At 46.5% G+C, this 71,667-nt stretch overlaps 3 protein-coding genes across 3 annotated transcripts in view; 2 read left to right on the forward strand and 1 right to left on the reverse strand.

Moving 5' to 3' along the window:
- Nucleotides 1-106, forward strand: part of LOC126996532 (uncharacterized) — a 13,866-nt gene extending 13,760 nt beyond the window's left edge. The window contains exon 4 of the mRNA XM_050857079.1: nt 1-106. This exon is cut by the window's left edge and continues 2,836 nt beyond it. The gene's annotated coding sequence lies outside the window, so the exon portion shown is untranslated.
- Nucleotides 107-5,331: 5,225 nt separating this feature from the next.
- Nucleotides 5,332-6,729, forward strand: LOC126996689 (uncharacterized). Its single transcript, XM_050857444.1, has 2 exons — nt 5,332-5,430; nt 5,816-6,729. The coding sequence occupies exons 1-2, from the start codon at nt 5,419-5,421 to the stop codon at nt 6,497-6,499; spliced, it is 696 nt and encodes a 231-aa protein (XP_050713401.1). The 5' UTR covers nt 5,332-5,418; the 3' UTR covers nt 6,500-6,729.
- A 25,109-nt stretch (nt 6,730-31,838) lies between these two features.
- Nucleotides 31,839-33,479, reverse strand: LOC126996690 (transcription factor HES-4-B-like). Its single transcript, XM_050857445.1, has 2 exons — nt 33,258-33,479; nt 31,839-32,912 (listed from the first exon to the last, which is right to left on the reverse strand). Exons 1-2 carry the CDS (start codon nt 33,417-33,419, stop codon nt 32,307-32,309), a joined length of 768 nt encoding a protein of 255 aa, XP_050713402.1. The 5' UTR covers nt 33,420-33,479; the 3' UTR covers nt 31,839-32,306.
- Between the last annotated feature and the right edge of the window lie 38,188 nt (nt 33,480-71,667).

The following is a 71,667-nucleotide window of genomic DNA, read 5'->3' on the forward strand; positions in this document are numbered from 1 at the left end:
GATAGTTTTAAGCTAGAGAAAGAAATAGTTCCTTATAAAAATGGATAAAAATATTTATTTAATAGTTTATTTTTAAAGGCCAGTGAGGTGATGCATTTCACTGTTTCGTCTGTAAATAAAATGTTATAATGAAGTGCTTTTTGTGTGTCCTAAACTTTTTATTTATTTTATTTTTTACAGCAGAGGTGACAGTGCAAAGGCGTAAAAAAAATAAAAATAATAATAATAATAATGAAAAAAAAAAAGCCCGCTACATACTGCTCCTAATACTGTGAAGTCACACGGAGGTGGTGGAGGTGGCGATAATAAAAGAGGAGAGCAGCGTGTGTGGGGGCAGAGGGGGGGAGGAGGAGGAGGAAAAAAAGGAAGGGAGGAGGAGGAAAAAAAGAAAACGATGATGATGATGATGATGAAGTAGTAGAGTAGATGCTGTTGCTAATGGAGGTGAATATAAGGTAATTACTTACTCGTAACAGAAAAAAATAGACGATATACTCACTTATTACGCCCCCCCTCCCCCCACAACCACCATGCACAGACACAGACACTCTACGGGTCAGCCACGCCGCAGTACAAATACCTCCCCTCTCTCTCTCTCTCTCTCTCTCTCTCTCTCTCTCTCTCTCTCTCTCTCTCTCTCTCTCTCTCTCTCTCTCTCTCTCTCTCTCTCTCTCTCTCTCTCTCTCTCTCTCTGTCTCTGTCTGTCTGTCTGTCTGTCTGTCTCTCTCTCTCTCTCTCTCTCTCTCTCTATCTCTCTCTCTCGTTCTCACTTTTCACAGGACCGTTTCGTAACTTTATTTCGCTAGGTTGCGGCGGATACAGTTACATTCAACGACCTAACAACGACAAAACACACGAACGAGGGGGCTTTACCACCTTAGACTTCGATAAACCTTCCACATATACTTCTGTCGCGTCTGTCTCTTCCGTCCTATCACTGTCTGTTGCGTTAGGCTTTTGATATATGTTTTCCCATGCCTTCGAACGCTGTCTATCATCTTGTGTTAAATTTATGTACTTTATATCATTGTTCGATTGGTACAGATTGTGTATGATAACTGTGATTCTTAAGTTCTTTGTCTCTATCAACGACTGCAATGAGACTACTTCTAAATACACTTGACTTGAATATTTGTCTGAGAGGCCATTTAAATTCTGATACTTCCATAAATGATGTTCTGTTCATTCTCCATTTGTATACTGCGAGAACGACTGAAATATTTGTTTAATCTGTTTTCAATTTAGCGACGTTCATCATGGTTTTCAATTTAGCGACGTTCATCATGGTTTTCAATTTAGCGACGTTCATCATGGTTTTCAATTAAGTGACGTTCATCATGGTTTACAATTTAGTGACGTTCATCATGGTTTTCAATTTAGCGACGTTCATCATGGTTTTCAATTTAGCGACGTTCATCATGGTTTTCAATTTAGCGACGTTCATCATGGTTTTCAATTTAGCGACGTTCATCATGGTTTTCAATTTAGTGACGTTCATCATGGTTTCTGCTTTTCATCTTTCTTTCTTTTTTTTTTTTTTTGTGTGTGTGTGTGTGGGGGGGGGGGGGGTAGTTGATTCGATGTTTTCCAGAGACGAGCATTAAGCCACGCAAGCAGATAACATGGGTTCCGGTGCATACTTCTTTCTCTTGTTTTCTTTATGCAACTTTCTGCTTGGATTTTTTTTCATCATTCGGAGGGACAGAGAGAGAAGCACGCCAACAGGGACCAAAGTGGAGGTATACCCGTTGACCTTATATGTTTTTCTCTTCTTCAGTTATGTCCGGATGGATTCTGGATGGACGAGTTTTTATCACACTCATCTCCTTTTTTTCTTTTCATCCCTTCTCCTTCTCATTATTTTCTTATACCATCATCTACAATACAGCTGCAACCACCACCACCACCACCTCCTCCTCCTCCTCCTCCTCCTCCTCTACATCTCGCTCAGGTATACAACAATTAGTCTCTGCCTCACCTGCGTAACGGGATTCTTAAGCATTTCAAGGTCGTATATTAATAGAAACGTAAGTCAAACAATTAAGAAGAAGAAAAGAAAGAGGAGGAAGAGAGGGAAGAGTAGTAACCATGGAAACAAGGAAGGACAGGCAACAGGAAGCCTACTGGTTCATTACGAGGTTGGCGGAGGAGGAGTAACCATGGAAACAAGGAAAGACGGGCAACAGAAAGCCTACTGGTTCGTTACGAGGTTGCTATACTCTAGTGATATGATCTGCTCGACGGCCACTTGGCGCCTGTAGAGGAGATCAAATCATCTTGGTACGTACGTTCAGTTTATGTCCCTCTATCCCAATGAAAAGAGGATGAGGATGAGGACGATGAGGTGGAAAGGAAGACGATTTTCGAAGAAGAGTCGAACAAGGAAAAAAAGAAAACTGTTCTCTAACGCGGTGAAGGGAGTCGACCTTGAGAACCGGAGGAAGAGGAGGAGGAGGAGGAGGAGGAGGAGGAGGAGCCGTTGTTGTTGCTACCTTGTCCTTGTACTTGTCTCTCAACCTGTGTGTGTGTGTGTGTGTGTGTGTGTGTGTGTGTGTGTGTTAAGAGATTGTATTAATTTTGAGTTTCTTATAAAGTTTTAATCAATGCATGGTAATGATCCAAAGTTTCACACACACACACACACACACACACACACACACACACACACACACACACACACACACACACACACACGGTATATATCCCATCTCAATTATCTTTCTCGGAGGAATTTTTTTTTTACTCCTGATGACGCCCGACTCGCCGCTCGTTACGTCAGCAAACCAGGTGCCTTTCCCAAGAGGTAAACACTTCCATCACGGCAGCTCGTTAGGAAGATGCAGTGGGCATGAAACTATATGATTTACCTCTATTCTTTGCTTAAACGTTTCAAGGTTCGTCAAGTCCCCTCGGAGAGTCTGCAGTTCACTAAATGGGAGAGGAACACCCCCCCAAAAAATACTAAGGAATACTAGTGTTGATTAAGTTGCAGGTAAAAATGCAGGTACACACACGTACACACACACCTGTTTCCGTTACCTGGGCGCGGCTAACCTTGCTCCCTCATCTGTTGCCATCCCTTGCCCCTTCTATGGGTGGCCTCCGGTAAGTCTTGTTTTGCAGGAGATTCCGAGTCGCACTGTCTTTCAAGAATATTAGAATTACATAACTATATATTTTTTGTGTGTATAAATGCGTGAATGAGATGCTGTTTTGGTGTGTAGATGAAGTAAATACCCACGAAGGACTGTAATATATAGCACGAGAAAATCCTTAGCCATCCCCCCCACCCCGAAGAAAACAAAACAACAACAACAACAACAAAAGGAAATTAGGTTTATCATATTGCAATTCTGGTTTATAATAATGCAATTTAGACTTATATGAATGCAATTTAGCCTAATAATACTCGGCTGACTTGCAGTGGAGAAAAAAAATCTAGGTCTGAACGAATATTATTGTTTATATATTAGATAGAACATTAGTGAAGAGTGCGTGTGTGTGTGTTTGGGGGGGGGGGGGGGGTAAAATTCCTCTCACTCCATCTCCTCCTCCTGTCTTCCTCCTCCACCTCCCCTTTCTTCTCGTCCACCTTGCGTATGTTTTTGTTCTTACTGACGTTCTTGCTATTTTTTTTTGTCCTTCCATTCTTCCTGTCCTTATTGCATTGTCTTCGTTTCATAGTTTCGTTCCGCGAGACCTTTGATTACGCACACCATGTATACCCTGACCAAATTAACGACTGTATCATTGCATTACACGGATGAGAATTAGCTGATGATTTTAAGGGTTTACGGACATGCATGGACTTTTAAATGACTCTTTTCATGTCGCCTGTTTTACGTGTATGTGTACTTAAACACACACACACACACACACACACACAACAACAACAACAAAAACCTGCGGAGGGGAAATATTACTTGCGTTTAGGCGTAAAAATGGGGAAAATATATTAATTAAGTAAATGATTAAAACGAAGAAAAAATAGTACAGCCGGCAGACAGGAGCGGTTAAGGAAGGAGGAGGGAAGGAAGGAAAGGAAGAGAGCTTGTGAGGGAAGGAAGAGACTGATTAAAGAAGGAAACGAGGGAAGTGGGTAGGGAAAGAAGGGAGGGAGGGAGAGAAAGACTTGTTAATAAAAGGAAAAGAGGAAGAAGGGAAGAAAAAAAAAAGGAAGGAGGGAGGGAGGGAGAAAGGAAAGGAGGGAAGTGGGAAGGAAAAGAAGGAGGGAGGGAGAGACTTGTTAATGAAAGGAAAAGAGGGAGATGGGAAGGAAAGAAAAAAAAGGAAGGAGGAAGGGAGGGAGCTAAAGACTGCTTCAAGGTAGGATGGGTAAATAGGAAGTTATGAAGGAGTAGTATGACTAACTTAAGGTAGGATGGACAATAGCTAATTAAGGAAAAAAAAAATAACATTGGTATAGAAAGCTAAATATAGATAAACAGATAGAAAAAAAAAGTTGTCTGCCGTTATTGCTACATAAACAAAATAAAGAAAAAGAAGAAACCTTGAAACAATAACACGGTCCTTGCCGCGAATGTTACGGGAGAGGAGAGACTGCAAGGGGCTGGGGAGGGAGGGAGAGGAAAAGGTAGAGAGGGGAGAGAGGGCCAAAGGAGGAAGAGGAAAGGGGGGAGTGTAGTCAGTGGGGAGAGCATGAAATCACGTGGACAGCGAAGTAAATAAAAACGACAGGCAGTGACGTGTACACAATGAGAGTAAACAGCGAGGGAGACAGAAACGTACAAACAGTGAAGCTAAAGAAATAGGAACAAGTAGAATAGGACGGACAGAAAAATGTAGAATGATAATCGAGGAGGGGGAGGGGGTGAATACGGAACTAGTTAGGGAAGGGAGACGGGGAGGGCGTGAAGAAGGGGCGAAGAGGGGACAAGGTTACGAAACAGATGAGCTGAGAATGTGGATGAAAGACAAGACGACCTGAGAAAAAAAAATAATGGGAAGATGGGTCAAGTTGGGAGGAGGGGAAGGAGGGGAGCAAGCTGCATGAGGACGGTTGGTAGTTTGGGGGGCAGAGGGGGGAGGGGGAGTCGCCTGCTGGTGGTCATCCCTGCCTGGCTAGGGTGTGTCGGGGCGCTGACCGTCGACCACGCCCGCCGCTCAGGGTCACGGTGCAACGGGGACTAACTCATCCATTTAGGCAACTTTCTGAGGTTTGATTTACGTGAAAACGGTGCGTGAGGCGATCGTGGGCCTGGTTACCTCTGTTCTTCGTATTTTGAGACCAGAGGTGCGCAAGGGAGAGGTAAATGAAGGGTTTGTGTTGAGTTAAGAGTCTTCGGTTCGGCAAAGGTGTGTGGCAAGACGGGGCGAGTGTGTGTGTGTGTGTGGGTCGCCTATATAAGCAGGCGACGGAGGGTCCTCTTCACATTACCTCACACACTTGTCTGAGAGATGCAGCTCCTCGTAAGTTACTTGTTCTGTTTTTTGCTGTTCTAATTGTTTATCTTCCTCTAATCCTCGCTTCACACTCAAAGGGTGATGGTGCTTGCTTGCGACTATTTTCTTGAACAAAGCCATAGGATAATGTTTTTTTTTCTTCTAATTATCAAGTATTATAACATTTTATTGCTAGACTTACCCTATTTCTAAAATGTTAGTTATTTCATCTGACGAAACAGCCGTCAACAATCCAAGTCACAATGTTGCTGCATAGAGTGACTTTCTTTGACTCCTTCCCCCAGAACCACTCCATCAGTAAGCAAGCACTAATGTCTCCCTGTTGCATGCTTAACTCCCCGTCCTTTGCTTCACATTATCTAGCCCGACACGAGTTTTTCCATGTCTACAGGTGCTCCTGTCCTTGGTGGGCGCCGTGTTCGCCGCCGCCCTTCCTGCGGAGGTCCCTCCCCCTGCAGAGGCCCCTGTCCCAGCAGAGGCCCCTCTCCCTGTGGAGGACACCGAGGAAGTGGCGCAAGCCAGGGCGGAGTTCGATGTAGCGTTTAAGGCCGCCGCTTCCGCTGCTGAGGCTGGTGCGGTGCCCGAGGTCGTGATTCCGGAGGGCGCCCCTGCCCCTGTTGAGGACACTCCTGAGGTCGCCGAAGCCAAAGCCAAGTTCCAGGCTGCCTTCGACGCCGCCGCCCTCGCCGCGAAGAACGCCCCAGACTTTGACGTGGACGGTAAAATCTCCACCTACAGCGGCTTCCTCTCGGCCGTGGACGGCAGACTGTCGCCTTTCTACACCAACACCTTCCCCTTCGGTGCTTATGGCCTGCACGCCCCCATTGCCCCCGCGGTGCAAGCTGCCCCTCTGACGTACACTACCTCCGTGGTGGGAGGTGCTCCCGTGGTGGTGGGAGGTGCTCCCGTGGTGCAGGGTGCCCCCGCCTCGCCCATCATCTACTCCGGTCTGGGTCTGCCTGGCTATTATGGATACCCTGGGATGTACGGCTTCCCGGGAACCTTCGCCCTCGCCGCGGCTCCGGTGGCAGAGGCAGCTGCTGAGGAGGAGCCCGCCGCCGTGGAGGAGGCATAAGGCGAAGCGTGTGAAGTGATGAACATCAACCGACAGCCTCGCGCTGTGCTGCACTTTCTACAACCCTTTCTTCTGTTCCTAAATCTGAACTCTTCTGGTACTTCTCTTTTCATTTTGTCCTTTGAAACTCTTCTTCTTCTTTAAAGATCCTATACGTACACCAGTTTGGATTAATTGGCTCGAATCTTTAAAATGTTTGCGAAAATCGAAATAAATATTTTTAGACAGTCTTTTGTTAGTCTTTGGCCTTTTGACAAAAACGCTGAATGTGGTTCTTATATATATATATATATATATATATATATATATATATATATATATATATATATATATATATATATATATATATATATATATATATATATATATATATATATCTTGAGTCCTAAATTTTAGTGAGTGGTGAAATATATGCATGGGATAAATATATGAATATCGTCATGTTAAAATGGCAGACATCATTATCTACATACACCGCTATTGGCAGAGTTCGGAGGTGAGTGTATTATGCAAGGTTCACCATTTCATGACGGATTGGAGAAGATAAAAAATGGGCAACTAGCGTAAAGTCCTTCCTACATACAGCAGACAAAACACACGAAAATATCGAGCAATATCTTCAAGTCTTCGTGCAAGAGCATTATGCGTCGCCACACGCTCCCCGCTACTCCACTGAAGATTCCTCGCCACTAAGCAAGGCCAAGAATGGAAGATTTCCCACACTTGACCCTGAAAGCGCTTCTTAAATCCCTTCTGTTAAGCCAGCAGCTCCCACTGACTCGTGAGCGAGTAGCGGTGCTTGGATGTAACTGATTGGCTGAAAGAGACATAACACGGAGTTTTTTCAGCCCTTCGTAAGTTGTTTTGTGGCAAAATTAGAAAATATCGCCAGGTTCTAAATCTGCTGAATCTGTTTCTTAATCAGCAGAAAAGTGTTACTGCATAGATATCCTTAAAAATAATAACACCAAAAAAGTAAAATAATACACCAAAAATATACCTGAAAATAATTGTGTGAGAAGAATGAATAAAACTGAAAAGGCAGTGCAAATGTAATAAAAGATAAGAAAACGTCAAATGTATCCTTTTTATAAATGTTTCCTCCACTCTCGTTTCAGAAGCAATGTCTGTGACGCTATGCTGATTTAAAAAAAAAATGATGAAGATACAAGAAAGCAGTAAGATCTTGTTTTCCTTTTATCTTTTTTAAATACTAACTTTTGCAAGCTATGGGCCAATGGTTCCTCGGTGATAGTGGGCGACGCGCACGAGCCCTCTACCAGCGGTCGAGCAAACTGTATCGAAAAAGGTCTATATTAATGCAAAACGGAGACCAAAACAGATTTTCTCTCTCTCTCTCTCTCTCTCTCTCTCTCTCTCTCTCTCTCTCTCTCTCTCTCTCTCTCTCTCTCTCTCTCTCTCTCTGTGTGTGTGTGTGTGTGTGTGTGTGTGTGTGTGTGTGTGTGTGCAGGGTTTGAATATTCTTTGCATGCATGACTGTAAAAGACAATTGTGATCATCGTAATCAGCTGAAGGATGATTGCAAATATATCAAATCTTACGATCTACCCCTAATACTTTTAATGATAAGCTTAAGAGACTTCATTTGTTGGTTACTATTTCGACTTCATTATGTTGAGATAAATCATTGAGGACCGCCTTCCCTCGTATCTTCCAGGGCATCACCTTTTTCCAGTCAAATACAAAGAAATACTCGTCAGTCATCAGTTATGTAAGTATAAATGTAAGGCGGAGTTCTGGGAAGGAACCGCGGCTCCTGTGACCCTCCCTCGGGCGTGCCTCTCAACACACACACACACACACACACACACACACACACAGAGCAGACGTATACACCCTCAGGCACCCAGTAACTCATATTTTTTCCCCACAAAACCTGTCACACTAACCAGCCAGTCGCAACCACACCCTGTTTTAAAGGCGGTTCAAGTTGTGTCGCCATGCCACGCCCGGTTGTATGGGTAAAAAAAAGGTAATCAGAGCTGCAGGAAGGTATCAGGTGTCGTGGGTATGGATTAGTATAAGTGTTTCTTCTCTTCGTCAAAGTCACCGCCTCTCAGCTTGTTACGTACGGTATTCATTTGCACGTCCCATCAATGAAGCTCGGTTTGTAGTCAGACTCCAAGCGCGTTGTCACTGCAAGAATCTAACCCTAAGACCCAAAGTATATGTTGTTATTTTGCAGAATCTAACCCTAAGACCCAAAGTATATGTTGTTATTTTGCAGGATCTAACCCTAAGACCCAAAGTAAATGTTGTTATTTTGCAGGATCTAACCCTAAGACCCAAAGTATATGTTGTTATTTTGCAGAATCTAACCCTAAGACCCAAAGTATATGTTGTTATTTTGCAGAATCTAATCCAAAGACCCAAAGTATATGTTGTTATTTTGCAGAATCTAACTCTAAGACCCAAAGTATATGTTGTTATTTTGCAGGATCTAACCCTAAGACCCAAAGTAAATGTTGTTATTTTGCAGAATCTAATCCAAAGACCCAAACTATATGTTGTTATTTTGCAGAATCTAATCCAAAGACCCAAACTACATGTTGTTATTTTGCAGAATCTAACTGTAAGACCCAAAGTATATGTTGCTATTTTAAGAAAGCATTATTATTATTGAACGAAAACAGTCTCTATTCAAAGCAAGGAAAATGGTTAACAAACACCGCAACTTGCAGACCAATTGATGGAGACCCGTAAATGCCTTCACTGTAGCCCATGAGACTGTCAGGAGAGATGACTTCCTTGTGATTATGGATGCTTGTGTACATGGGTATGCATGGGGTAGGGGGAACGAAAACAGTTTTCTAAAGTCTAACCATTGCTCAACTCAACTGAAGGTAGCGAAACTTTCCTGCATGTTATTCTCGATTGTGGTAATGGTCTACTTGATTTTCATAGTTACCCTCTCCGCACTGGTTTTCTTTTATGCTCCAGGGAGGGTTGTTTACGTTAAACCATCACTATAGTCAAATCAATTCAAATAGTCCGATTTTGGGCATTTGGTTCCGCGGGTCCTTTCCTCCCCTTTCCTCTGCCACATAGTCTCAGCACCTATTCCTTCCTCTCATATGTTACCTATAGCTAGCATATGAAAGAAAAAATAGGTGTTGGGACGGTGTGGGAGAGCAGAGAGGAGGAAAGGACCCGCGGAATCGAACCCCCAAACGGATTATAGAAATGGTTTGGTAGTTTAACGTAGACAACCCTCCCTGGAGCATAAAAGAAAACCAGTGCGGAGAGCGTAACTATGAAAATCAAATAGACCATTAATTACCACAATCGAGAATTACATGCATGGAAGTTTCGCTACGTTCAGTTGAGCAAGTAATGGGAATGAGGAATCAAAGCCGTCCCTAATTCTCTAAAATATATCTCAGGATCTGCGTCATCAATAGAGAAAAAAAAAAATCAAAGTAAGACGGAGACACAAACTCGCATTCTGAAATCACAGGATAGGTTCAGTGAATTACAAATAATAAAAAAATCTACGGTAGAGTTTCTCCTCCCTTTTACGCGTAACACTGCAATATATCCGTTCCTTTATGTGGTGTATCAACTGAGGAATGTTAGCAACGTTGTGAAAATAACAAGTCTTCCTTAAAATCCTTCAGTTTATGTTCAATAGCTGAGTTTTTTCACTACAGTCACCACTAAAGAAAACGGACTTGCTGTGGGTCTCTAAAGTAAGTACGTGTGTTCGGCCTCGTTACCATGGCGGAGTAGTGGTTTAACAGAGCGTTTGGTAATGAGCGACAGTACAAGCAGCTAAGTCACGGAACTGAGCATGATAAGTCGTCGACAGTCGTGCGGCTCAGGGGGCCTGCAGCGCGTTAGGGAAAATCATTCAAGCCACTCATTGATACCCTGATATTACATGGTAAGATTGGGCCAAACAAGCTGACATTTTTTGGATATATATTTCTTATTATTGTTGTATCTAACACCGTCCCACCAACAGATTCCAGTCGGATATTAATTTTGAGCAGTATATAAAATTTGAATATCGCATCATAATATTAATGAGACATGCAACACGCACCGCACCTGAGTTTGTGGCAGAGCCGTGAACAATGGTCCGCTTTCTAGCAACATGTTATCGCCACTCTCCAGACTGAATTGCATTGAATAAACGTAGGTGGATCTATATGAAAAAACAACTTAAATTACACCTCTAATTCAATTTTCTATAAGCGCACATATAATAACCTTTAAAAACTAAGTATCGGCGCCGCTTCACCTGTGCGCCAGTGAAGGGCACCAACCTGAGGAGAATTTTGCTGCAGGCGCCGACTTGCAGTATGAATCGGCTGCAGGACCCGATGGTTTAGCCTAAGTGCACGGCGCGGGGCAATAAGCTGTGAAACTGATCGACCTCCAGCCGTCTGGTTTTTACAGCTCCCGGTCCTCCGCTGCCCTCAGGCTAGTCTGACAAGCTGATACGATGCCTCGGCAAATATTTTAAGATTTAAATTCCCATGACTCGATCCTCGGCAGCATTTGCTTTGCTTGTAGAGCGCTGCACCCGTGATGATTTCCTGAGTAAACGTCATGAAAGGATCCATGATATATAGATGAACATTTAAACAAACTATTACATCCACAGAGTAGAAAAAACAATCAAAGCCTTAACTCATAGCAAAAGAATAAAATGTTCCAGCCACCAATTTGTGAAGGTGATTAACATTCCAGCCATGACTCTAAGATAGATTCGAAGATGTTATAACTGCGTCTTATACCATTGCTACAGACTGAAGGCAGATTTAATGAAAAAAAACTATAAATCCGATTTTTTTTGTGTGTAAAGTGATACTCGTGTTTAGTATACAGAACACATGACGCTTATACGAAACCTCTTCTTCCACAACATACTGTAATTAACCTTTCACCACTAAATATTTTAATGAGGTGACTGTGTGTGTGTGTGTGTGTGTGTGTGTGTGTGTGTGTGTGTGTGTGTGTCGAAACTTAATATGGAAAAAAAGTAATGTTGATGCGCCATTTAATCTTGTTCAATACTACAAGCGACTCTTCAGCACACCTGCTGCTTCGGTAATAATGATGATGACGAGCCTCGCATGATGTGGCCGGCGCTCGTCACTCCCCGTCCGGAGGCTCATTATCATGCTTCTCCTCATCACTGTGAGCTCCTCAGCGTGGCGCCGTGGGGCCGGCTCCTGTGAGGCGCTCGCGGGGCACCACCATCTGGCCGGCTGCCCCACACACCGCCCCGCCGGCTTTATGGCCACTGATGATCTCCAGATTGTTGACTGACCCCCCCCCCCCCCCCCAGCCAGTGGCGTCGCTACGAGGGGCCTTTGGGTGTCCGGGCCACCCCTCAGTCCCTTGCCTCCCCTCAACCCCCGTCCTCGATGGAATATGTCTTGTTTTTCTTAATCTAAATATTTACCTAGTGATTAAAATACCTGAGTACCAGTTAACCCTTTCTGGAAAATAAGAGCTTGGTCACTCCCTGGCATTCAACCAGAGGACACCGAGGGAGCTGAGTCACTGGCCGGCACCGTCACCCTCCCCGACACCACACACAATTCCATCCACTTCACCTCTTCACCATCACCTACAGCACAACACAACTCAGTACTCCATCACTCCACACCCATTACTGCTACTTTCTCCCACTCCCTTTCCCCCAACCCTCGAATACGAATATCCATACCTACAACACACCTTAGAAAACAAAGCACAATACAACACAACACAAAGAGCCAATATTCCTCTACCACTTTCATTCCCCTTCCTCCTCCTCCTGCTCTCAACCCTCCAACCTCTTCCATGGAACAATACAACCCCAAGGAGCCACTACTCCCTTCCGACTCCTAACACTCCACCTCATTCCACTCTAAGACTAACTCCCCAACACGACCTGCTGCCCCGGTGCCTAGCAAGATGCCTCTCCTCTCGGCTATAAGAACAATTTGCACCGCTAACTGAAGAAGGGGTGAACGAGGAGGAAGGAAGGGCGGTCGGTCATCTGCCAAGCCTAATACTCTCTCATCCTTCCCACAGCCTCGCCCTCCTTCCCATCTCGCCCCTCCATCATTACGATTCTTCCCGCCGCTAAATGATCATCTTCACGCCCGATTTATGCACAAGAAACTGACCTCTCCCTCCCTCCTCCCTAAAGCCAGGTAGTCCGGTCAGCCGTGTCCTACAGGTGTTACGAAGCCTATGTGTGAAGGGGGGGTGAGTGGAGGGGTGATCTTGAAAGGGTGATAGGATGGGAAGGGTTTATAATTCTCTCTCTCTCTCTCTCTCTCTCTCTCTCTCTCTCTCTCTCTCTCTCTCTCTCTCTCTCTCTCTCTCTCTCACTTCCGCCTTTCCTAATCTCTTGTCTCTTTTTTTTCTTTTCTTGTCGTTTCCATCTTTCCTCATCTCGTTTTTATTCCTCCTCCCTCCGTTTGTTTTGTCTTCCCCCTTTTCTATTTTTCTTTCTATTTTCGTTCCTTGCAGATAATAATTCACGTCAGTCCCCCTCCCCCCCCTTCACCCCTTGCAATCTTCTTTTCCTTTTCCTCTTTTCTGATTCACGGTCATCACCCTTTTCCTTCTCCTAAACCGATCTCTTCTGATTTCCACCTCTTCCATCGCAATAATTCCTACCCCCGCTCCCTTCCCAGCCCTTCGCCCACCCTACCATTCGTTTCTCATCATCAATATCTCCATTTCTTTCCCAGCTCATCCCATTCCGTTCCTTGGCCATCCCTTCCTTCTCACCCAAACAAACCGGCGCGAGGTGACGAGGAGGAGGAGGAGGAGAAGGAGGAGGAGGAGGAGGAGGAGGAGGAAGAGGAGGAGGAGGAGGCCTATGAGACTACCCTCACCACTATCATCATCATCCTTTACTCAATCACCATCAATACACAATCACGTTTTTCGTTCATGTTTGTAAAAATGGTGATAATGATGATGATGATGATAATGCTACTACTACTACTACTACTACTCTTGGTGCTGCTGCTTCTGCCACTAAAGATAATAATAATGATAAATATGATACCATTTTCCCACAGTTTCCCAAGTTTCATCCCTCCTCCTCCTCCTCCTCCTTCACCTTCCTTCTCTTCCTTCCCAAGACCTCGGGTCGCCACCAGTTTTCTTAAAGGATCTCAAAATAAAGAAAAAACGCGAGAGATTGACAGCCGATACGACCGCCATTCAGTCCTCAAGAGGCGCCGAGAGAACTTCTTCAAAAAAACTGGAAATTCTGTGTCCCCTCGTCATCACGTGGGGCTCCTCCTCGACGGTCTGGTTTGCGTTGGTTTCCGTATTTTTAGCGTTTTTTTAACAGCCAAAGAAACAACAACAACAAAAAAAAGCCCGTTTGTACTGCTTTCCGTATTTTTTTGGGGTAACTTTTTTTTTTAATTAATGTTTCTGTTAATTTCCGTATATTTTTGGAAACTTTTTTTAAGGTTTGTGTTGAATTCTATATTTTTTTGGCAACCTTTTTTAAGAATTTAGGTAACGGTCTGGTTGGTGTTGGTTTCCGTAATTTTAGCAAGTTTTTTTAAAGGTTTGTACTGCTTCCGTATTTTTTTTGGGGGGTAGCTTTTTTTTAATGTTTCTGTTAATTTCCGTATTTTCTTGGGAACTTTTTTTAAGGTTTGTGTGGATTTCTATATTTTTTTTTGGCATTTTTTGGGTAACTTTTTTTAATGTTTCGGTTAATTTCCGTATTTTTTTGGCAACCTTTTTTAAGAATTTAGTTAACAGTGCTTCCGACAACGCTGTACATAACATTCACATTTTTTTTCTTTATTTGACACACACACAAAAAAGTATTGTAGCATCATAAAACTATTGCTAACGTGTGTATGACTTTCTCTACGTTCACTAAAAACGAAAATACACACACAAAAAAAAAAAAAAACATACGATAAAGTGAAGACCAAATAGCCAACACAACAAAGCTCTTCTACACAGTAACATAAGCGCCTCTTGCAGTCTCCCTATGTTCTTATGTTCTAAAATACACAAGAAAAATAACACGAGACCTTGTAGAACTTACTGACAAAAACGCTAAATAAAAAAAATCCGCATATTCACTTCAAGCCAAAACCAGACCCAAAACAGAAGAGGGAGCAGCAACGCCTCTTATACAAACTCCCTCTAAAGGACTCAAAAACCCCAAGAAGAGGAAGGCGGAAATAGCACGAAGAGGCAGAATACAGTAATGGAGAGCGTGACGCAAGAGGGTTAGGGAGGAGGAAAGGCGACGAAGGAAGGCTGGGATGGAGAAAGGAGGAAGGGGGGACTGAAGGCGAGAAAAGGAGAGGGCCAGGAAAGAGGAGGCGGACGAGAAGAAGGATGAGGATGAGGAGGAGGAGGAGGTCATGGGAGAGGAAAGAGCAGTTTGCTGAAGAGGAGGAGGAGGGTAAAGAAGGAAAAATAAAGCACAGAGGGAAGGAGGGAAGGATTCAGGTTTCCTCGGCGGCGCACAGAAGCAGCGGAAAGACGGATAAAGGAGAGGGAGGGAGATAAGGGCGAGACGGCATGACATGTGTCCGTCAATGTGTGTGTGTACGTGTGTAAGGGTTGTGCCCATGTGCCTCGTTAGCGTGTGTGTGTGTATGTGTGTGTGTGTGTGTGTGTGTGTGTGTGTGTGTGTAGGTACCGTTAAATGTGAAGGCATGGCTCCCTGGTATTTCAATTAAAACTTCTATAAACTGTATCAAGCCGCCCAGTTGTTTAATTCATGTCACGTGACCACACACACGAACACGATACCGCTTTACTGAGTCGAGGCAAGGACGTCCGTGGTTCATATTTATCTTTATGGGATGTCGGTGTATTTTTTCCTCTCGTTTTTTTTTTTTTTTTTTTTTTTTTTACATCAAAGGACACGGCTCAAGGGCAACAAAAAAAGTACACACACAAAAAAAGCCCGCTAATCGCCTCTCCCATAATAGATAACAGTATAGAGTAGTAATAGTTAGTCTGTTCATCCTTCTCCCTTCTCATTTCCTGCTGATTAATTTGTGGTAAAGGTGAATAATAGTTTTTTTTCTGACGTTGAATCATTAGGCTGGTCCACGGATTAAGCCAAAGTTTTTTTTTTTTTTACAGCTAAAGAAACAGCTCAAGGGCAACAATAACAAAAAAAAAGGTGTAAAAAAAAAAAAAAAGCCCGCTAATCGCTGTTCCTGCAGACAAAAGAGAGAGTCACTATTTATCTCTTCACTAAGTTTTGGCTCCACTCGGGAAACTGAAAACAAATATACGAAGAACACCATGCAATGTTTTTCTTTCTTTTCATCATTTCTTATTTCGCGAACCAAATTACTCTTAGTACGAAAAACGCCGAAAACGCAATGAACAGTCCGTCAGGTATTATTGGTGATACATAACAACGTCACCTATCAAGTAACACAAGTATCCATTACCATAAACATGTGTCAGTATCCGCCTCCTGACACACGAGGGAAGGCCTGACACCACTATCGCATCTAAATCCCTGTGGCCTGACATCCGCGGACACATATAATCCATGGCTGACTGACCCTTGCAGCAGTATCCGGGTTCCGTGCATTCAGCGATCCCATACGTCTCCATATATATTATTCAACATTCCTCTCTCTCTCTCTCTCTCTCTCTCTCTCTCTCTCTCTCTCTCTCTCTCTCTCTCTCTCTCTCTCTCTCTCTCTCTCTCTCTCTCTCTCTCTCTCTCTCTCTCTCTCTCTCTCTCTCTCTCTCTCTCTCTCTCTCTCTCTCTCTCTCTCTCCTTGCCATTGTCTTTCCATTGTCACGGGACTCCCACGGGCTCAGTCATTTTACACTCCCACTCACACCAAGAATGCAACACGAGAACCAAAACCGTCGCAAGGAACGAGACACACATAAGGCTAAAGTGTCGCCCTGGACCAAGAAGATTCCCGACCATAACAACTCTTGGACGGGGCGTGTGGGAGAGTGCGAGAGAGTGTGTGGGTGGGAGTCCGCGAGTGTCTGTGTGTGTGTGCAAGGTGTCCCCGTCTTCTCCCCCTCCCTCGTCCCCTCGAACCCCCAGGGCTGACCACACATTATACTGAGACAAGAATTGGACTCGACCGCGGCTTTGGTCACTCTTGGGAAAGTTTCGAAGGATTAGTATTGGCCTGGTCTGCTTGGCGGGGACGAGGCGGGGGACGGGTCTTCTTCATAAACCGGGTGTTAAATAGGGTTATGCGCGGGTGCTCCTGGTAGTGGTGGTGGTGGGTTATGTTTGTGGGTTAGGCCTGACGCGGTGTGTGTGTGTGTGTGTGTGTGTGTGTGTGTGTGTGATAGATACATACAAATAAATAGATACACGGATAGATACAGAGAGGTAGACAGATAGATAAGATACATATATGCATACATAGCTACAAACAAATCATAATACAAGAAGTAGACAAAAAAGAAGGCAAAAAAGACACATACCTTGGCTAGGAATAGAAGAATGCGCCGCCCAGATAACACAACAAAACAACAACAAAAGTGCGCGAGAGAGATAAGAAGAGAGTGAAGTAAATATAGCAACAGTGGTGGTGGTGGTGGTGGTGGTGGTGGTGAAAAAGGAGAATGAAGAATAGAGTGAGGAAGAGGAAAGGGAGGAGGAGTAGGAGAAGCAAATATAGACCATAAAAGATCAGGCCGCAGAACGCATGCATGTTGGGTAATGACAAGGCTGCCTGCATGTAGTTTAATTTACTCGTCAGATCAAATAGCTTAGTAACCAGAAAGAAAACAAGCAATTGGTGTGTGATACGTAACTGGGACGATCGATATTCACTTCTGTAGCAACAAACTAAGTCAATAAAAAAAAAATGATCATGATGAAAAATGAGAGATTGAAACGCTAATGAGGTGATAAAAAGTCGATCAGAAAAGGAGTGTCAGGAGAGTGTCAGGAGGAGGAGGAGGAGGAAGAAGAGTAGCAGAAGGGGGCGGAGGAGGAGAGGGCCAGGTGTGAGGCAGGCCAGGTGTGTGTGTGTGTGAGGGGGGGGGGGGAGAGGTGCAAGGCGTGGGTGACGTGCAGCGGCCTCGGGGGCGTGGGAAGGCCGGTTCAGGTGAGTCAGTCGCGGGGAAAACAAGGCACTGATGAGTTTTCAACCTGTGTGGCTTTTATTCGCCTGTTATTTTTGAGTTTCCCATCCACTGCACATTAACACAGCCAGTCTTCAATAAATACATAATATCAACTTGAAAATCAGTGACTCCTTTTGCAATAGCCATGGTTAAAGTAAGATTGCATAATTAAGTTCGTCGTCAATAAATACATAATATAAACTTCAAATTCAGTGACTCTTTTTGAATAGACATGGTTAAAGTAAGATTGCATAACATTAACTTCGTCGTCAATAAATACATGATATCAACTTCTAAATCAGTGACTCTTTTTGCAACACACATGGTTAACGTAAGATTGCTTAACATAAATTTCATCGTCAATATATATATAATATCAACTTCAAAATCAGTGACTCTTTTTGCAACACCCATCGTTAAAGTAAGATCTATACTATCATTGTTCTGTCGGTATCATTGCTATCCTTACAAATAAATATCCTTACAAAAAATAAATGAGTACCCACAAAGAAGCGGTCTACAAATTAGTGAATCCTCAAACCGTAACGAATTTAACGAAGGCCAAAGAAAACGGATTTGGACACAGTGGTTACAATGCACACGGCGAACCTGATGATGATGATGATGATAATGATGGCGGTGATAATTAATGATGATTGGCGATATTACTGTAAACCACTATAAATTAATTAGTTTCTCTCTCTCTCTCTCTCTCTCTCTCTCTCTCTCTCTCTCTCTCTCTCTCTCTCTCTCTCTCTCTCTCTCTCTCTCTCTCTCTCTCTCTCTCTCTCTCGGAACCGGTTCACTCTTCGACTCACTGGACAATAATAATCGGCCTCACAGGTGGTGCTCTCTCTCTCTCTCTCTCTCTCTCTCTCTCTCTCTCTCTCTCTCTCTCTCTCTCTCTCTCTCTCTCGACCGCAGATAAAACGGAAATGATTTGATGATCTTGAGCTTAATCTTTTATGGGCGACCAGAAGAGGTTTTGTATGGGAGCGGAAGGAGCTCTTACGACACACACACACACACACACACACACACACACACACACGCGAAGAAATAAACCTACGCAACTAACAATATTTTTTCTTCTTTTCTTTATATGAATCAACGTTATTTGCCTTTTTTTTTTTTTGGTTCATGTCTCCGTCAGCCTTTTCACGTCCGTCTTTTCACTTACTTCATGTCTCAATCTGTCTATTTCTTTCCATGGCTCTTCCAGTTATCAGTAATCTCTATATTTCTTCCTTACTATCCTTTATCCATGGCTGCTCTTATTTACATATTTTCTTTACATATTTCCAGTCAATAACTTTTTTTTTAATATTGATTAATTCATTTCTCTCGCCTGTCTCCATTCCCGTTTCCCGTTTTCGTCTTCCATAATTATCTATTACTGCTTATGTAACCCACTGTTCTTTTAGCATATTCCAATTGTGTTTATCATTGTTTTTTTCTCTCTTTTTAGTTTTCTTTATTCTTGTCGACTACTCCCTTGATTTATTTTTCCCTTTTCCCTTTTTATCCCTCACTTCCTTAAACTACACATTATTCCATCCATTTCCCCATCTCTGTTCTGTTTTGCATATTCCTATTGTATTTATTTTTGTTTTTTTCCTTTTTATTTTAATTTTCTTCAATCTTGTCTACTACTCCCTTGATATATTTTTCCCTTTTCCCTTTTTTATTCCTCACTCCCTTGCGCTACACATTATTCCATCCCTTTCCCCATCTCTGTTCTGTTTTGCATATTCCTATTGTATTTATTTTTGTTTTTTTCCCTCTTTATTTTAATTTTCTTCAATCTTGTCTACTACTCCCTTGATTTATTTTTCCCTTTTCCCTTTTTATCCCTCACTCCCTTGCACTACACATTATTCCATCCCTTTCCTCATCTTTTTGCATATTCCAACTGTGTTTATTTCTGTTTTTTTTCTCTCTTTTTAATTTTCTTTATTTTTGTCTACTACTCTCTTGATTTATTTTTCCCTTTCCCTTTTTATTCCTCACTCCATTTACACTATACTTTATTCCATCCCTTTCCTCATCTCTGTTCTCTCTTTATCACTTATCTCTCCTTCTCTCAGCTCGCGTGTGGGTGCATCGCTCGTTCATACTCGTATATTTAACTCCCTCCACTCTTCTCTTCTTTCTAATCCCTTATTCTTCCTTTTAACTATACCTCACTCCCTTCCCTCTTTCTCTTCCTTTCTCTTTACTCCTTCCGTCCAATCCTTTCTTTCTCCTTAATACAACTTACTCTCTTCCCTCTCTCTCTCTTCCTTTCTCTTTACTCCTTCCGTCCAATCCTTTCTTTCTCCTTAATACAACTTACTCCTTTCCCTCTCTCTCTCTTCCTTTCTCTTTACTTCTTCCGTCCAATCCTTTCCTTCTTACTACACTTACCTCCATTCTGTCTTCCTCCCTGCCACCCTCATCATGTCACCTAAACAAGGCCGTGAGATCGCCGCCACGACCCTCACGCTTCAAATAAACAACCCTCACCCTACAATCTGCCGCCACGGAGCCCGGGAGTGGACACGCAGGGTAATCGAGGCGAAGGGAGCTAGCCGCCGAGCCTGTGGGGTCGGTGAGGTCCTCTTTTTACGGCGTTTATGAATTTTCCGCGGGGCTTCTTACTCTCTCTCTCCCTCCCTCCTATAGAGTCTGTGTACCCTCTGTCTCTCTCCCCTCCGTGGCTCGTTAGGAAAGGGGTTTGTGGGGGCTTCCAACCATGCTTCCAATTCGCTTTCTTTCCCTCCTAGTTTCTGTACTATTGTCTTTCTCCTCTCTTTTGCTCGTTAGGAGAGGCGGTTGCGGGATCCTTCAAATCGTTCCCTCCTAATATTTGTGCTCTCTCTTTCTCTTTCTCCTGTGTGCCTCGTTGGGTAAGGGGTTTGAGGGGGTCTTCATCCTAACCTCTATGCTCTTCGTCTTTTTTCTCTCTGTGGCTTGTTAGGAGAGGGGTTTGCGGGATCCTCCAACTCTCTCCTTCCTAATCTTTGTGCTCTCTATCTTTCTCCTCCGTGTGCCTCGTTGGGTAAGGGGTTTGCGGGGGGCTTCCTCTTAACCTCTGTGCTCTTTGTCTTTCTTCTCGCTGTGGCTTGTTAGGAGAGGGGTTTGTGGAAGCTTCGAACTCTCTCTTTCTCTCTCCCTCCTATAATCTCTGTACCCTCCATCATTCTCATCTTAGTGGCTTGTTAGGGGAAGGGTTTGCGGCACTGAAGGTAGGGCGGTCACGCCTACCTTCTGGACGCTTGGGGAAGGTATAGAGACTGAGTGCCAAAGGGTACAAGAAGAAGTCTTCCTAACCCTTGTACTCTCTTTATCTTGCTCCTCTTTGTGGGTCGTTATAAATAGGATTTGAGGCGCTGAAGGCAAGGCTGAAGGTAGGGTGTTCTCGCTTACCTTCTGGAGGCTTGGGAAAGGTAAAGAGAGGGAGAAAGAGAGTGCCAAAGGGTATAAAGGAAGCCGTCCAGGAGGTTGTCATTTGAAGGCCGAAGACGACGTGAAGGTGGCTCTTAGGACGCCGATCATTTCATCTCCATTTTACGAGACGGGTGTGTGGATGATGGAAAATGACATGCGTTGGAGCTTCGGGGGAATACGGAGTTGAGGTAATTCTAATAAGGACAAGGTAGAGGTGAATTAGGTTCATGCTGGAGGATACTGACGACGAAAGGATCTCATAACGATAGCCACCTTCTTCTCTCAATACGTATTACGGTTGGAGCTGCGGGGGGATACAGAGTTGAGGCTTTTCTACGAGTAATAAGGACAAGGTAGAGGGGTGTTAGGTTCATGTAGAAGGAAGCTAACGAAAGACGAAAGGATCTCATAACGACAGCTACCTTCTCACGACCATACGCAAGAATAGCATAAGTAGCCATGATCATATATGACTTAAGGGAAATGCAGAGTCAGTTTCTAATAGGGAGAAGGTAGTGGTGAGTTTGGTTCATGAAGAAGGAAGAAATTGACGAGGATAGGGTCTCATAACGACACCCACTTTCTTCTCTCACTATACGTTTCACTTTCCCACAACCATACGCAAGAATACCATAAGTAACCTCTAGTAAGCTCTAATAAGGAAGGTAGAGGTAAGTTAGGTTCATGGAGGAGAAAGGTAAGTTAGGTTCATGGAGGAGGAAGTTGACGAGGAAAGATTCTCATTACGACATCCACCTTCTTCTCTTACCATACGCATAATTTTCATACAACCACAATAAAAAATAACGCAAGTAGCCATGATCATATAGGACGTAACAGATGAACATACAAAAAAAGTGCCGAAAAACATGGGGAACAAACGACAACCGATTCATCTTCTACATTATCAGCATTCCTTCACGATTCACAATGTAATGCTGGTCCAATTTATCTCCATCTCTTTAGGACGCAAAATAACATACACGAAGCGAAGGGGAATGATACAGCTGCTGCCCACATACTTTAGGGAACGCAAATGATACCCAGCGAACACACGGGAGCGCTCGCCTCATCTACCTTAATATACCTTTCTTTCTAAACTGATTTTTGGTTACGTTTCTGTTCCTTGCCCTTCCTTACTTTTCTCATCGTCCTGTCTCCCTTCTCCTCATCTAGATTAATATACCTTTCTTTTTCGACCGCTTTTTGTTATTATTTTTTGTTCCTTACTCTTGCTTGTTCTTTCTCCTCATCTAACTTAATATACCTTTCGTTTTTGACCGCTTTTTGTTATTATTTTTTGTTCCTTACTCTTGCTTGTTCTTTCTCCTCATCTAGCTTAATATACCTTTCTTTTTTGACCGCTTTTTGTTATTATTTTTTGTTCCTGACTCTTGCTTGTTCTTTTTTCCGCCTGTCTCGCTTCTCTTCATTACCCGTAACCGTAAGGGAGCGCTGGACGGGCCGCGGGATTACCTGCCGGAGGGACGAGGTAATGAGGGCCGCAATGACGAAGGGGGTGCAAAGGTAATGCGCGCGCTCTGATTTGATCGCCGCCTCAACGCCACTCCGCGCCGCACGCCCGCCGGTCATGCTTTTTTGTCTACTCTCTCTCTCTCTCTCTCTCTCTCTCTCTCTCTCTCTCTCTCTCTCGGCGCGTATGAAGCGTCCTGTTATTATATAATGGGCTTGTGAGTTATACGACTATTATTATTGGTGGTGGCGGTGGCGGTGGTAGTGGTGGTGATAATGGGGGTGAGGTGGTGGTGGTGGTGGTGGTGAGGGGGATCGTCGTGGCCGTGATGCTGCTGCTACTGCTACTACTACTACTACTACTACTACTACTGCTACTACTACTACTGCTACTACTACTACTGCTACTACTACGATGACGACGAATAAAACGACTGTCAACAACAACACATTAAAAATAATAATATAAATGTAACGATATTGATTTTTTTAGTCTTCTATTCTCATCTTCCCTTCCCTGCTCGCTCTCTCTCTCTCTCTCTCTCTCTCTCACACAAACCACACATTGCCTTGTCAATATCCCGGCGCCTTGGGGCAGTACGACAGCTTGGCTCGTCCCCGGGGCAACCTAGCAAGCACCGCCTTATCAGTTTTGTCCCACCCTCCGCCCCCCAAAGCAAGGCCCGGGGCTAAGGTAACAGCGGTGAAAATAACCCGAGGAGTCGCCGTGACCCCCCACCGGAGCTAAACCAATAAGACGGGGCCGATCCACTCCCAACCCAGACACGCAGAGCTTCCTTTATAGATTTGTCCCCTGCTTGGAGAAACTCAACTGATTCTGATTCCCACGTTCTCGTATACACCGTCACCACTCACCCCTTCACCCCTCAACAGCTCCTACACAACAGACTCGAAACACTCCACTTCACCTCCTTCGCGGCTTCATGTTCATCACCTCCATGGTCACGATGCAACACTCCTGACTCCACCCTGACACCCATTCACTTCACGCTGATGCTTGTTTAACCCGGTAGCTGCGGGGATCATGTTTCTTAAAGGTCCCTCTAAGCGAGAAAATGAGAAAAAGTCATCACTCACGCAAACCATTCCATAATATATATCAACGCATTTGTGATCAGTTTATGCATCATCTATTTTTGTGGGTTTATATCATGGCAAAAATGTGGCCCGTCGCTGCTACATGGTAAAGCCACAAATTTGGCCCGTCGCTGCTACATGGTAAAGCCACAAATTTGGCCCGTCGCTGCTACCGGGTTAAATTATCACACCTTCCAATTCATCCAGATTTTGAGAACACAACACACTGAATTAATCCTTGACGAGAAATACTAAACATTCACACATCGCGCCATCCCACTCCACCCGATACACGGTGCAACTGCATAAATACAGGAGATGACACACTAGGTGACTAGACGTTTACACATCACACATAACAAAACACTCCTCTCGGGCGCTAATGACACAAGCACACAAACAGCTTCGCCCTCCTCACTCCCTGCTTTCGTCCTTGTGCTAACCGCCAACCACAAGGACTGCCCCCCCAACCCCGAGCACTCAAAGGGAGCCAGCAAACCTCCAACCACTCTTTACAACTCGTCATTCTTTACTTTTTTTCCCCTCCATGCACACCCAGACTTCCCCAGATGTGTTTTTTTTATTAGTATTACGCTCAACCATTTCCAGCTACTACAAGGTGTAACTGGGAGACAAAAGAGCATCAAGGAGCAGCAGGAGGAGGTCGCGGTGGGGGGGTAAAAAGGAGGGTGAGGAAGAGGAGGAGCGGGATCAGGAGAGAGGAAAGGAAGAAAGAGAAGGTGGGTAAATTAGGGAGGAGAAAGATGGGAGGGTGTGAGTTAGGGGACAAAAAAAGGGGGGTAAGGAGGGGAAGAGAAATGGGAGAGGTGCGACTGCGATAGAAGGAAAGAAAGGAGGAGGAGGAGGAGGAGGAGGAGGAGGAGGAGGAGGAGGAGGAGGAGGAGGGGCGGGGTAACATACACTATTGAAGGTCACTCCGGCTATTTTTGTGCTTTGACCTGACTTCTCCTCCTCTTCCTCCTCCTCCTACCCGCCCACCCCCCCTCCTCCACCTGCCTTCTCTTCTAAACGAGGAGGGCGACCCACCGTTTAGGACCCTCGGACAAATGTGTAATTAGATGCCCAAACATTTGTTCTGCCGGCCAGCGAAGATCAGGTGTCCCGAAGTGCGTGTTTTTTTTTTCTTCTTCTTTTTTTCGGCTCATATTTTTTTTCTCCTGTTCACGCTTTCACTTCCCTGCTAATGAGTGCGTGATGGGGATGCTGGGGGGGGGGGGGGAGGTTGGGAGAGATGGGAAAGGAAGAAAACGGCGGTGAGAAGGATGGGGAAAGAAAGAGAGGAAAAAATAAGTTAGCGAAGAGAAGGGAAAGGAAGAAGGGAGGAAAAAACAGGAATTGGATAGAAGGGAATGGAAGGGAAGAGAAGGGATGGGAAAGGGGAGGATGGAAGACTGGATAGAAGGAAATAGAAGGGAAGAAAAGGGATGGGAAAGGTGGGGGAGACGGTGAGGGATGGATAGATTAACGAAGGGAAGGGAAAAATAGGAGAATGAGAAAGGAAGACGGAGAGGGAGGGAGGAAAAAAAAGGAACTGGATAGAAGGGAATGGAAGGGAAGAGAAGGGTTTTGAAAGGGGGGGGGGAGAAAAAGGCGGTGAGGGATGGATAGGTTAACGAAGGGAAGGGGAAGATAGGAAAAGAATGGGAAAGGAAGAAGGAAAGGTAGGGAAGAGAAGAGAAGGGAAGAGAAAGAAACTGGATAGAAGCGAACAGAAGTAAAGGAAAGATGAGTGAATGAAAGAGAATTGAAGGGAAGGCAAGGGATGGTAAGGAAAGGATTGACTAACGAAGGGAAGGGAAAGGAAAGAGAAGGGAGAGAAGGGTAGGGGAGAGAGAAGAAAAGGGAAAGGAAAGAAAATGGAGGGAAGGGAATGGAAGTAGAGGAAAGGGAAAACACGGAAAGGGAAGTGAATGGGACTGAATGGACGGAAAAATATGAAAAGAGAAAAAAAAATAAAGGTCAGAGAAGAGAGAGTAGGAAGGTCGGTCTGGGAATGAAGATAGTGAAGAGGGGGGGGGGGGTATGGTGAGAGAGAGAGAGAGAGAGAGAGAGAGAGAGAGAGAGAGAAGGGGGGGGGGGGAGTAAGGGAGGATAAGAGGCGGCGGCGTAAGTGAGTAAGTATGGAGGTGTGAGCCTAAAGTGATTTATTCAGGCACGCTTAAGTAACCTTCCCGTCGTGTGACCAAATTATTCCTCCATTCCTCCCTGATTTACTGCGTCATTTCTCTCTCTCTCTCTCTCTCTCTCTCTCTCTCCACCGGCTTCCCTCTTCAGCTTGTGTCCTTGGCGTGGAGGAACAGGTTTTCTCCTTCTCTTTCTCTCCCTTCTTTCTTTTTTCTCTCCCTCTCTCTCTCTCCCTCCTTCCCTCCAGGTGACATCATTGTGTTTGCTTTGCGTTAGGACTTCCCGTGTTAAGTTTGTTACCCTCAGGAGAGAGAGACTAGACGGGTTCTGGAGGTAGCTCATTTTATTTTATTTCTATTTTCATTTACTTTATTTATTTACTTGTTTTTTATATTTGTTTTTTTCTTTTCTTCTCTTTTCTTTCTTTCTATCTACTTTTTCCTTTTTGTTTTCTTTATTTCTATTTGTTTATTTATCTATCTACTTATTTATTTGTGTGTGCGTGTGTGTGTGTGTGTGTGTGTGCGTTTCCATTCCTTATATCGACTTCAGACTACAGAGGACGCTTCGTTTTTTTAAGTCTTGTTGCTTGTGATTGAAATTTATATAAACATGGTAAGAAAGACTAGCTAATTAACTAACTAACTAACTAACGGGGAGCAAACGTCAGGGGGCGCGTTGCTTTACTCATCTACCGCCTTCACCTCCGACAGTCCTCCGAGCAGGCCAGCACGCAGTTACCAATCATAGAAACAAAATTATAGAAAGAAAACGAAGTAATAACAAATAAATGGATGGAAAGGCGAGATGAGAAAAAATAAGGAAAAGGTAAAGAAAGAAAAAACAAAGGAAGATGATTTATCCGTCTATTTTTACGTTGGCGATAAGAACCTTCACCTCTCTCTCTCTCTCTCTCTCTCTCTCTCTCTCTCTCTCTCTCTCTCTCTCTCTCTTTGGTTTCAGTCCTCTCGGTTTGCCCTTTCACTAAACACACACACACACACACACACACACACACACACACACACAACCCCCCCCCTCTCCCTATCCCCTCACACAACACACTCCCAAACACACACACACACACACACACACACACACACACACACACCATAGAAAAAAGCACCCTGCCCGACGCACCTCCCCTCTCCTTCCTTTTTTATAAGTGGGCAATTAGCCTCTGTAATATCACGAGACAGAAGACAGACGGCGATCTAATATTTCGTGGCGTCACCTGACCAGCCAACCCCAACCACCAACCACCGGGGAAATAAATTATCACCTGAATTTCGCAACCAATAAATAGCTTAGCGGCCTCGGTGTCCAGTTGGTCGCCGCGCCGCCCTTCAGCCCATCGCCTCTACCAACAACCCCTATACAGATACCCCCTCCACCCCTCCACACAGGTCCCTACATACACTCCCCTTCACCCCTCCTCTAACGGCCCCTACAGACACCCTCCTTCGCCCCTTCACCCCCTCCGCCGCCTCTCGTTCATCACACACTCCTTCATTTTCCTGTTCGGCCTATTACTCTTTGATTATAACTCGTCCCCTGATCTATCCCGCCTATCCCGCCGCCGCTGCCTCTGCCGCCTCCACCTCGTCTCTCTGTTCCCGCCGCCACCGCTGTTGTTGTTGTTAGTCGCCACGGTCGCCACAAACAGGATCAAAACAGCCCGCCAGCTGCCTATATCCTGCCTCTTGCCCCTTGTCCTATCCTCCGTCTCCGTGTCCTTGTTCTGTCTGTCTTTGGGTCAGCAACATTCTTTTCTTATACAGGATGTAGGCCCTCTTTCAATGATCTCAAGAACTGACTATAGAGTATATTCGAACAGGTTTTCCGCTTATTTGTTTATGGCTACTGGAAACACTCACATTTTCTTTTTATTTAAACAAAAGTCTACAAAAAGGGGCATAGGGTGACACGAGATAAAGGAGCCCTCTTCCATAAGGGCACCTATTCTAAAGCTTACCCAGTAGTTTGTTCTTTTATATTAGTGTGGGTATGACCCCCCCACACCTACACCCACTCCCACCCACCCATACACACAAAGAGATCCCCAACACTACATCACGAGGGATTGGGATTACAAGAAATGATCCTGACACGCGCAACAAGGTAAATGCTCAGAGGTTTTTGTTTTTTATATCGTACGTCATCAATATCTGAAGGTATATACTATTTGACCAATACGAAGGAAGGAATCAGACAAACACAAACCCCTTAACACTTTGCAGATAAAGAGGCCATAATCTACCTCCATTTTAAGAAGTTTCTCTAATTTTTGTCATAATCTCGAAATCCAGGAAGATGACCGCCGAAGGACACTCGAGGGAACACGTCAAGGTATTTTTTCCGGGAATCTTGGGTCATCTCTCTCTCTCTCTCTCTCTCTCTCTCTCTCTCTCTCTCTCTCTCTCTCTCTCTCTCTCTCTCTCTCTCTCTCTCTCTCTCTCTCTCTCTCTCTCTCTCTCTCTCTCTCTCTCTCTCTCTCTCTCTCTCTCTCTCTCTCTCTCTCTCTCTCTCTCTCTCTCTCTCTCCTTCCCCCCACGAAGACAATCTCGGCCAGGTGACTTCCGCACAGGTGAGGTCAGCCAATCGGTCGGTGCACGTGTTCGACCCCCAGAGGAGTCCTCATCGTGACTCAGCCAATGCCTGACGTTGACTCCCCGCCATGACTCACCCCTTGCTTGACTTGCTTGACTCATCCCAGCCTCTCGCTTGGTTCTAGTTTTGCAGGACGCGTCACTCCCACCACGCCCACGCCCACGCCTACTGCCCCCACAACCCTCATCAATGACTAAGAAGAACAAAAATAACTACTACAATGCTATACGCCCGCCGTCACCACCCCCGCCTCCATTTTGCATCACCATCATCACCACCAACTCGTATAATCATCACAGCTTCCATTAATAACTTCACAGATCAACATTAACAACAATAACCATAACAAACTCCCTTTTGCGTCACCATCATCACCACCAACTCGCATAATCATCACAGCTTCCATCTTTAAATTGCTTTCCCTCCTCTTCTTTAAGCTTTTCCTTCTCCTCCTCAGTTGTTTCTTCCTTTTCCTCTTTAGTTGAGTGCTCAAGCTATCTCCTCCTCCTCCTCTCGCTCCTCCTCCTTCCTCTACGTCTGAGGGAGAGTTCATTAATCTTACTATGGCATTTTCTTTTAAGACCACCTTAAATCCTGAATGTTATGACGCAAAGGACTTCAATTACGTGTTCCTTTGTTATGTTCCTTCCGTCTATATCACCATCATCCACAATATCACCACGAACACCACCAGTACACCACAACTACAACCACCACCATCTTCACTACATAACCCTATTTTGTTTTTTCCCTTTTTCCCTTCCACAGTAACCACCACTCCACCACAGTCACCACCACCGGGTCTCCCCTTTCCACCACCGCCACCACCAGCAGCAGGAGGTTCCTTCCTGCTCTGCGGCGAGTCCTGTCGTCCATAAATAGAGTCCTAGAGAGAGAAAACCAAGAATTCGAGCTTGTGGGAGTCCTGGGGGGAAGTTTGGGGTCGAGGGTGTTTAGAGAGAAAGGGGCGAGAGAATGGGGAGGGAAGGGGAAGATATGGGAAGGGAGACAGTGGGGGTCTTCCTGCGTGTTGGGAAAGGAAGGGGAAGAAGTTGGAGGGGAAGGGGATGAGGTGGGAAGGGAGACAATGGGGGTGCTGCGTGTTGGGGAGGGAAGGGGAAGAAGTGGGAAGGGAGACAGTGGGGGTGCTGCGTGTTGGGGAAGGAAGGGGAAGAGGATGAGGTGGGAAGGGAGACAGTGGAGGTCCTTCTGCGATTTGGGGAGGGAAGGGGAAGAGGTGGGAAGGGAAGAGGATGAGGTGAGAAGGGAGACAGTGGGGGTTCTTTTGGGTGCTGGGGAGAGAAGGGGAAGAAGTGGGAAGGGAAGGGAGACAGTGGGGGTCCTTCTGCGTGTTGGGCTGAAGGGAAAGATGAGAGGAGGAGGGGGGGGGGGCAGGGAAGGCTTACACTTTGGGGGCAGGAGGGGGGAGAGCCGGAAGGAAAAGGAGGAGGAGAATCTTAATAGGAACACTTTTCTATAATTTTCTTGCGCCTCGAGGGAAGGGGACGGACTTTGCACACGTCACGTAAACGAGGAATGAAGAAGAGATAAAAGCTTGGATAAAAGTACGCCGCTTCGCATTCCCGTTCGTTGAAATAGAATGGAAGCCGCTCATTATTCACGCCCGAGGACCCGCTGAGGATGATAGCCCGGCCTGCAGGGGAGGTGAGGGTGAGGTGTTGCGTGCAGGAAGTGGTTTGGTCAGTCAGGGTGTGAGTGTGGGAGGCTCCGTGGGCGAGGCTGTGGGTGTGCCAGGAAATGTGTAGGAGGTGAGGGTAACAATATGGGTGTGGGCGTGGTGTGTGGGTGTTGGGAGGCTCCGTGGGCGAGGCTGTGGGTGTGTCAGGGAATGAGTATATGGGGAGGAATGCATACTAGAAATAAAACAACAGGTCAGTCTAGAAATAAAACAACAACAGGTCAGTCTAAAAATTCGTAAAGAAGACCACCGAAGGACACTTGAGGGAGCACGTCAAGGTGGGTGTGGGTAAAGTGTAGAAGTGTATAGGTGTAGGAATGGTGATGGAAAACAACCCTCAGAAACTCTTCAGAAATAGGAGAAATTGAAGGTATATAGTATGTGGAGGAGGAGGGCAACAATGGTGGAGGTGGTGCGTGCTGGTAATGGTGGAGGTGGTAATGCTGATGGTGGTGACGTGAGGGATAGTATAGCGGAGGAGGTGACAGGTGGTGATGTTACTGGTGGAGATGATGGTGCTGTATGATGGCAGTGGTGGTGGTATGGTGCATTGATGGTGGTGAAGGTGGAGGGTGGCGGAGGTGGTGTTGGTGTGATGGCAGTGATGGTGGTGGTGGTGAAGGATGTGAAGGAAGTCGGTGGTTGTGGTGATGGCGGTGTCCTCCCTCAGGTGACCCGGTCGGCGCCCTCTGAGATGTGGTGGTGTGGCGGGGAGGTGGAGGAGTGGTGGGCGGGGTGGTGGTGGAGTGGTGGGCGGGGTGGCAGCCATCTGGTCGCCCTCACCTCGGGGCTGCCTGACCACACCCGCGTGAAAGGGAAAACGATACACTGCTTTTTCTCCTTCTCTCATGGTGCCGCCACGCTCGGCAAACAATCCCGCGAGCACGAACAGCGGCGGCGAGCGCGGATTTGCTGGTGGTCCGCCGCGTTCGTGAGGTTGTGGTGGGGCGTTTTTGTATAGTCAGTTTTTGCCCACCGTCTGGCCCTGGAGTTGTTGGTCGAGTAAGGAGCACGGCAGCAGAATTAACCGTGGAGTTAACCCTCTTTCTCGGTCCACAGCGCAATGTATTTACGTGGTACTGGTGCCACAAACTTTCCCAATACGCAAGACTTCGAAGTATATATCGAGCTACCAAATACGCTTGAATTCGCAACAATGCACTTCAGAATATAATAGTGTGCACTGAATTTCGAAGTCAAGAAAATTTTGGAACAGGTTATCTCAGAAAAAAAGACGTGTACTAAAGTTCAATAAGACTAAACTTGCTCTCCACAGACGGGAATCACGTTTTTCTTCAGTTATTTTAGTCTGTCCAAGGTCCTTCTGCAGCATCAGTTCTTTTTCACTTGATCGGCTGATAAAGAAACAAGTGAGGATCGGGTCAATGCTAGTAAGTTAATCGAAGTCGCCTGATAATTTACACACCGACCGGAGACACCTCAAGGTAGATACAGATAATAAGAAAAAAAAAGCGTTGCTCTTCCTTCTGCAGGTGCGTGCTTGGCGGGAGTTGGATGAGCCAATGGCGTGCCTATTTCTTTTCTCTTTTTTATTATTATTTCAGACAAGACGATTTTTACCACGATGCCATTTGTAATTATCATATTAATTTGCAGACGTGCTTGTCCATCCCATCACCTTATCATTATGCTCATATGGCATCCATAATTACTTTTCGTTTGCAGTAAATACTCTCACTCTCTCATACTTACCGGCACACGTATACGTCTCCTCGCCCACTCACAGCTCGTTCAACTTACCAACGCAGGGAGAGGCAGACAAAACGGTATACATTGAAATATATCACTTTATTAGACATTTGTACTATCTTAAATCACTGGACGGTATACTAAGCCTACATGTATCACAGAATCTATAATTATCTTTTATTAATTTTGAACATTATAATTATATACTCTATACTCTTTTTCTAAGCGAAGTTCCCGCCATAGGATGAATCTCTCGTGTTATTTTTGTACTATGGTGACGGCGAGGGTCATGGTGGTGGTGGTGGTGGTGCCCGGCTGGCCACGGACTTGACATTCTCAGGGGGATCAGGTGGCCTCGTGGCTCTTAGCTCCTTGGGAAAGAACTGGTCGAGCGTCTGGCTGTTCCCTTGGCTTCTCAGGGCGGCTGTGCGTGGCGGCGGGCGGGGGGCGGCAGGCGGAGTCTTGCCATGCACCATTACAGGGTGTCCAGCCTCTGGGTGGCACGACGTTCCTTCTCAGGTAGAGTTGTGGCGCTCACGCGCGTGACTCACTTCACCAGGGGCGCCAGCAGCAATCATCCTCAGGGTGGCGGATAGGAGCCAGGTCCAGGGGCTGCGGTGAGGGGCTCCTGGAGGGGGAGGGAGGCGGCGAGGAGGAGGCGATGGAGAGGGACGGAGAGGCAGCGCTGTGGGGCGGGGAGGGAGGCACGCGGTGCAACTCCCCTGCGTGGCCAGGCACGGTGGCGATATCGTTGGGCAGAACGAAGGTCATCTGGCCGTTCAGGAGGCGAGCAGGGACGAGGGACACTCCGCCCACCATCATGGGCTCGTAGGAGAGTGTCTGGGGGACACGCTGGGGGGGCTCTGGTGTGTAGGGCGGCGTGGCGTCCTGATGGCCGGATTTGTTCCTCAGTCCCGTCATTACCTCCGTCAGGTGCATGAGGATGCGTGACCGCTGCATGCTGCTCAGCGTCGTGTCAGTCTCTAAAAACTTGCTGACCTCCGCTGCGCACTGACCGAAGCCCGCACGGAATTTGGCGGCGGTGTCGATGGGGGCCTGACGGGGGGCGGCTGCGGCATCGTGGCGGTGGAGGGCCTGCACGTGCCGCACCGTCATTTCCAGGATGTCCGCCTTCTCCAGCTTGCTGTAGCGTGACGGCTGTGGGAGGGGAGAAAGGATGGTAAGTCTTTGTTGGACAGGTGCGGGACACGTCATTCAGGAATTTCAAGGACCGTGGAGTGGAGCTAACCGTGCTGAGGCATGACTCATCCCTAAATCTTTCACTCGTGAGATGACACGCTTCATTTTCTTTTATTTTATTGAACAAGCTTACAAGACGAATACTCCTCTATTTACAACCTTGGGTAAAACTGATAATCACAAGTTTACGCACCTCAGAAGATGCGTGACCTTGTGGTGGTAGTTATTCATGACCTAATCACACTCATGTTACTCAGCCTCAGGACGTCTCACTCACTCACGTTTTCATGACTCGGTACTCACGTCTTTCTTAAGCCCCTCGAGCACCAGGTTCTTGAGCTGGTTGAGGCAGTCGTTGATCCTCTGGCGCCTCTTTTTCTCCATGATGGGTTTGTTGGTGCGTCGCCGCTCTGCCGCCGCGGCCTTGGCCTCCAGGCCCTGCTTGTCTGTCGTGGTGGAAGGCATCCTCACTGCCCGAGTCTACACAGAACACAACACGCTCAACGTCTTGAGGTTACTGGCGAGAGAAATCCAGTCTCAAGAATTTATAAGAATGGCGCACGGGCCAGGTTACGTCTTGGCCAATGGTAGAGCGTCATTTTTCTACGTCACGAAGGCGCGGGCCAATGGTAGACGGACGGTAGGCGGCGTGTGGCTGGTGTGGGCGGAGCCGCTGCCTTGTGGGTTGGCTACTGACCTGTCGCCCGCCCGCCACGTGCTATACGGCGCTGCTCTAACTTAAGTTACTAAGACTTGGATTTTGTTTAATTCGTTTTCGTTACAGCCGTGACCACTGACAAGGGGGCTTCGAGGCAACAATTTACACGGGGGTCAAAACCTGCACGGCGGTATGGTCAGCGGGGAGTGTGAGCGGCGGGCGAAGGCGGAGTGCTGAGTGATGGTTCTGGATGTCTCTTCTAAATAATCCGCAAGTTATTAAACCGAGCGAGGAACGACCGCGGCCCATGTGGATAAGCGGCACGGGAGGGATGGAGGGACGGCAGGAAAGAGGAGAGGGCGAGGGACGTGTGAGAAAAAGGATTTATATTTGAAGGACTTGGAGGAGGGAGAACAATGAGGAGGGACGCAAGATGAGGAGGTGGATCACGTGAGGCGGAAGAGCATGAGGCACGGACAAGGGAGGGTGCGAGCATGATCTTGAGAACCGTGAGAGAGAGAAGAAATGAGAAACTGTTAAAAGTGAATGGAGATGAGTCGGGGAAACCAGAGAGAGAGAGGGAGAGAGGAGGCCGCGGACTGGGGAGAAGGAAGATAGGGAGAGAGAGCGAGGGACACGCGGGCCTATGGTTACGGGTGGACCAGCGGGTGGGTGGTGAGTGTTGTTGGGTCAGGTTGAAGATGAGGAGTTTGCCGGGGCTTCGAAGTTGGCTTATTTTGAATGGACTCGCGGTGCACGGTGGAGGTGAAGAGTGTGGGGTAGGAATATCAGTGAGAGAGCAGTGATGTGGATGTCATTAGGGTCAGGTATAGGTGATGTGATGTGATGTGAATGGATACAAGGGACTAAAGATGACAAGACGAAGAGAAACAGAAGTCTAGTGAAGTTTGACGTCACCTGAAGGATAGGTTAATAGGGGATCCAGGTAAAGGTGCAAGGAAAGGGTGAGTGAGGAAGAGTCGGGGCGGTGAATCAGTTTGTGGGTGAATGAGTATGGACGAAGGATTCCAGGGACAGAAGGGTAAAGGAAGGGGAAGTGGCGATGACGTGGGCCTCATCAGGGGAGTAGGGAGATGGGAGGGGGGCGGGAGGGGGGCTCAGGTGGGCAAAGGTGGGTCGACGTGGCGTGACAGTGCGTCGTCATCCTCTCGTTTAACCCGAACACCTGCTGAGGCGCCCTTGCTCGCTACCTGCCTGCCTACCTGTTCCTCACACACACACACACACACACACACACACACACACACACACACACACACGATCTTCCGAGACAAGCACAACAACCTGAAACACATTACTCATTTCTTTTCTCTCTTTACGATCAACTACTCTGTGCGTGTGCGTGTGCGTGTGTGTGTGTGTGTGTGTGTGTGTGTGTGTGTGTGTGTGTGTGTGTGTGTCATCCCTTAATGTGTGTGTCTGCTTATGCATATAGACAATCCTCTTGATACATAAAAAAAGGAAAGGTAAGCTGCAATTAAGGACTGGCGGCCAACCTTCGTCTGGCGCTCACCTGTAAAGCTTCTCAAATTGCAAGGTTTCGAGGTGAAGGACGCTCAACACACACACACACACACACACACACACACACGTAGACAGGAGAGCCACGCGTCCTACAACCACAGACAGACAGACTACGACCTATGAACGACCTTGCACGGCCCTACTCCACCCCCCTCCTCCTCCTTTCCTTCCCTTCCCTTCCCTTCCCTTCCCTTCCCTTCAGGAGTAAAGATTTGTTAGCCAAGTTCACGTGTGCACCATCCGTGACTGTGTATGCGCAATATGGTGTTTGCACATGGCTGGATTGTGTGCACTGGGAGGCGGCGTGCACATGAAGCGTGACAGGGGGTGCCATATGTTGTTTGCTCGCCAGGTAGTAGCTCCTGATGGTGGTTGGTGGGTGGGGGGTGGGGGGTCGTGGGGGTGGTGATGGTGGTAAGGGTAAGACGCATGACGAAGGATACACAGGATACAGAGCCTTAAAGAGCAACGGGGCTTCAATCCAGGCTTTAGGGACACGTGGGTTTGGATTTTCTTGTTGATGTTTTTCTTGTTTCCTACATTAATAGCTGTCAGGGCCCCCGCGAAGGAGCAAGACAGGACGTGGTCTCTCAGCAACGTGTGTCTGCCTAAAATATATCTGAAGCTTGTTGAGGGAGGATAGCAAAATCGCGCCCTTATTAAGTGGTTAAGTGGAGTCTGAACTCATATTTTTGTTCTTTTTCCCTTTCTCTGTTGAATTGTTGATCCCTCTGTGGAATAAAGCAAACAGACAAACCAACCTCATCTCACCTTTCAGAGGCGCAGCAAACTTGTATACACACTACTGCTCAACAAGACAACAGTGAATGATATACCTAAACAATGACGCGAGCAATGAAGAAGGATGGAAACCACACACACACACACACACACACACGAGTGCCTACAGTGTTGGTTCTTCGGCACTCGGGCGATTCCAACAACAACAGGACCACCGCAACCCCTCTCATCTCATCTCCTCCTCCTCCTCCTCCTCTCTTTCTTTTCCGTGCTAGAGCGCAGTGTCTGGATGTGAATGCAAGAATGCAAGATGGTCTGAGTGGTCCCGCAGCAAATGCCAGAGAGTGTGTGTGGGGTGTGGGTGGACAGCATGCAGTAGTGGAATGCAAAGAAAGAATGGACAGGAGAGAGATGATGATGCATGTGTTTTGAGCGAGATGGCGAGATGATGGGTGATGAGGACTGGAAGGAGTGGATGGAGCTGCTGCTGGGGAGGGACAGAGAGAGTGGAGAGAGGAGTGATTGAGGCAGTGAAAAAGAGGGCATGTGGCGTGTGTGTGAAAGAATGAATGGAATGATATCTTGCCCCGAACTTGACTTCATTTTTGTTTTGTTTTTTTTAGGAGGCTGCCGATATAAGGCCCCTGGCTGGGAGAATCCCGAGCCACCTGTGACATCAAGATCAAGATCAAGATCAAATGCTTCGGTAGGAGCGGCAGCGGCGGCAGCGGGGTGTGTCCTAGTGGCCTTGGGCAGGATTTAGCACGGGCAAATCTGGGAAACTGGACACGGCGCGGCGGGCCGACAACAGCTTTGTGGAGCATACAAAGGCCAGCCTCGACCCGCCGCGACACTCCATTAAACGAGCCCGGACTTTGCCTTCCTCTCGGGCATCGGCGGCTGTGGTGTTAGGCGGTGTTTGTGGTGCAGGGGATGTTTGTAGGGGGGGCGGGTGGTGGTGGTGGTGGTGCAGAAGTTCACAGATAAAAATGGATAGTTTGTTATGTGGTCAACGGGAAAAGTCATACGAATAGAAAGGGATGAAGGGCAATGAATGTATGCATGTTTCTGATAAATAGGCCTAAACAGAAAGAAAAAAAACAATGTGATGAGAATTTTAAGTCAGTGCCATTGAGCTACAATGAGATGGAGTGGAAGAGAGGGAAGCAAGGGAGAGGAATGCTTGTAATGCTTGGATAAGGAAAGTGAGGCGGGAGATGAGAGGAAAGTAAATGAAAGTTTGAGATACTTAGAAGGCAACGAGTGACTGACTGAAGGAACTTGTAAGGTTGGTGCGCAAGAATAAAGGAATGACACGATGAATTAATGAGTCCATGAACAAATGAATGAAAATAATAAATGAATGAATGACTGGTTGGAAAAATTAAAAGAAACTAAATTAGGAAAAAGAGGAAGAAAAGAGGAATCAGTTAAATAGGTAGAAAAGAATAGATAGATAGATATGTAGATAGAAAGGTAGATAGATAGATAGGCAGGTAGGTAGATATATAGGTAGGTCGACAAGTAAGCAAGTCATAAACGAAGAAACAAAAGAAGAAAAAAAAAACAAGGGAAATTAAGGGAAGGAGAAAAGAATAGATAGCTAGATATAGATAGATAGATAGGCAGATAGAAAGGTAGATAGATAGACAGATAGATAGATAGATAGGCAGGTAGGTAGATAATAGGTAAGTCGACAAGTAAGCAAGACATGAACGAAAAAACAAAAAAACGAAAAACAAGAAAAAAAGGGAAGGAGAAAAGAATAGATAAATAGATATAAATAGATAGATAGGTAGATAGAAAGGTTGATAGATAGACAGATAGATAGGTAGGCAGGTAGGTAGTTATATCGGTAAGTCGACAAGTAAGCAAGACATGAACGAAGAAACAAAAAAAAAAAGGAAAGGAGAAACCCACGTTGGTCAGCCCTCAACTATTTTTTCCTCATACAGAGTTCACACGAGCGAGACAATGTGCAAGGTAATGGTCGCCCCGCCAGGTGCCTTCCCTTCACAGGTGGCCCAGGTAGTCCTCGCACGCTCTTTAAATAGCTTCTTCCCGCTTTATATTATTGCAACGAGAATTATGCGCCGGCGAGAAAACACGAACATATAACTTGCACGTCCACAAATAAAGAGTTAGCCGCTTGTTATTCTAATGGACGCGTTGGCCTTGAAGGAAGATGGATTTGTTTATAAGCTTCACACGTCGGGGCGGTAAATTTTGATGTACATGGGGGGAAAATGGATTTGTTTATATGCTTCACACGTCGGGGCGGTAAATTTTGATGTACATGGGGGGAAAATGGATTTGTTTATATGCTTCACACGTCGGGGCGGTAAATTTTGATGTATATGGGGGGAAAATGGATTTGTTTATAAGCTTCACACGTCGGGGCGGTAAATTTTGATGTATATGGGGGGAAAATGGATTTGTTTATATGCTTCACACGTCGGGGCGGTAAATTTTGATGTACATGGGGGGAAAATGGATTTGTTTATATGCTTCACACGTCGGGGCGGTAAATTTTGATGTATATGAGTGTTTTGTGGCTCGTTATTATATTCGGCGATGTAAGCCATGGCCCCGAAAATTTAAAACATACGAATATAGATCACACTTTATGGCTCTGAGAGGATAATATAAAACATGGAAATACGTAGAAATTATAGATCTAAATGAAAAAAAGCTAATAAATTGAATGGATATATAGGTCACATAAATTACAGCCCTGAGAGGATAAAATAAAATATGGGAATACGTAGAAATTATAGATTGAAATAAAAAAAGCTTATAAATTGGATGGATATTAGGTCACATAAATTACAGCCCTGAGAGGATAAAATAAAATATGGGAATACGCAGAAATTCTAGATCTAAATAAATAAATAAAAACTTATAAATTGAATGGATAAATGGATCACACATATTACGGCCCTAAGAGGGAAAAAATACGTCATACAAAAAATGCAGAAGTTATGGATAAAAGTGAAAACGAAAAGCTTATAAATTGAATGTTTCTCAGGAAGGAAAAAAAGAAGGTATTGATATTGGGTATGCACATTATAACATCCGTCGCTGTGCTGTTTCCCTCGTTCAATTTCATCACTACTTACACGCTCTCACAAGTAGTATAAGTAAAACAGGAGACAAGGCGGAAGAAAAAAACACACACACACCAAAAATGCAAAACAAACCTCACAAAAACGATCTTTATCAAAACAAAAATATTCAGAAGGACCAGAAAACGAAGGACACCCCAACCTATGAAAATGAGAAGGGCAATAAACGGGACGCACACGGCCAGGTAAGAGAGATGGGAAGATACGGAGATAAAAAGATACTGCGGGAGTGAACAATGTGTCAAAACAGACCATTCCCGTGCCAACCAGGGCCTCGCAGCGGGGGGCGGGATGTTGTCACGGAAGGGAAGGAGGAGGAGGAGGAGGAAAACTAAGGGAGAGGGAGAATGGAATCGGACGTAAAGGAAGAAGGAAAGCTTGAGGAAGGAAAAAGCAAGGAGGAGGAGGAATTGGAGGAGGAGGAGGACAAGGAGGAATAGGAGGAGGAAGAACACGAGAAGGAAGAAGAAGAGGAAGAAGAAGCAAGGCCTGGGGTGGGCAAGGTAGACTGAGATAGAGAGAAACGGTAAAGGAGGAAGGAAAGAAGGGAGGGATAGCCAGGAGGAAGAGGAGGAGGAGGAGGAGGAGGAGGAGTAACCCAAGAGAGGAGGACGAGCAGGTAACAAATGGTCGGAGGTGAATTAAGTAAATATGTAAAAGGGGGAAAGCAAAGGGAAGGGAAGGCTAAGCGGGGACGACTCGTGACTAAGAAGGAGGAGAAAATCGTTCTTTAAACAGACGAAGAGAGACTCCCTTCGCTTGATGACTCTTGATTACGGTAAGCCAATGGGGGAAGGGACCGTGAGAGATGGAAGGGAGGGAGGGAGGGATGGAGGGAGGAAACGTACGAGGGAAAGATATGGATGAGGAGACTGAAGAGGGAGAAGAGAAGAGAGGAAGAGGGAAAGATATGAATGAGGGGACGGAAGAGGGAGAAGAGGGGAAGAGGCAAGGGAAGGATAAAGCACAGCACGAAGGAAAGATATAAAAACATAAGAACACAAGAACGCATGGATGAGGAGACGAAAAAAAGAAAGAAAGAGAAAAGGAGAAGAAGAGGAGGGATGGAGCAGGCACAAGATTTAAAGACATGGATGAGAAGACGGAAGTGAGAGAAAAGAAGAGAAAGAGGATGACGTGAATGAAGAAAAAAGAAGAGAACAGAAAATAAGGATAAAATGGTTGTACGGAAGGAGACTTAGACGAAGGAAATGAGAAGAAAGAGAAAAAAGAAGAGAGAAATGGGAAACGATGCAGTAGGCGTAAACGAAAGACATGGAAGAAGAAAAAGGTGGAAGGGTATAAAAGAAAAAAGAAAAAAGGATATGGATGAAATACGAGCACAAGAAGTAGGAAAGGAGAGGAAGGAAGATAAAAAGAAAAGGGAAGGAGCAGGCGAAGTACGAAAGAAAGAACAGGGCTGAAATAAAAGAGAAGACAACAAAAAAATGATAAAGAATGAACAGCGTAAAAGGCGAAAACAAGGATTACGAGTTAGAAGAGAAAGAGAAAGAGAAGAGAAAATGAGAAAGACCGAAGCAGGTGCACGAAAGAAGAAAAAAACAAGAATGAGGAAACCACAAGAGACGAAGCAAAACAAATGAGAGAAAGAGAAAAACAGACAAACAAGGAGAGATAAGGAGAGAGAGAGGAGAGGTGGGGACGAAGGAAGGAAAAGGGAAGGGCAATAAGTAAAGGAAAGTAGTAATCAAAGGTTGTACAAAGGAGGCAAATGAAGGAGGAGATAAGGAGAGGTTAGTGACTGCAAGGTGAAAGGAACACACACACACACACACACACACACACACACACACACACGTACACACACACACGTTCAAAACAGCATCAGCCCGCACACTAAGCTTTCATTCCTCCTCCTCCTCCTCCTCCTCCTCCTCTTCTTCTTCCTTCTCCTCCTCCTCCTTGATTCAGGTGCTCAACGGTAACTATTTTATGCATAACGAAAGGATTGTTATGCGGAAGAAGAAGAGGAGGAGGAGGAGGAGGAGGAGGAAGGGAGATAAAGTGCTCTGGTTTAGTGAACAGTAGAAGGTTATGCAAAGGTTGGGAGGGTACTGTACTCCTCCTCCTCCTCCTCCTCCTCCTCCTCCTCCTCCTCTTCGTCAGTGTGGAGAGAAAGTAAGGATGGGGAGGAAGATTGTGCGTTGTAGGAGCATAGTCAGTGAGGAAGGAGGTAAACTTCTCTCCTCCTCCTCCTCCTCCTCCTCCTCCTCCTCCTCTTTACCTTCGTCTTATTCGTCATGCGCAGATGTAATCAGTCACAATCAGCCACATTAATGGTATGTCAGAAAAGAGGAGGAGGAGGAGGAGGAGGAGGAGGAGAACAAAGATGATTTTCCTCCTCTGAGCATCCTGACATGACGGATGCGTATAATTGGAAATGAGATGTAGGAATGTACGCAGATATGAACGTACACACGCACACACGTACTGACCTCCCCTACTCGACCACACACACACACACACACACACACACACACACACACACACACACACACCAGGTCGTATCATAACCCGGTATAACATAACTACACCTCTCTTTGGTAGCGGGACCGAGAAAAAGCAGACCGAACCTGTGCAATTTTGGGTACAGACCATTTCTCTCTCTTATCTAATGTGGGAGGAGGAGGGAAGAGATTGAGGAGGAGGAGGAAGAAGAGAGGAAAAAAGAGGAAGAGGAGGAGGAGGAGGAGGAGGTGAAATTGGAGCAGCAGGCAGGTAATAGAAAATATCTTGTCTTAAAACGAAGTAGCTGAAGAGGTTATACTTAAGTCTTCCTTGACAAATAGCTACACACTGAGAGAGAAAAGGTGGATAAGAGGAGGGAAGGAAGAGGAGGAAGTGTAGAAGGAGGAGGAGGAGGAGGAGGAGGGTTAAGAGGAGAAGAAAAAGGGGTGGATACGCTTATGACCTGAAATGACATACAACACACACTCTCTCTCTCTCTCTCTCTCTCTCTCTCTCTCTCTCTCTCTCTCTCTCTCTCTCTCGTCCTTGAAGGGTACGTTGTCCCCGTCAGGTCCCTCACGCGATCAAGGGACGAATCTCGTGCTGGGCCGGGAGGTGAGGCGCCCCGGGCCGCGGAGGGACACCACCAGGACGACAAGCAGGAGGAGGAGGAGGAGGAGGAGGAAGAAATGTCAGAAAGATGTAAAGTAGCAAGGAGTGAAAGTATAGGTTGGATGGGATGGGGTGTGAATTAAAGGCCGCAGGGGAGGAGGTTAAAGGAAAGCAAGGTTAGGCAAAGGTAAAGTTGGGGTCAGCGTTACCAAATTATCGTACTCAGCCACTCAGCACATCGTATTTTTCGGTGTCTGACTCACAGATATCGCAGACAGACACCAATAAGTAATGTTTTTAACGATATCTTTAACTGGAATTTCGTTATCTGTGTGGGTAGAAAAGTTTCGGTCCTTAGAACTGATAATCGCGATTTTCTGAGTACGATAATTTGACAACGCTGGTTGGGGGGACACACTAAAGCTACGCGTGGTCTTGGTGCTCATCTCCGTCGCACTGGCCCTTGAGTCTGTGGTGGGAAGAATTCATAACCCCGGGACAAAGGAGGAGGGACTTAAATAAACGGGACGAGGTATGGTATCGGTGGCAGATCTAAGGCGAGATAAAAGTACGGGAGACGAAACAAAAACAAACAAAAAACAAAAAGAAAGCAAAAAACAGCAAAAAAGAGAACAGACCTTATATAAATAGAACAGTACTCATAGCAAAGCAGTGTATATATATATGAACAGAATTGGAAGGAGGTCGAGCAAGTGAGATATAAACGAAATCAAAACCACGAAATAATAGCAAACATTGAAAGGGAATAGAGTAGGAAAGACTAGCTTATAAAAAATGAGCTTAGGAGGTAAAATTTTGCAAGTAGGCGAGAGAGAAGAGAGAAGTAAGGAGGAGAAGAAACGGAAATTAAGACAAAACCACAAAACACAGGAAGGAAACAACAAACAAACTGGAAAACAAACGGCATCAAAATAGCAAGCGAACCGAAATTTAAGGTAACGTGCTACAGGGCGGGACAAGGAGGGAACAAAACAAAAACAAACAAAAAAGGTAAAAGGAAGCAAAGGTGGAGTGAGTGGAGCGGGTGAAAAATATGTAACTTTTTGGGGTGGAGATGCAACGAGAAGAGAGGAAAAAAAAAAGGTGAAAGGAAGCGAAGGTGGAGTGAGTGAAGTAGGTGAAAAATATGTAACTTTTGGGGTGGAGATGCAACGAGAAGAGAGAGAGAGAGAAAAAAAAAGGAAAAGGTGAAAGAAAACGAAGGTGGAGTGAGTGAAGTAGGTGAAAAATATGTAACTTTTTGGGGTGGAGATGCAACGAGAAGAGAGAGAGAAAAAAAAGAAAAAGGAAAAGGTGAAAGAAAACGAAGGTGGAGTGAGTGAAGTAGATGAAAAATATGTAACTTCTGAGGTGGAGAGAGAGAGAGAGAGAGAGAGAGAGAGAGAGAGAGAGAGAGAGAGAAAAGGAAAAGGGGTAAGGAAGAGAAAGGTGAGTGAGGTAAGCGACAGAACGCAACACAAACACAAAGAATAAGGGAGAAAAAGAGTGAAAGAAACCGGAGTGAGGTAGATAAGGCAACGTAGGAGTGGAGATGCAACGAGTAGGAGTAAGCTAAAAGGAAGTATAGGAGTGAAAGTATAATTCTCGGCCACTCCTCTAACTCTTTTTACGAGCAGTGAGTAGCGGGCTTTTTTTTTTTTTCATTATTGTTTCCTTTTTTTATGCCCTTGAACTGACCCCATTGCTTAAAAAAAAAAAAAATGATGTGAGTTAGACAAATAAACATCACTATAAGGCGTACGAAAAAAGAGACAAAGAAAAGGAGTGAAGGGAAGAGAAAGATAAAAGTGTGATAGGGAAAAAAATATGTAAATTTGGAGTGATGATACCAATAGAAAAAAAAAAAACACAGAAAGAAAAAGGGAAATAATGGGAAAGGAAAAGTATATACAAAGGAAACGAAGAAGAGAGGGAGGTAGGAGATAGACGAAAGGAACGTAGCACCGGAGTAGACTTGCAACCAGTAGTAGTAGTGTAGCCTGAGGGGGGAAAGGGCACTGACGTCACCCCAGCACAGGAGGAGGCGGCAGCAGAAGGGAGGAGCATGGAAAGGTCAGGGGTACGAATAAACACTTGAAACATTAGTGGCTGGGCCGAGAACACGCTGATTAACATGGCGATACCTGGATGTAAGGAAGGTGGTGGTGGTGGTAGTGGTAGTGGTAGTGGTAGTGGTAGTGGTGGTGAAGAGGGAGAGTAGATCAATGGAGTAGATGAGGCGACAAAGGTTAAATTCGAGTTGTAAGAGGTAAAGAAGAAGAAGAGAAAGAAGAAAAAGAAGAAGAAAGAAGAAAATAAAAGAAGAAAAAGAAGAATACGAATAAGAAAAGATGATGATTATGAAGTTGTTGATGGAAAGAAGGAAGGAATACAAAAAAAGGAGGCGAAAATGGTTAAATTCGAGTTGTGAGAGGTAAAGAAGAAGAGAAAGAAAAAGAAAAAGGAGAAAAAACGAAAAAAAAACGAATAAGAAAAGATGATGAGTATGAAGATATTGATGAAAGGAAAGAAGGAATACAAGAAAAGGAAGAATGAGATACAAGAAAATAAGGAGAGGTAATTGCGAGTGATGATGATGAGGAGGAGAAGGAAGAGGAGGAGGATAATGACGATGATAGTAGAAGAAATGAGGAGGAGGAGGAATAATCAAGAAGCAGGCAAGGTAGCAAGCAGGATGGAGGAAAGGAAGGAAAAAGGAAATAAGTTAAGATATAAAATCCCATCAACCCCCCCCAAAAAAAAAAAAAAAATTATCTCACGTTTTTCTGCACAACTTCATAAATTCATAACTTACGCGTTGTTTTCTCTACATGATTTTTCTACTAACACACAAACACTAGCACATACACAGTAACGACGATCAAACTAAATAAATAAAACTCCTGAAATACCCAAAAAAACAACAACCCCCTAAAATAGCTTCATGGAGTAAAGAGGAGAAAAGTATTAAAAAGGGAAGGTGCACGTTTTCCAGTTTACCTTTTCGTTTCGCTGACAGTCAACGGCGAGACCAGCGATAAAAGGGAGGGAGGGAGGGAGGGAGGGGGGGAAGGAAGGACTTCTTGAGGTTAAAAGCAGAGATGATGACCCCCTCCCTCCTCCTCCTCCTCCCTCCCTCCTTCCCCATCTCTTCCCCCCTTTATCCTCTCTCGATCCCAAACGCTTCCTCCTCCTCCTCCTCCTCCTCTCCCCATTCTCTATCCTTCCCCAACCAACTCATGGGTAACCCGTCTTCCTCCTCCTCCTCCTCCTCCTCCTCTAATAAAGCTTGTCTAGTGTTTTTGCTCCACTACTGTTTTTTGTAACACTTTCAGGTTTATGCAAATTACATCTCAATAAATTTGGCTTCGTCTAATTAAATTTTCAGTGCTGTGAATTTGCATTATTAAACACAGATATTACCTTTCACCTCTGCTCTCTCTCTCTCTCTCTCTCATCTAGTTCATCGACACAACCTTTCATCAACTCAAAATATTCATTACATTTATCTTCACTTCCCTCCAGCACTTTATTTCTTACCCCCCCCCCCCCCCCGGGTCAAGATTCTCCCTCCTAACCCTCCCCAAGCCAGGTCCCCCCTACCCCCCAAAACCTCCTCCTGCCAGTGTGTTTCCAAGGGTCAACTCAGGACCAACATTGATTGACACGACTGACTTAATGATGACGAAGGCCTGACGATAATGTGGCACAGGACTGACAACTACAACGAACAGAGGCAAAGAGAGAAAAAGAAAAGAAAGAATGAATGTTTGCTGTGGTTTGAGCAGTGTCTTGTGGGAGCTTAATGAGACGAGACATTCCAGACAGATGTTGTACATACGCGCACACCATAATTACTAGATACGCCAGCAACAAGGAACGAAAGGTAATCAATAACCTCTCATTCGCTCCATTAATACTCCTTGCAATAATTTTGAGTGCTCTGGCGCTGACTGGCTATTTGGCTGTCTGGCTGGCTTGTCGACGGGCTGGCTGGAATCTCTCGTCGTATGAGCGAGTGTGTCTAATCAAGCGACAAGACCTGCGGCTCCTCTCATGTGGCTGTCGGTCGAGGTGACTCCTTCGGTCCGCCAGTGATAAGCGCAAGTCGCTGGTGTTCCCGCTGTAAGGATTATTCTCTCGTATGCTCCCAATTTCGCCAGACCCGCGAGGCTTCTCCATGCGTGTGACTCTCAGCTTATATTAGTCGAGGGTCCGTTGATGCTGGGCTCCACCGCCACCGCCGCTGCCCCTGCCGCACTCCACGGCTTGTCTCCATTACAAGCGCGCCGCCGAGGGCACTAATCAAGCACACCATGTGATTACAGGCGCTGAGGCGTACCTGAAGGGTTGATGGGAGGCGAGGACGCAGGTGTGGCGGGCAGGTAGTGCCGCTCTGACGGGGGACTTCAACACAAACTGTAATTTGGCGAGGCTAAGTGGTGGCTGCCAGTGGTGGGCGATATAGCGCCTTGCCTCTGTGAAGCATGACCCGGCTCTGCGCAGGGATCATTATTCATATATTACTAATGTCCTCCTCCTCCTTCTCCTCCTCCTCCTCGATGCTTCCCTAGCGACGCGGAACTCACGCCGCAGGGACGACAAGATGAGAACCTGGACGAGTCGTGGTGCGTCGTCGTGACTGAGCTGCCGAATGGAGCGACACGACAAGTGGACGACCAGCACGAGGACGGACGCGCCTCCAGCTGTACAATGCGAGGGACGAAGAGACACAAAGGGCGGCCTCTGAGGGTGTGTCGCGGGGAGGGACGGGCGCGCCGATCCCCTGGAATGTAAGTGTTGGAGTCCGCCGCTGCCCTGCCCCTCCATGGAGCTCCGACGTGACCTGTCCACACCGCCGTGATCCCCTTCTGATCAGGGGCGTGGACGGGCGCGAGGGACAACAGCACAAGACTTATCAGGGGAAGAAGAAAAAGAGAAAAGGGAGAAGGGAGGGAGAGCAAAGGGAGCGGACACGGGATGTAAGGCAAGACCTGTGAGAACGAGTCTTTTATGGGGGTGAAAAAAGCCCTAATTTAGTCCATTCACGCTGTCAGTAGCGACACGCGGACCTCGGGTATTTAGAACGCCATTTTTCCGCCTTCTTTAGAGAATTCTTTTACTGTTCCTTCAATGTCTCTCTCTCCTTTATTCCCGGCGCGGGGACATTCCTCGCCGGCGCTGATCTGATGGTGGCCGCGGCGACGCATTCACAGCCGGACGGGGAAAGGCCTCGGGCGAAGGACTGGGTTCTATTTTTTTATAATATATACGTAAGGCTACAATATTATCCTCCTCCGCATCACTTATTTATGCGAGGCCTGTGGCGGGGGGCAGGAGGGAGAGAGCCATGGAGGGACAGGAGGGTCACTAACCTACCTGAGACCACGAAGAAACACCATCACTCAGCAGGCTATCAGGCGAGGGCGGAAGTGAACTAAATCTCTAATAATTCAAGTCCTCGGCGCCACTGCCCGAAGAATCATTCCTTTGGCAGCGATGACGATGCTCCTGGCACGACTCTTTTCCCCCGTATGTTTTATGCCGCCCAAGCGCAATATTGACCTTGATGTCGTCACCTGTAGTCGTCATGGTAAGCGTAAGACGATTGGGTGGTAGAGGGCGGGGTTGGGGGTGGGGGGGTCAGGGGGGGTTCAGCAGGAGGGTCGTTGGAGGGTACACGAGGCGAATAAACATCAAAACGCTTCGGGAAGGAACAATCTCGGCAGGGAAACGCTTTGGACAGATGGCAACCGAGTGTGTGTGTGTGTGTGTGTGTGTGTGTGTGTGTGTAAGGGAAGAGAAGGGAGGGAAAGAGAAGAGATGGAAAAAGAAGGGAAGGGAAGGGAAAGGAAGGGAATGGAAGAGAGGGGAAGGATAGAAAAAAGAAAAGAAGGAAAGAGATGAGAATAGAAGAGCAGGGAAGGGAAGGGAAGGGAGGAGCAGGGAAGGAGTGGGAATGGAATGGAAGGGAAGTGAAAGGAAGGGATGGGAAGGGAAGGGAATGGAAAGGAAGGAGAGGGAAGGGAAGGGAAGAGAGGAGAAAAGAAGGAAAGAGAAGAGAAGGGAAACGAAGAGAAGGAGAAGGGAAGGAAAGGGAAGAGAGAGGAAGGGAACGGAACAGAAGTGAAGAGAAGGGAACGAAAGGGAAGGGAATGAAAGGGCAGGGAACGCAGTGAGCAAGCCTCCTTCCGCGTGGTGAGTGAATAATAATGACTTAATTAAGAGTTTCTGGGACGCGTCTTCAGCGAGCGCCAGGAGTCAGCGGGAGCCTCGCCTCGCCCGCCCCGCCCCGAGCATCCAGAGCTAATGGCCACCCCCTTCGGACCCCGCGTGATGAAGTAATTAGCAAGTGCTACTCTGTGTCTTCCCTGACCTTTCTTTCTCCCTTCAGAGTTGTTTTCGTTCTATTTATGCTTCTCACAGTTGTCTTAGTGTTCTATTTCTCTCTATCTTTCTATATATCGCTGTCTATCTTTCTTCCTCCTATTCCTTTCTTCCCTCTTTGTCTTCCTTCTTTCCTTCCATCCTTTGTTTTCTCTGTCCTTTCATTAGTCATTTCTCGCTCTCTTTCACTTTCATTATATTCCTTACTTCTCTCTCTCTCTCTCTCTGTCTATGGGTGACGTGCGTAGCTCCTCCGGGTAATGTATCACCACGATGTGTCCTGGAGCGAGGCGGACACATGTAGGAACTGCTGTTTGCTCCCTCCTCCTGTTTGTCTGTCTACCTACTCGTACTACACGTTTCTCTCTCTCTCTCTCTCTCTCTCTCTCTCTCTCTCTGGCCCCTCAATCTTTTTTTTTCCTCTTCTTCTTTCCTCTCAATTCTCTCAGCTTCTTTAACTTTACTGTCCTTAATATTATCTCTCTTTCCATTGCCCTTTTTTCCACTTCCCCGTTTTTCTCTAATTTCTTTTACTTCCTCATTTTTCAGCCTCCTTACTTTTTTTCCTCATCTTACAACCTCATCATTCTTTCACTCTTCTTAGTTTTCCTCTCAACATTTTCTCTATTTTTCCTTGTCTTCTTTTTAGCTATTCCGTGCTCTATTTACTTTTCTTTTCTCGGATGCCCTTCTTTATCCCCTCCTGTGTCTTCTACCTTCTCTCACGCCCTCCTTCAACTCCTCTTCTTTAGTATTCCTTCTATCTCCTCTCTTCTCTTTAGGTTCCATCTGCACTCCCTTTACCACCATCTCTTTCAAGCTCCTTTACCTCTCGCAGCCTCACTATTCTACCCGTCGTTTTCTTTACTGCAACCTATTATCTTTGGCCTATTCTCCCTTAGGACATCTATTACTTACTATCGTTCCTGGCTTTAGATTCACTGTTTTTGTCCAGTATCATCTTTGGAATTAGTTTCTTACCAACATTCCACATGGAGCTTGGTTTTACTCTGATAAAATTCTTGTTCACAACGTCTTCAAATTGCTGTCCTTGAGATGTAAACACAATCCTTAGCCGCAAAATGTCCTCTCTGGTGTGAAATTTATCCATCTTTCACTATAATTACCTTTAGGAGGCTCTTTAGAAAACACCTTTTCCTCTTTTCTTTAAACAATTCGTTAACCTTAAAGACAGCCTAAAGAAAATGTAAAAATCGAAATACTGCTTTCTGGTGTCACTTATTTTCCTTCCCTGGGCCCTCCTTAGCCTGGGTTCCCTTCCCGTCCACCTGATGACTTAATTCCCGTATCACCAGCAAGATCGGACACCTGACCCACTGCCTCCCCGCCCACCGCAGGACGGCGCTTCGAGGATGTCAAATCTCAAGTAGCACCCTGTCCAATATGCTCTAATCAGATCCCTCCGCCGCCCGTCCCTTATCTCTGTGTAATTTCCCGTTGTAAAGTCTTATTGTTTTACCACACGACCTTTCCCATCACCAGAGAGAGGAGAAAAGAGAGGAGAAGAGGAAGAGAGAAAGAGGGAGCTGGAACACTTCCCGTTATCTCATCGGTCACAGTCTGGCGTCGGAGAGGGATGAGGGGCCTGGCCTGCCTCGACGCCCAGCCTCTTCATCTTACCTGTGGACAACCGAAAACATTGCATTAGTGAGGGACAAAAACAATAGACTGTCATCCGCTGATTTTTTGTTCTCTGAGGCCTGTCATTTCTTCGTCCCTTTCACTTCCGTGCTGTCTATTCGTCCATTCAGATCACAAGGGATGAAAAAATGTGAGGAAGGTCTAACCATTACCTTCCGAAAACCAAAAACATAACATTAAACGAAAAAATATATAAAACTAAAAAAGAAATGACTGTCATCTGCTGGTTTTCCTTCCTAGGTCCTCCTCGCCCTCTACCTGCTGTCGATTGGATTTCACTTTGATCAACAGTTGTGGAAAGATAAAATCGCCCTTGTTCTGACGTTACTTATGGGTAATAGAAACATTCCATTAGCGAGGGACGGAACAATAGGCTGCCATCTGCTGATTTTTTTAAGGAGCCTCCCCCTCCCACCCACTCCCTCTCTCTGGTTCATTCCAATCAATAGTTATGACGGAGGAAAAAAAATAACGAGGTGGTCCTCTTCCCAGGCATGCCCATCAACGCCTCCCGGACAAGCGGCTCCAGGTGGTGGATGTCACCTGGGCACGGAGGTGGCTCGTAACGGAGTGTCCAGCGGCAAGGAGCGAACAGGAAGCACGAGTAGGCAAGCAGGCGACAGGCAGGCAGGCAGGGAAGCAGGCTGGTGGAGAGGCTGCGGCGGCGGGCTGGAGGGTGGCGGCGGCGGTGGGCTGGGAGGCAGGTAAGGAAGATGAGGAGGCTGGGACGGCCTTTATCACCCGCAGGATGCAGCTACCTGCCCGATAACGGTAACCTGGGGGTCAGGTGTGTCACTGGCCGCTCGGAGGTTCTAACTTCTACCTGGCACACCAACCCGCAGCGCCGAGGGAACGAACCGCGGGGCCGAGGGCGTTAACACGGTCTTTGACTTCACGGAGGGGAGGAAATACTCAGGACAGCAAGGAAGGGTCGACGTGATGGCATAAGAAGGAAGGAAAAGTGTAGGGAAAGAGCACGAGTGTATTTTGGACTTTCTGGTCTTTGACTTCATGGAGGGAAGGAAAGACTCAGAGCAACAAGGAAGGGTCGACGTGATGGCATAAGAATATACGGAAAGAGATCAAGTGTATTTTTAAACTACCTGACGAGCATCATCCCCTCATTCGACGAGCTCCAGTGGCCAGCGAGGGGGAGGGCAAAAGACTTCCAGGGATCAGCCAGGTTTGTTTCAACACTCCTAAAAAGAAGACACTCAGGGAAGAGGGGGAGCGAAATTTCAACCCTCAAGATAAATCTCGTCACCTCGCTCGCCCCACACACTTAGGCGGCTTCATCGAGGAGGGAAGGAAAAGGCTTAAGTTAATTCTCAGGCAGCCGTCGCCGCCATGGTATAAGAAGGAAGGAAGGGTGGGAGAAAAGGAGTGTATTTTTAAGTTTCCAGACTAATTCATTACCTGAGCCTACATTCTGAACCACGCTCCGTGACTTCATCAAGGGGCCGAAGAAGGCGCGAGGCCGTGGAAAGGGACGCATCGATAGCATGATAAAGGAAGCACAAAGGGAGAGTCTATTTTTTTAAGGGTCTCGGATCACATTTCCTTGTCCCTTTCCGTCACGCTCCTTCCCCAAACACCGGCGGGGAGGCAACAGACAGGAAATGGTTGACTCAATAGCAGGAGACGAGAGAGTGCACCTGTCAAATCATCACCTTTAAATCCTGCTCATCAAGGTATACACACTACATACAGATAAAAGCAGAAGTCTTCCAGGGCGCCTCAACAGTTTGTATGGACAGTACATGGAGAAAAGAAATAATATAATGCACAAAGACAAAATACTGTACAAGACTGTCAACTCACACCTTTAAATCCTGCTCATTAAGGTATACAAACCACATACAGACGGAAGCAGAAGTCTCCCAAGGCCTCAACAGTTTGTATTAGTATGGACAGTATACGAAGAAAAGAAATACTATAATGAACAAAAGACGAAAGGCTGTACAAGACTGTCAACTCATCACCTTTACAGCTTGCTCATCAAGGTATACAGACAAATACAGACGAAGCAAAAGTCTCCCAGGGTCTCAGCAGATGGTATGGACAGTAAACGAAGAAAGAAAATACTATACAATGCACTACAAGAGAGGAAGTGAGTATATTCAAGGCCTTGGATCAACTATCACATCCAATACCTCGAGCTGAGAGAGTGATTTAATACTTTGCTCACACTCCGAAATGCAGAACAGTAGTGTGAGAAAAACAAATATATACGACTGATGCGATTCAAACGTCATCCCCAATATAATAGTTTCCACCACGGCTATTTTAACAACCTCAAATCTCCTTAGTTTCCGTCTCGCCGCCAAAGAACGGACGAAGAGCAGAAGAGGAAATGAAGAGTATATTTAAAGTTGAGCGTCGCTTCTTCACCTCCACCTCACGCCCTCATATAAGCTGGCACTCAAGATTTTCTCCTCTCAGAATCCACGGCGTTAAAAGTTACAAGGCTCATGAATTCTAAACGATGAATATCTCTCTCTCTCTCTCTCTCTCTCTCTCTCTCTCTCTCTCTCTCTCTCTCTCTCTCTCTCTCGTCTCGTCTTGCTCCGCTTCCTCTCATTATCACATTCCCTTTTTCTCTTCCTCGAGCTTAATCTTGATAATTATTAATCCAATTATGCGATTTTCTTATACACATGAACGTAACTCTTCGTCCTTTCAAAACCCGTCTTGGTATAGGTGGAAGTATTCTCTCTCTCTCTCTCTCTCTCTCTCTCTCTCTCTCTCTCTCTCTCTCTCTCTCTCTCTCTCTCTCTCTCTCTCTCTCTCTCTCTCTCTCTCTCTCTCTCTCTCTCCTAATCTTCCTCTTTTCCTCTCTCCAACATATCCTCCTCCTCCTCCTTCTCCTCCTCCTCTTTTTTATCCTCTTGCCTCGCCGTGATCTTCGTTCGTCTTTCCGGAAACGTTTCATATCTCCTTTGTGCACCTTGATTTTGCAGGTGCTGGGAGGCGTTGACCCCAGCATCACCTGCCTGGGATCAGCGCGACACCTGGCGGACTGTTGTTATGCACCGGACGAGGATGTGTGTACCTTCCTACCTCGTGCACACCGCCTCCAGCACGGGAAGCTTGAGACGCAGACGGTGGAGGAACTGCGTCACCTCTTCGTATTAGGAGCAACGACTGGCGAGCTAAATTTATACCTGCTAGAAAAAGGGGAAAAAAAACCCGTATTCATAGATGACGCAGACGTTGAGGAGCTTCTTGTGTCACCTTTTCGTATTCGGAGCAGCGACTGGCGGATCACATTTGTACCTACTCGTAAAAGAAGAAGAAAAAAAAACGTACTTAGATGACGTACACGTTGAAGAGCTTGTTACGTCACCTCTTCGTATTCTGAGCAGAGCGGCGAGCTAAATTTATACCTATTCGAAAAAGAAAAAAGAACGTAGATGACACAGACGTTGAAGAGCTTGTTGCGTCACTGATTAGTATTCGGAGCAGCGAGTGACGAACTAACTTTATTATATCTACGTACACGAGAAAAAAAAAAGTTAAGACGAGTTTTCTGGTGTATGAGTCAAGATATTCGTAACTTCGTATTCGTTAGTCAACATATTCGTAACAAGAAATTCGTAAAACCATTCCTCAAGATATTCGTAGGAGTCAAGATATTTGTGTAATTTATGCCATTATTTTTACATGTAATAAAACGCTGCTCAAGGGATACAAAGAAAAGATGGAGGGAGAATAATACAGATAGATACATAGACAGAGAAATACAAAGGAGGAGGCGGAGGAAATGCAGAGAGGGGCAGGTTTTTTTTTTTTTTACGTCTTCGCCTGTTGCGCCGGTAGGCTTTTCCTTCGTATCAGGGCCTGATGGTCAGCCCCTGCCGGTTGTGGCGCAGGCAAGTGTTTATAGTGGCGCCATCTTGCATTGGGTCATGCTAGAATCTAGAGTCCGGGTTGATGGGTTGTCTTCTGGACAGCATGTGGGTAGTCTTAGGCCACCCGGCGGCGGATGAAAAATCCCAGCTTGTGGCACCGGGCGGGTATCGAACTCGCGTCGTCCTGAATGCGGCGCCGTCACGCTATCCACTCATCCATCGCCTCCGTTGAACGCCATTAAAAAAAAGAGGAAAAAAAAGTCAAGGATCATGTAGTAGGAGGTGTGTAGAGGGAGATAAATACAGATAGATAGATAGATACTAGATACAGAGGGAGATAAGGAAGGGGAGGAATAGAGAGAGGGAGCAGGGAGCGCTAGACGATGAAAGGCATTCCAAAAAAGAGGAAACAAAAACAAGGATCGTGTAGAAGCAGGTGTTTTCATCCGTGCATACCTGATCGGGTGACAGGTGTGCAGGTAATCTCATATTTGTGGCCGCGGCTTGTCAGAATTGTGTCACTGGCGGGGCGGGGCGGGGGGCGCGCTGTGGAGGGGGGCGGGGCAGGGCCAGTGTCTCGGCCTGGGCTCTCTAATGCATGGCGGGCACACTCGGGTGACACAGGTGGCACGCGGCCCCACAACCTCCGCTCACGACCTGCCTCAGTGAACCCGACGAAGCATTGTGAGACCCGCCGCCCGCCACCTGGTGCGAGCGGCGTCTCACTCCCTTGCGTCTCTTTCCAGAATGCTTCGTCCGCTTCCCCGCCCACTGCCTCGCCTCTCGCCTCTCTCGTCTCACAAACACTTGATGCACTTCGCTTTTTACTTCACATTCTCTGCAACGCTGAAGAGTTGAAGTTAAAGTGTGAACGTGAATGACCTTTCGGAGAGTTGCAGTGGGCGCCCTCCCTCCCCCCCCTCCTCTTCCCTCCTCCTCCTCACCTGTCCAACCAAATCCCTGCAGGACATTTAAATCCGGCCTCCGGGTGCTCGCCGCCGTGATGTTCCTTATAGGCCTACCTACCACAACGCCACCCCACAGCCTCCCGCCCTTTCAGGCTTCCCCCCGTCCCCCTCCACCCCTCCGTGCCCGGCCTTGCCCTTGAAAAGTCTCCGTAACCCGCGGCGACAACGGATTTAAAAGTAACTGCTTTTTTCCACGTCACTTTTATGGTGGTATTCCTTCCAGACGCAGCACGTGTATGCCCTCCGTGTGTGTGTGTGTGTGTGTGTGTGTGTGTGTGTGTGTGTGTGTGTGTGTGTGTGTGTGTGTGTGTGTGTGTGTGTGTGTGTGTGTGTGTGTGTGTGTGTGTGTGTGTGTGTGTGTGTGTGTGTGTGTGTGTGTGTGTGTGTGTGTGTTGTGTGTGTGTGTGGCTCTGATTTACATGTCCGAGATTCCCGTGACAGGTGTGCAGCGTTACCCGCACATGTGTCTCCATTACGGGTAGAAAAAAGGGTAAGAAGGTGAGGAGCATACGCTGAAGGGCGCTTTGTCACGACACATCTGCGTCTCCTCGACTCTTGGGTTCATTGTACAAACATAAGTCTTCACACCGATAATCCTTTTTCACTTCGTCTCTCCGTACATATTTTATCCACTAAATAAATTACAGTCATAAATGTGTACAGGGATTAACATTTTCTATATACTACATACACTTATTTATCTACCTATGGATTTGAATTTTGTAATACTTCCTCTCTATCAACTCAAAATTTTCAACACAGTGATTTACGGTTCGCTACATTACGCAACACATCAACTAGCTTGCTTCTTTGTCTGCATACCTATCTCTACCCATTAAGTTACTTGTGTTTACCTTCCCATTAGCAGGCAACACGCAAAGCCACCCCTTCCACACGCTTTCCCCCACAAACATGAACGTGATAAGAGACAGCCATCGAATCCTCGCTATGGATTTCTCTAGGCCGCCACTTGGACAGACGAGAAAGAGACAGACACCAGCACGAGACGATTACCATGCACTCACAACAGACAGCCATTGATTCTTCGTTCTTGATGTAACGGAGATGAGCACTGAGGCCACGGATCTTTACCTTTGCCTTTATATCTTTAGCCCGTCACTTGGGTCCGCCGTACACACACCGACAGACGCAGGCACGAGATGAAGGGCGCTCTAGACGGTTGTTAAATCAAAGGCTCACGCAGTGCTGACATGCCTTCTGAGCCTTCCACGTGTAGCCGGCGTTAGGGAGGCTCCTCACGCACGCCGCCTATTACTGCTGCAGGGAGGGGGGAGGGGGTAAAGGGGAGGGGTGGGGGGGGGGGCGTGTGTGCTTCATTAAGAGGCTTGTGGTGGTGATTCTTTCTTGGCTTGTGATGAGACGTTGATGAGTCTATTTGGGGTTCTTTATTTTCCTTGTAGCTTTATTAATGGTTGCCTCAAATACTTTCCTCCATTTCCAGTTTCCTCGCTACATACTTTCGATTTTTTTTCTGCATATCTGCGTACACACACACACACACACACACACACGCACACGCACACACACACACACATACACAAGCGCTCATAAAAAAAAAACACCTTCATCGTCCCCTACCATTATACTTTAAATCTCACGACGGCGAAAGCATCTCCAAGAATTTTTTCCACTATACAAACAACAGAGAAAATAATACTTTAATTACCCTTACAAGACATACAAGCACCTGAAGGCTATAAGGGTATAAGGTAAGAGCATAATTACAGGTGAGTGTGGGCGGCAAAGTGGGTATTCGTGTCATCCGGAGAACCACAGGGGGAGGAGCCGCAAGGATTAATGGCCTTCCGGGAGTGTTTGTCTTCCTCAGGGCCTCTGGTGGACCCTGGACGGCCACGGGGCACTCTGCTGTGTGTGTGTGTGTGTGTGTGTGTGTGTGTGTGTGTGTGTGTGTGTGTGTGTGTGTGTGTGTGTGTGTGTGTGTGTGTGTGTGTGATTATTATTTTTTTTGTGTGTGTTACGTCTCCACCAATATTTATTTCGTGTGTGTGTGTGTGTGTGTGTGTGTGTGTGTGTGTGTGTGTGTGTGTGTGTGTGTGTGTGTGTGTGTGTGTGTGTCCTATCCCAAGGTCATTTTAATTTCCCTATCCTGAATTACGATATGTCTCTCTCTATTTTTTTTTTGCTAATTTACCTAAAATGGAGTCAAGTGGAACCTTACTTCTTGACAGTTGACAAAATTAATGACCTCAACCTATGACGCTAGAGGGACAAAAAAGATAATGTTAATGACGCGTGATAAAAAAAAAAAAGATGAACTCGATTTTCTTAATGGCGTTTTAGCAAGGTCATTTAGTTTATGGAATCTTGAAGAGCGAACCAGAACCAGTTTCCAGTCCTTCATTCCTTTCTCTTTGATTGGTAATATATAAAAAAGTTTGGTCGGTTCCAACACCCAGCGCACCATAACATTAATCCTTTATCCTACTCGTCGTGTGATTTTAAGCTTATTTCTACTTATATAAACTTAAAAAATCCCTTCTTCTCCGTCTCTATATACTGTCAGAGTCGCTCGTCCTCAGCTCCCTTGTTAAAACCTCATCTCCCTTGGACATGTATTGCGCCTCCTCCCGCTAATACCGCCGCGACCTCCACCAACACCATAACCACTACAGCCATCATCGCGACCTGCCTTTTCTTCCTTGTCCTGCTACTTCATCACCATCAACACGCCCTCGTACTCTACCAAAATCACCACCAGAGCCATTATCACTCCTCCTTCTCCTCTTCCTTCCACTCCTTCTCCTAGTCTTCCCAGTGGCCCTCAACAGCTGTCGTCCGTCTGGTTGGTCTCAATCTCCCGGCATATCAGTACGCTAGGCACAAGGAGGAGCGGCGTGGGGTGGAGCGGGCAGGGTGGCGGCGTTCACAAGGGCGGGGCGGCGCACAGAAGCCCTGACGCTCCTGTCCCCGCGCGAGGCAACTGTTGTTTACTGGCGGTGCGTCTTGTGTGTGTGCCAGGGAGTCTATGGGTGCTTGTGTGTTGCAGTGTGTCTTCCTTCGCGTCTGTGTGTCCATTATGTGTCCATGTGTTTGAGCTTTGAAGTGTCTGTCTGTCGCTCTTTTCCACGTCTGTCTGTCTGTCTCTCTGTTTGAAACGGGTCTATTTGGATGAGTATTTATACAGAGTACACAGCTTTCTATGCCTCGACATATGTCTGTTCGTTTGCCTGTTTGTGTGTCCACTTGTCCATCTGTAGGAAAATGTATATATGCGTTACATGCCTTTAATAATGCTCCATCATTGTTGCCTTCATCGTGGGACAAAAAACATACAATCACACACACACACACACACACACACACACAAAAAAAAAAAAAAAAAAAAAAACGCTGGACTATGATTAACGCTCCTGTGGTGTTCGGAATTGACTGCGATATTACAGCCGACTGACCTCATCTGCTGCGTCCTCAGAAGAAAAAAAACAAATAAAAATTCCCCACATTATTATCACCATCATCAAACGCAGTGCAATAGGTAGGGCCAAAAGAGTACAAATAATATTGGCCACAAAGTCTGTCATCCCGACTAATCTAATACGCAAAGGAACACGGATAGAAGATAAACAATTAATATACACAAGGTCCGACAAATAGAGGATCAAGCAACAGGAAATCAGCAAGAGAAACAAAGAAACATCCAGTTAAAATTAAACTACCACATGAAAGTAATACACACATGACTACGCTGATGAAATACTGAGACTGTCAACCATACACACACTTAAGCTACACACACACATACATTCACAGAGGACTTGCCCTTATACGCTACACCCATACACTAAGGACGTTTGAATACTTGAGTTACAGATCCTCTAAGTGAAGGAAGGAAATGAATGAATGAAGGGAATGAAGGAAGGAAGGAAGTGAAGGAAAGTAGGAAATGAAGGAAGAAAGGAAATGAAGGAAGGAAGGAAATGAAGGAAGGAAGGAAATGAAGGAAGGAAGGAAATGAAGGAAGGAAGGAAGTGAAGGAAGTAAATGAAACAGCTCAAGTGGTAATAAGCTCAGAAAAACAAAACAAATAAAAGACCACTAAACATCGCCCTTGCAAAACCAAACAGGAGCTGTCAGAAGGAGCAGCGAGTAGCGGGCTTTTTTTCACATTTGTTTCCTTTTTTTAATCCCTTGAGCTGACTCCTCTGCTGTAAAAAAAAAAAAAAAGAAAAAATCAATTTCAGATGGGCGGGTGGATGGATTGCAACGTACATAGAATAAACAGAATAAACGCAAAACTCGCTCCTACGCTGGACCTTCAGGTTGGTCAAGAAAAAGAGAGAGAGAGGGAGAGAGAGGAGGAGGAGGAGAGAGAGAGAGAGAGAGAGAGAGAGAGAGAGAGAGAGAGAGAGAGAGAGAGAGAGAGAGAGAGAGAGAGAGAGAGAGAGAGAGAGAGAGAGAGAGAGAGAGACAGAGAGAGAGAGAGAGAGAGAGAGAGAGAGAGAGAGAGAGAGAGAGAGAGAGAGAGAGAGAGAGAGAGAGAGAGAGAGAGAGAGAGAGAGAGAGAGAGAGAGAGAGAGAGAGAGAGAGAGAGAGAGAGAGAGAGAGAGAGAGAGGAGAGGAGTAAATGGCGCTCACTCATCCGTAGACAAAATAAATGTAATCACAACGCACCCGCTCTCTCTCTCTCTCTCTCTCTCTCTCTCTCTCTCTCGACACCACACATACTCATACATACGTCGCTACAAAAAATATACAACACATAGATTAGAATAACAAATAAAGAAGAAAATAAGTAAATAAAATAAATAAACAAAAGAAAACAACAAAAACACTTCCTTTCCACGTTTATAAGTACCCGAACGACAAGATTTCGACACGGATTTAATGACCAAACTAAAAGAAAAAAAAGAGAGAAAAAAAAGAGGAGAAATCTGAGAGCATTAGTAGAACACAAGCATAAAATTACCTTTCTCTCGTGTGTGCGTGTGCGTGTGTGTGTGTGTGTGTGTGTGTGTGTGTGCGTGTGTGTGTGCGCGCGGCGGCATACACCTGAGACAGACAGATCAAGGAGGCGGTCAGGCGTGAAGCAGAGATCGGTCGCTGGCACAAACACCTCCTCCTCCTCTCCTCCTCCTCCTCCTTCCCCTCTTCTTCTTCTTCGTCCCTTCGTCTCGACCACACACACTTCATTACTTCCTTTCTTCCGCCTCTTTCTCCCTCGACTACTTCCTTCCTTCCTTCCTTTTCCGTTTTATCTCCCAACCCTCCTCTTTTTCTTCTTCTTCGTCCCTTCGTTTCGACCACACACTTAATTTCTTCCTTTTTTCCGCCTCTTTCTCCCTCGACTACTTCCTTCTTTCCTTCCTTCTTCTATTTCCTCTTCCATTTCTCCTTCTCATCTTTCTTCCTCTTATTCTCTTTCTTCTTCTTCGTCCCTTCTTCCCTACTACAAACTTCATTTCTTCCTTCTTCTCCCTCTTTCTCCCTCCACTGCTTTCTTCCTTCCTCTACTGTTTCTTGTTCCTTCTGTTCTTTCTCCTACTCTTTTAATTATAGTCTTGTTACTTCTATTCGCCGTACTGCCTTTCTCCTCTCTCATTTTCTCATTTCCCTCTTCTTTATTACCTTCTTTCTCCTCCTCCTTCTCTTCTACATCTATCAATTTTCGCTTCCGGATCAAACACTTCACTACAACTATATTCGTATCTTCGCAATCCCTTCCACTTCCCTTTTCACCACTTAAACCACTTCCTCTTCTGACTACCTTACTTTCTCTCTTTTCTTTCTTCTACCGCCCAATCAATCCTTCTCTTCTTCTTCTTGCTCTATAATAATTCTCTTAACCTCTTCCTCCTCTTCGCTTCACTCCGCACCTATTCTAAATGTCACCTGCAATCAATCTCTCTCTCTCTCTCTCTCTCTCTCTCTCTCTCTCATGCACACCTGTTCCGTCATACCTTCAGTAATTGATTTCACGCGTTACCTGCCTTTAGCCAAGCAGAAGCAGCCCTCAGCGACGACTATAACAATGTACTTCTCTCTTGATGGCTACCGACGCCTTCCACATGCTGTTCTTATCGACGCATTGCTTCTCCATCCCGTCGTTTATTGGCTAAGAGTTCAATCGTTGCTCCATGCGGTATACGAACCCACACAAGCATCACGTAAGTACTATCGATAGCCTGGAACCCCTGAAATCCAGACACCTTTTTCATATAAGTAATCCTTTTTGTTTTTCGTCCTCTATCGTTCCTTCTTTCCACCTCTATCGTAGCTCCATATGGTATTCGAAGCAGTCTAACCTCACCTAACTTCCAGCGGTAACCTTAAAACTAGACACCTTTTTTTATATAACTGATCCCCCTAATTTTTCTTCTTCCTCGTCCTCCTCCTCCTTTTTTTCTTCCTTTTCATCTTCATCTTCTTATTCTTCTTCTTCCTCCACCTTCACCTACCCCAACAGCATCCCATTCCAATCTCTGCCACCACAAGCACGTCCATGTCCTCTCCCTTCCTTCCTTGTTCCCTCCCTCTCCCTTCCATTCCTTCCCCTCCCTCCCTCTCTCAAGACCACAAACGCACAAACACCTCCCTACTCGCTCTCACTCACTCACTCACTCACTCTCCCTCCCTCCCAACCACAACGACAACTTCCGCGGGGGCACAACGCGGGGCGGCTCCAGACACTGCGCGCTGGCAAATCTTATTTCACGGGTGCCTCCGAAGGGACCCTGAGGCGGCGGCGGATGCGGCTGTGGTGTGCTACCTGGCCGTTCTTGCGTTATTAATCACCGGAGCCTGACGCTAAGCTGATGCCTTTCATGCTTCCACTCACTCAGGTGCGCCGTGTGTAGCGTCACCTGGACCAATCAAGCGGCCGGCGCAGGTGGGGGGCCAGGCCTGAGGTGCGTCTGGAGGTCCGGTGTGCCTTAAAATCCCTGCAAAGCTTCGTTTAGACCCCCATTTCAGGTACATTTTCCTTCCTCCCCAGCGGGCCATTCTCTCTATCGGTGTCATTACGTCAAGAAAAGAAAACAAAAGGCATCTGGGAGTGACCTGCTGGAGAAAGGGAGAATGGGGGGAGGGAGGGAAAGAATGAGAGGGCGAGGGACGGAGGAGGTGGTGGACCGGGAACCTGCCAAGCATAACACAACAGGCCGGGCGTCCCTCCCGGCCATGAGTTATTTGAATGCCATGGACGAGGCGAGAGGCACGGGATCGCACGCCAGGACGCAGACGATTATGCTAATGAAACGTTGCTGTACAGGTTGTTTACTGGGAGGGGATTGCAAGGCCGAGAAATGCATGTGGCGGCGCGGAGTGACGGAGCGAGGTAACCTTACTTAGTGTCTCCTTATGACTGTTGCACGCTGAAGAATAATGAGAGGAAGAAAAGGGAAGGGAGAGAAGTGAGGAAAAAACTATCACTGGAGGAGACGACACGGATGGATGAAGGAGAGTTGAGAAAAGGGAAAAAAAGAACTATGAGGAAACTTTGACCACTGAATGAGAATTGAAGAGAGAAAAAAATACCATGGGAGGAGATGAGACGCGGATGGAGGAAGGAGAGTTGAGAAAAGGGAAAAAAAGAACTATGAGGAAACTATGACCACTGAAGGAGAATTAAAGAAAGAAAATGGACGGGAGAGAAGAGAGAAAAAAATACCATGGGAGGAGATGAGACACGGATGGAAGAAGGAGAGTTGAGAAAAAGGAAAAAAAAGGAACTATGAGGAAACTATGACCACTGAAGGAGAATTAAAGAAAGAAAATGGACGGGAGAGAAGAGAGAAAAAAATACCATGGGAGGAGATGAGACACGGATGGAGGAAGGAGAGTTGAGAAAAGGGATAAAAAATAACTATGAGGAAACTATGACCACTGAAGGAGAATTAAAGAAAGAAAATGGACGGGAGAGAAGAGAGAAAAAAATACCATGGAAGGAGATGAGACACGGAAGGAGGAAGCAGAAATGAGAAGAGGGATAAAAAAAAAGCGAGAATAAAGGAAGAAAGGCAACAAAACCCACAGGAAGAAGAAGATACAACAAACAAGGACTGTCAATTAATGATCAGAAAAGAAGGAAGAGGAAGTAAAAGGTGAAATATGAGAAATACGAGGGGAAAGAAGAAGAGGAAGAGGAGGAGGAAGAAGAGCAAGACGAGGAGGAGTGGAGGAGGAGGAGGAGGAATGTCGACTTTCCCTCCATCAACGTCTCTTCTTCTTTCACGTAAAATCCCATTACTTCGAGGAATGTTCCCTAATTGAACGGCGGACCGAGCGGCGGCGGCGGCGGCTGAAGGCGAGGCGAGAAAATAATGGCTGCCTTTTATTTTGTTCTCCCTCCCTCTCTTCCTTCTTTCTTCCTTCCATCGTTCCCCTCCTTCCTTCCTTTCCCTCAACATCCCTTTCCTTCATTCCATCTTTCCCTATATAGTCTTGATTCCCACCACTTCCTTCTTTCTTCCTTCGCTCCCCTCCTTCCTTCCTTTCCCTCAGCATCCCTTTCCTTCATTCCATCTTTCCTTCTATGCTCTTGATTCTCACAACTTCCTCCTTTCTTCCTTCGCTCCTCTTCTCTCTTCTTCCTTTCCTCCTTTCTCCCCTTCCTTCACCCTCAGCATCCCTTTCCTTCATCCTATCTTTCCCTCTATGCTCCTTATTCCTACCTCCTTTCTTCCTTGTGTTCCCTCTTTCCTTCGTTTCTTTCAGCTCCCTTTTCCATCCTTCCATCTTTTCCTCCATACTTTGATTCCTAGCAGCAGTCGTACTTCCACTCCCCTTCCTTTGTCTTCATTAACAAGCTTACCTGCCCACCGTTTAGTCAGGTTATCCATCTTGTTACCTCCCGCTTCGTAATGGTAATAGTTCACCTGTCTTCGCTTCCGGTACTATATCTTCCTTCTTTTTATTTATCTCTTCGTATGAGTCACTTACGCTTTAGAGACTATGCTTTTTGTACGTCCTTTCATTGCCTTTTCTTTCTTTCTTTCTTTCTTTCTTACTTTCGTTCTTCCTTCAATTACGGTTTTCAGACTACGCTCCGTCCACGTAATCTCACTGCGTTTTCTTTAATTCTTTCTCTTCCTTCACTATACGCTTTTAAAACTTCGCATCGTGCACTTCCTCTCACTGTCTTCTCTTTCTTCCTCTCTTTCTTTCTTCACTTACGCTTTTCAGACTAAGCTTCCTGAAGGTCCTCTCACTGTGTTCTCTTTCTTTCCTCCTTTCTCTTTTTGCCTGAACGCTCCCTATATGAGGCAACGTCCGCGGTCGACCCCATCTTTAAGAACTTCCTCCTTCCCGTTGCTTTCTACTGGGACATGTCGGCTGGATCGCGCTGGGGAGGCCGCCGCTGCACCACCACCTGTGACGTCAATAGTGAAGATAAAACAAAGAGAAAGGAAGGAAGGAGGGCTCTCTCTTTCCCTCTCTCTCTTTGCCTAGCAGCCCCGTCTAGCGCAGAAAAACGGTGTGTTTCTTCTGTGTTACATAAAGCACTTCTTCCAGAGGTGTATTATACAGTTCCGAGTTATTGTTGGAGGCGGTGTGACCCTTGTGCTGTTGTCATGTAATGTGCAAAAATTCTTCCCGGGTGATGCAGCGATACCCGAGACAATGTGCGGAGAAGTGGCAGCTTGTTTACCTTTCAGGGTTTAAAGTAGAGGCGTTTTTCTTTCGTTTTTGTTGCCAGGCTGTGTCATCAGCGGCCGGCTGCGGCGGGCGAGCGATAAGATCCAAGAGCTGAACAAAGGAGAGCCCGGGACACACGACGCTCGGGAGACAGGCACGTCGGCCAGCGGGGGATGAGCGCCCAGAGACTGTGGCAAGGACTGCGGCAGCCCTGGGGACCTGCCAGGCCAGGCCGCGACTGCCTTTGCCACTCAGGGAGAAGAGGAAAGGAAGAAAGGAAATATATAAAATGTTAAAAAAATATATATATATCTATGTGTTGGAAGTATAAAAGGGTGACGTAATGATATATTCATTGACACAATTACTCATTAACTAATTATATAATCAATTTACAGCTTACTATTTAATTTACCTAATTAGCTGATTTAAAAACAAATTTAACTCAGTGAATCAGGAAATTAGACTCTTCACAATTATGAAAAAAAACGGAAAATAACCCAGGGAAAACATGACTTTAAGGTAATAACGCTGATCAGTTAACGAACGCTAGAGAAAAGCATAAATAAAATCACGGCAATACAACGAGGGTGAAAACTACGAGCAGAAAAACCAAACACACGCGTTGCCAAAGTGAGATTTTTCCTTCCTCAACTTCCAAGCCAATTCCTGGAGTCAACGAGCCTAGAAAACAACAACACCCACGGCAACAACAACAACACCAGCAGCGGCATCAGTACAACACATACTTTCCACCCACCAGCCGTCCCGGTCATTAGGAAACATAAATATTCGCACGGCTAAGATTGAGCGAAGGAAGGTGTTGCAAGGAAGGCAGTCGGCGGTGTGGGCAAGGGTAAGGGAGGGACGGTATGGGAGAGGAAAGGCAAGGAAGGGATGGAGGGAAGATGCCTCAGCCCCTACATCCGGAAAGGTAAAAGACTTCCATTTGCATAAGTGCCCCCATAGATCTAGAAAATGGGTGTTATTAGATCGCCGAGGGGCATGGGAGGCGGGGGAAGGCTGGTGAGGGTGGAGGAGGAGGAAAGATTTACCTCCTCTGCAAAGCTGGAAACAACGGCAGAAGGCTTGTGTCTCCATGGGTGGCTGTGACGTTCTTCTTCCTCTTCTTCATCCTCCTCCTCGTCCTCGTCCTCGTCCTATCTTCTTTTACTTCCTTTTCTTCTTTTCTTCCTCTTCATCACCATCCTTTTCTTCGCTTCCATTTTCAGGACATTTTTCTTGCCACTCATCTTTTCCTCTCCTTCCTTCTTTCTCCTTCTCATCAACAGTCTTGCCGGCATTCAGTTATATGAAAAAATAAAGATACTCGGCGAGCTCTCAGGTATCTTACTCCTTCTGGTATTACTCCCCTTCCTCTGTCTGTTCATGCATGTGGTGAGGATGTCGAAGTCACCAAAAGGTTCAAATACCTTGGTAGCGTAGTGCATAACAATGGTGGGGCTTACCTCTCTTTTGGCCATTTTGACCTCTCTTTTTGGCCACTCTGTAATCTTTTTAGGAGCAGCAAGTAGCGGGCTTTTTTTTTCATTATTGATTTAATTTTTTGTGCCCTTGAGCTGTCTCCTTTGTTGTAAAAAAAAAGAAAAAAAAAAGAAAAACAGGAAGTCAGTCGATGGACACAGTGTTATGGACTCGTTCAATACGTGTATATGGAGGAGACCATGGGGACGCCTGCATAACTCATGGCTAGGGAAGTCAACCGATTCTGCCGGGAGGGATTTGGGATGGACAGGGCCGCAGCTGCATGGGAGGACCGCCGGGAATATGGACAGCGAGTGAGTGAAGCGACGAGCCCCCTGAGCATACGTTTCCCATTAGTTAGTTCACCCTTGCCACCCACTCCTCGACCACTCCTACACCCTTCCATTCCTGGTTACACGTACCGGCATCCTTCACCTTCCCAACCTTCGTGCATCTTAAGTGACCCAAGCTTCTCTCATGTTTACCTGGTGAGAGGAAACTATGGTAATTATTGCAACCCTGGGGGACGCTGCACCTGAAGAATATCCCCCGGTGTCAGGTAGCGCCTTGGGGTCACAAGAGTAAGGTCAGGTCACACAGGGGTTAGCGAGGTGACTTACGGTTAGTATTTTCAGGTCAGGTTACTCATTAATTAACTAAGGCCTTGTGGCGATATGAGTCCCAAGTGTGCATGTCAAGGTCAGCTGTGGAAGGTCAACGAACACACACGGAGGTCAAAGTAAACATGCTAATCGAGTCAGTGAGGTCAACGCACGTATGGGAAGATCAACGGACGCCTGGTGGTCAAGCCTGGAGGGTGAATGTACACGCAGAGAGGTCAACGCACAGGGTAGTGACTTATGGCAGAGCGGCACGTACACACACACACACACACACACACACAAGGGTCAACGCACACACTTTTCATTAATGCACACACGAATGAAAGCAAATGGTGGCAAAACACGAAGAGGCAGATAGCGAGCAACAAGGATTAAATAAAAGACCAAGGTTGAGGATATTACACTGACGATTAAGAATTAGAAATGGGCTTGGGAGGGTCATGTCATGTGTAAAACCAACCAAAGTAACAGAGTGGTGACCCGGGAGTCGGTGAAGTCAGGGAAGGCAGAGGAACAAGTGGAGAGATGAAGTTAGCATTTACAGGAGCAGGATGGGGAACACTACCATCGGACAAATATTAAGTGCAGTGGATTGGTAGCTAATGGGGGTTGATGATGAGGCATTAAAAAAAAATCTATACATCATTCAATACGAAGAATGATTATTGCGCATATGAGTCAGTGCATAAACGAAAAAAAAAAATCAAAGGGTCAGTAGTCAGATAAGCAAAACAATCAAAGGCGTAAACTAATTAAAGTGCAGATTACAGGTAGCTTGCTCTAGGGCCTACAAATATGTCTGGCAGGTGGGACATGACCAGCGCCTCGTGGGGGTCACCAGGCGTTGAGGGGGCCCAAGTGTCCTCGTCGTGACTTTCAGGTGTCGCGGTAACAGTAACGGCTTACCTGACTTACGCCCCGACAACGTGAGTGACATTACGCACCTCTTGACGCCCTCTGCTGTCTCTGAGTCTCGTGTCCCGCAGCACTTACAGCACACAGCCTTTATAAGTGACTCCATCTGCTGCCTCCGAGTCTCGTGTCCCGCAGCACTTACAGCACAAAGCCTTTATAAGTGACTCCATCTGCTGCCTCCGAGTCTCGTGTCCCGCAGCACTTACAGCACAAAGCCTTTATAAGTGACTCCATCTGCTGCCTCAGAGTCTCGTGTCCCGCAGCACTTACAGCACAAAGCCTTTACAAGTGACTCCATCTGCTGCTTCCGAGTCTCGTGTCCTGCAGCACTTACATCACAAAGCCTTTACAAGTGACTCCATCTTCTGCCTCAGAGTCTCGTGTCCCGCAGCGCCTACAGCACAAAGCCTTTATAAGAGCGACATGTCAACATCTGCATGCCTCGGTCTACGCTTTCCTCGGTATACTTCCTTTCTGCCTTTCCCCTCTTGCATACTTTCTTTCCGGCCTTCCATCTCCCCCCCCCCCACAGTGTATATTTCCTTTCTGACCTTCCATCTCTCCCTTCCAATTCATACTTTACCTTTCTGACCTTCGAGGAAAAGAATGACGAACACAACAAAATCATAGTGAAAAGAACCCTAAAAGCACTCTTATACGAATATGTGATGGAGAATCCCTTTGAACAAAAACATCATCATCAACAGCAACAACAACCACCGTAGCGACATAATCAGCCTCAGAGCGTCAATAACAACAATTGGAATGACAGACAACAGCAAGCAGCGGCAGAGTTGTGTGTCCTTTTGGGTGACGTGGAGAGCAGGACGAGGATGAGGACGAGGATGAGGACGAGGATGAGGACGAGGATGAGGACGGTGATGAAGACAAAGGTGAAGATAAGGACGAGTATGAGGACGAGGATGAAGACAAAGATGAAGATGAGGGCAAGGATGAAGACGAGGACGAGGATGAGAAAGAGAACGAGGAAGAAAACGAGGAGCGGTGGACAACACCCTCGGACTGTAACCACCTGCAGCTGAAAAGACGGAAGCCCCAACCACTTTGCCTCTGTCCTCCTCCTCCTCCTCCTTCTCCTCCTCTTCCTCCTCCTGAGAAAGCATCCTCGAGCGATTTTCTGATGGAGCAGCAGCTTGGATAATCATTACTTTTTTTATGGGGTAATCGATCACACTAAGTCAACATCCCTTTGTGCGATATTTAGCCTCCTCGCAGATGCCTTTCTTCAACAGCCTCTTGACTCCTGAGCGTGTGTATCTTTCTCAAATTAATGTAATAAGCCCTCCCGTCGCCGCGCTTAATCAGTATAGTGCACCAAAAGTAATTATACACATCAAATTAAAAGACATTCTCAGGCACACCGGTGGAAAAAAAATATATACTGGAGCAGTGATGTGAGAGCCGTGCAATTACCCGCAGCACAACAAACACTAATACCAGCCATCACCCAGCGCAGTGACAGCAAGCGAGGCGGTATCACGGCAAATATACGTTTACTCGGACCTTGCTCTTGAACCGGATTGCTGGGACACCCGGGATGGACGGGAGGGAGGACGGGATGGAGGGGTAGGGAGGCATGGCTGAGAATAGTCGCTGCCTTGCTGCCTCGCCTCCCACCTGTCGCCTCATCTCCCGCTCGTCACCCCACGTTGTCCTGCACTCCGTCCGCAGTTACTGACACCGTGACCTTCCGTGCGAGAGCAATGCCCGCAAACCGCCTCATCCGCCCGCCTGCTGCATCGCCTGACTTGCAACGTGAGGGATTACGAGGAGAAAAAGACGTTACCGAGGAAGATGTGGACAGGACAACGACCGCCACGAGAAGAAGTAAGAAAAAGAGAAATAAAACAGAAGTCACAATATGCCCAGCAGCAACGAACACAAACAACGCGAGGAGAGGGAGGAACAATGAAGAATCCCTTCTCTTACTTCCTTACATGAAGAAAAAGACGTTAACGAGGGAGATGAGGACAGGACAACAACCGCATCCACTCTCTGACCACAAGAAAGCAACACAATGAAAAGTAAAACAGCTGTCACAAACACACACCAGCAAGCAACACAAACAATCAACACAAAGAAAAGGAGGAACAATGCCCAATTCCTTCTCCTCCTCCTCTTCCTCCTCCTCCTTGCTTTTGCCTACGCCTTCCTGCACGCCGCCCCTCCCTCCATACATCGAGCAGCCAGTTTCAGGGTCACGGAGGAGGAAGGAACTGACAGGCCAGGAACAATAAGACCTCGGCCGCTGCTTCCGTGCTGTCACAAAGCGGGTTTTGGAGGCGTGAGGGAGGGAGAGAAAGAGAGGGAGTGCGTGAGGGAGCTAAGGAGTGCGAGCGAAAGACAGGGAGGAGAGCAAGAAGAGAAGAAAAGATAAGAAAGAGGGAGAGAGAGACAGAGACAGGAGTGCGTGAGAAGGAAAGACAAGCAGGAGGGAGAGCGAGAAGAGAGGAGAGAAGAGGAGGGAGAGAAGCGAGGTAAGTATAGGAGGGACGGCGTATTCAAGCGTCTATAATTTACTACGCACCGAGCTGAACAGATTCCGAAGCGCTCCCTGCGAGGCGGCGGACCCTCCTCACACCTGCCCTCCTCTATCATTATACCTTCCCGCTCCCGCTGCGCCGAGGAAGTGATTGCACAACGCTTAGGAGAGAAACACACGTGGCACGGCCGGACAAAGAGTACAGAGAAATGCCCGATGGAAAGTGATGATGAAACAGTACTCACAATCATATACGAGAACTAATGCCTACTTTAAAACGGAACACACGCAACTCATCTTACGGCAGGCAATCGCACTAATAATAAAAGTAAAGTTGGGAGCTCACACTATAGCTGCGCGTGGCGGCGGTGCTCAACTCCGTCATGTCGGCACTGTAAGCTTGTAGAGGGCCAGCGCAACATTCGGGTTACCACTGTTTACCTCCCCCAGATTTCCTCAGGTACCCATTTATCGACCAGACCGAAACGAAGGATGAACACTGAACAGGTGGGTGGGCCGCACGCCGACTGCCCAGGCCGGGATTCGAACCCAGGCCTGCAGTTTCGAAGTTAGGGACCTCAACCACTGCACCAAAGGAAATAATGTAATCAGCAATGACTAAGAAACAACAGCAAAATCAGTAGCAATAATAGAAGCGATGCGCAATAACACATCGTCACGAGGATAAAAACAATGGCAATATCGTAAAGTAACATCTGAGAGCATAGCATTGAGGGTAACGGTCCGACGGCGACGCTAAGGACAGTAATGACGACAGCAGTAAACAAAAAGGTCGTTATCGCAGGTCAAGACTAAAGCGGGCGGTGCGGGGGCCGAGGGGAAGGGAGCTGATGGGAGGGTAACGTATGACCCCCTCTCTCTTCCTCCTATTCTCCTACTTCTGTCTCTTTTTCCTTTCTTTTTCTTTTTTTCTTTCTACTTTTTCTCTCCTCCACCACCTCCTCCTCCTCCTCCTCCATTAGCGTGTTCATTGTTTTTCGCAGCGTATCCCTATCTTCATTTGGACACAGTCATGAAGGAGTTACGTGCCTGTGTGTGTGTGTGTGTGTGTGTGTGTGTGTGTGTGTGTGTGTGTGTGTGTGTGTGTGTGTGTATCCAGCCAATCAAGAAGCCAGTGGGTGATTGCATGTGTGCGTGCGTGTGTGCGTGTGTGCGTGTGACCCCACCCAAGCCACAAGGTTCACGCCCACCACCACCACCACGACCACGCTGCTGCTGCTTCCCTGCTCTGGTTGTGCCCCGCGGAGGGAGCAACGCCCCCCTGATGCCCCGCTTCCCACCTGCCTCGTAACCTTGAGGGAGTTCAGCGCGGGGTGAGGGAGGGGTCAGGGCGAGGTGACTGTGAACGCCGCGCTTGGACCATGCTCTCAGGAGGCCCTTCGCCTGGTCCCTACACGGGCTCCCTCCTGCTGGCACGCTGGGGAGGGGAGGGGTGGGGTGGGGTTGGACGTTCTGGGGTTTGTAATGGGGGTGGAAGGTGTGAGATTATGAGGGAAGGGGGAGAGAGGGCTGGGTTGTTCGGGGGCCGTTGCT

This window comes from Eriocheir sinensis, chromosome 10 (genome assembly GCF_024679095.1).
Source record: "Eriocheir sinensis breed Jianghai 21 chromosome 10, ASM2467909v1, whole genome shotgun sequence".
In the NCBI taxonomy this organism is placed as follows: Eukaryota; Metazoa; Arthropoda; class Malacostraca; order Decapoda; family Varunidae; genus Eriocheir; species Eriocheir sinensis.

Coding starts and splice junctions, on each gene's coding strand:
- LOC126996690 (XM_050857445.1), bottom strand. CDS start 33,419: ATGCCTTCCACCACGACAGACAAGCAGGGCCTGGAGGCCAAGGCCGCG. Junction 32,913..33,257: donor TCGAGGGGCTTAAGAAAGAC/GTGAGTACCGAG, acceptor CCCCTCCCACAG/CCGTCACGCTACAGCAAGCT.